Below are 72,089 nucleotides of genomic sequence, written 5' to 3' on the forward strand. Positions count from 1 at the left end.
ATCTAAAAGCAGCAATGGGTCCCTGATTGCCATCTGGCCAGCATAATAGTCGGTGTCACAATCCCATTCCGAAGATCTGCTTCCTAGGACAATACCAGTTGTCTTAGTTGAGATTCCCCTAAAGATACCCACAAACAAAGTTTTAATTGCAAGTAGCTTATTTAAGAGGTAATCCCAAGAATCGCTGGCACAGAATAGGGAAGAGTAAGGGAGAAACCAGTGGCCACGCAGTAGACTGTACATTTTCAGTAAATTACTTTTATTAGTACTTGGAGCTTAATCCCACCAAAGAATTCTGAAAGCCAGTGTAGAAGTACCTGCCTAAGAGTGAGCCCACTGGAGGATTTACTCATTAAGTTTTTTCACTCATTGTTTGAGGGCTACTGGAGAAAAGTCTGGGAATAATAGTCATTATTTCCTCACCATTTCAGTCTGGTATGGACCAAACCGAACTGTCTCTCTAAATTCATATGTTGAAACCTTAATCTCCCATGTGACTATCTGGAGATAGAGTTTTTCAGAAATAATTAAAGTTAAATGAGATTGTAAAGATGGAGCCCTAATCCAATAGTATTATTGGTCTTATAAAAAATAGGAAGAAAGAGCTTGTTCTTTCTCTCCACCATGTGAGGACACAGCAAGAGGGTGGCGGTCTGCAAGCCAGGAAGAGAGCCCTCACCAGAAATCAAGCCCTATTTGGATTTTGCAATCTCTAGCACTATGAGAAAATAATTCATAATTGAGTCACCTAGTCTATGAGATTTGGCTGACTAAGACACAGGTCTTCTATGCATGAAGGGCAAAAAGATATCCTTTGACAGAGGTTGACTGTGGGAAATTGGACAAGCATGACAAGAATGTTAAGGGCAAGTGTGACAAAGACTATGGGATATTAGTGTGGTGCTGACAGCCTCTGTTACAACTATCATAGGAAAATTGTATACATTCATGGATATTTTACTTTAAGCATCTTATACATGTAAGAATGGCGTTTACTCAAAAAAAAATGATGTTTTATGGGGATAGGTGCTCACTGTCTACCACAAGATTTCAACAAGTACAGAGAGGTCTTGTTAAGCTCAGCATTAGCTGAACCTTTTGCATGATATGACAAACAGTTTGATAATGTTAACAATTTAGATACTAAATAATTAGTAGTGAACCTATTTAAATATACAGTAGGATAATAAGGATAGATAGTTTTAATGATCCAATCATTGTTTAAAATTGCAAAATCAATTAGTGTTTTTTATTTGACAAGACACTCTGTTTTCCTATTGAGTTGTGTGATTTATAATAACATAAACTATTGATTATATGTTTTAGTCATTCTAAGTAATTAAGGCCCAGGAATTGTAATAGGAATCTAATTCATTTTTTTCTTATTTAAATTCAGAGCCCACTTTATTATAACAAACCATGCTGATAAACTGGTACACTCATGCTATAAATTATACTACATTATGGAATCTGCAAAACACACTTCCACGGACCTATACCTCTTCCTAAATATTGTCTACACTTTATACCAATTATTTTCTGATATTTAGATCTAAAGACCTAATTTGATTCAGTTTCCATTTCTAGAAAAAATGCTTTATACCTGGACATGTGAAATTTCAACAAAACCTACCCACTATTCACTGGTCCTTGTTTTATGGATGATTACCCCACTCATGACTATTGCCTATAATCTTTATTTCAAAAAGTCTTGAAAATAGTGACATTCAAATTACATCATTCCTTATTCACTTATTAACTAAAATATTTGTTTTTTAGATTTAATAATCTGATCCATTTGGGATTTATCTGGGATATACTGTGAGAAATTGATATAGTTCTTTTTCCCAAATGACTAGCAAGTTATCTCAAATATTCCTTATTGTAAAACCTAATTTTTCTTCATTTTTTTGAGGTAATGTCTTTTTACAGTCTAAATTTTGAAACGTAGTAGTGTTCACTTATGGAATTTCTATTCTGTTCCATTGGTCTGCTTTCTTGTAGGCCAATACGACAGTCTTTTAAATGTAGAGACTTCATAATACTATTCCATACCTGGTAGATTAGCACACTCACTATTGCTCTTACATTTTAGGAAATTTGTTACTCTTCTCGACTGTTTGTGATTCCAACTATAATTAATAATCAACTTGCTTCAGAACAAAACTTGATGGTATTTTTAGTGGTAATGCATTATATTTACAAATTAACTTTTGGGCAACTGATAACTTTATGATATTTTCTTTCTGTGCAAGGGTATAACAGGTCTTCAAGTATAATAGTGAGCCTTGATAATTTTTTATGTTTTTCTAGATTAGGAATATTTTCCATTAAGCTTATGACTAAGATTTTTGTTTGCTCCTTTTTTTAAGTTACAGGATTTTGTTTTTTAGCAGATTTAATTTTACAGAAAAATTGACTAGGAAATATTGACACTTCCCCTATGTCTTATCATGACCTTCAGTTTTTTCTATTTTGTCTTACATTAGTCTGGCATATTTGTTATAAATAATGAATACATATTGATATGTTGTTGTTAAAGTTTATAGTTTACATTAGGGTTCACTCTTTGTGTCATACATAAGTTTTGACAAATGAATAATGATATTTGCCCACCATTACAGAATCCTCAGAATAGTTTCATTGTTCTGAATATTCCCTGAGCTTTATCTATGCATCCCTTTTTCCTTCCAAAATTCTGGAAACCACTGTTTGTTTTACTCTCCATGGTGTCGACTTTTCCAGAATGTCACATAGTTGGAATCACATAATATGTAGTCTTTTGAGACTGGTTTCTTTCACTTAGAAACATGCATTTAAGGTTCCTCCATGTCTTTTCATGGCTTGATAGATCATTTCTTTTTATCATGGAATAATATTTCATTTTCTAACGCACCACCATCTGTTTATTCATTCACTTATCGAAGGGCATACTACTTGCTTCTAAGGTTTGGTAATTGTGAGTAAAGCTGCCAAGGAGCACCATTTGTGGTCATATGGAAAGAATATGTTTAGTTTTGTAAAAGCCTATCAACTGCCTTCCAAAATGACTGTGCCATTTTGCATTCCTCGCATCATTCCTTGTTGTTCTGCATACTTGCTGCTTTTGGTGCTGTCAGTGTTTTAGATTTTAGCCTTTCTATCTGATAGGTGTGTAGTAGTATCTCATTTTATTTTCAATTTTTTGCTTTTGTCTTGTTTCCATTAAAACTAATAGCCACTTCTTGCTTTGTCTATATATGTTTTATTGGTTTTATGTTTCTTTTACCTAAAGTATTTATCTAACATCACTTTCATTATTTTTGTAGAATAGTTTGGTGGTCAGGATGTATAATTATGCTGTCTAACTAGATTATTTTACCTCTCCTTTTGAATTTATTTTGTCTCTAGTTGTTTTCTGTCCTCTAGTCAATTTGTACTGACCAGTATAGTCATCATAATGTTAAACAAGCAGAGGACCCAGAAGGCATCATTAGTCATTATTTTTATGATAAGTACAATGTGTATAGTTGTATATACATATGGACTACATATTTTAATGTATTTTTATCATTGTTTTTTGTTTGTCTTGTTCTTGATTGAAGCATTTATGTACGCATACATACATAAATAGCTCCCCATTCTTGTCTGAATAAGTAAGTTATATTTATTTAGATTATTCAAAGGCATGATAAAAGAGAAAATTCCAAATTAGTTTTATCTAAGAAATACAATATTTATCCCCAAATCTGCAACAAAAAAATTAGCGACAAATAGTATTTTAAACAATCGATCATGTAAATATATTTACTAGAGTATTAGGGAAAATAATTACAAGACAACATTTAGACATAATATGTTATAATCACTTGAGTTTTAATGCAGGAATTCAAAAGATTTCAGGAAATCATAATTCAATTCATAACAGTATAGGAGCTGAGGAGAATAAATTAAATTGATAATCTATGAGATACAAAAAAGTATTTGAACTTAATTTACACTTCTGAAATCACTTAATTTTGCTTATATCTGGTCCTTCCACTTTGTTTTGCTTTGCTGTTGTTTTCTGACACTGGCATTTACAGTTATATAATATTATGTTAATATATGTGTCTAATACTATAATATTCCTCTGATACCTGATTTTGCTGAATTCCTTAGATTGTAGTTTATTAGCTTTGCATTATCATTATAATTTAAAAACTTATAATTTACCTAATTTTTTTCTTTGAATGAAGGGTTATTTAATATAGCATCTTTATTGGTGCTTATATATTTTAAATTTTTGCAGCAAGTAGCATTTTGATTGTGTTATTAATTTCTCCTACTATTTTTATCCACAAAATTTATTCATATTATTTCTTTACATTTCATGTGTTGTTCTTTTCAGTCAAGATGTTAGAAAACTTTTGTGAATCTTCCAAGTATATTCCAAATACACTGGTTATTTTTGTAACACACACAAATTTTCATCTGAAAGTATATTGTTTTAAGCAATAAATCAAATTTTAGTACAAGTACACCATTCCTTCCCCCGCAAAAAACTCTACTCCAGAAAAAGAACAAAGAGAAAGAAACTCATATAAAATACTAAGTAATCAAAGCAGCACATATAAAAAGTCTTTCATTTTTGAATTTGTCTTTATTTCTCCTTGAATCTCTTGCTGTTTCATCTTTATATCAATTGTTGCTATGTACTGTGGATTGTAGCCTTTTGCATTATAAAGTATCCAGTTTTGTCTCTTCATTCTTTTGATCAGGTTTCTACCTTTACATATAAAGGCATAACTCAGAGATACTGGGGGTTTCATGGTAGACCACTGCAATAAAGAAAATTTCAAAATAAAGTGAATCACATCATTTTTTAAATTTTGTAGTGTATACAAAGTTATATTTAAAGAACATTGTAATCTATTAAGTATGCAATTGCATTATATATCAAATTATTTACATACCTAAATTAAAAATACTTTATTGCCAAAAATGCTAATGCTCATCTGAGCCTTCAAGAAGTCATATATTTTTTTTTTTGCTGGTGGAGGGTTTTGCATCGATGTTGACGGCTACTAACTTATCAGCCTGGTGGTTGTTGAAGATTGGGATGGCTGTGAAATCAGGAATGATTTTTCTGTAACATGCAATGCTGTTTGACAGCATTTTAACCACAGTAGAACTTCTTTCAAAATTTGAGTTAATCACCTCAAACCCTGGTAGCTACTTTACAAATAAGTTTGTGGAATATTCAAAATCCTTTATTGACCTTTCAACAACATTCACAGAATCTTCCCCAGGATTGGATTTCATCTCAAGAAATCATTTTCTTTTCTATCCATAAGAAACATAAGAAACAACTCTTCATCCATTTAAGTTTTATCATCATATTGCACCAATTCAGTCACATCTTTAGGTTTCATGTTTAACTCTAGCTACCTTTCATATGGCTAGTCTGGCACATCTGTAGTTGCTTCCTCCAATGAAGACTTGAACCCCTCAAAGTCATTCATTAGAGTTGGAATCAACTCCTTGTCCCAGATCCATCAGAAGCATCACTATTTATCTCAGCTATAGCTTTGCAAAATGTATTTCTTAAATAATAAGACTTGAAAGTTGAAATCACTTCTTCATCCACTGGCTGCAGAATGGATGTTGTATTAGTAGGCATGAAAGCAATATTAACCTCCTTGTACGTCACCATCAGAGCTCTTGGGTGACTAGGTACATTGTCAATAAGCAGTAAAATTTTGAAAGGAATCTTTTTCTTTTTTCTTTTTGCCTGAGAGGTAGGTCTCTGCAGTGGGTTTATAATACTCAGTAAACCATATTGTAAAGAGATGTGTTGTCATCCAGGCTTTCATTTTTTTCCATTTATATAGCATATCAGAGTAGAATTAGCATCACTGTTTTCCTTAGGATTTTTAAAGTGGTCAATGAGTATTGGTTTCAACATAAAGTCATAGCTACATTAGTTCCTATCAAAAGAATCAGTCTGTCCTTTGAAGCTTTTAAGCCAAGCATTGGCTTCTCTCTAGCTATGAAAGTCCTAGATGGCAGCTCCTTCTGATATAAGGCAGTTTTGTCTACATTAAAAAATCTTTTTAGTGTAGCTACCTGCATCAGTGATGTTAACTAGATCTTTTGGATAACTTGCTGCAGTTTCTCCAGCAGCACTTGCTGCTTCATCTTGCACATTTATGTTATGAAGATGACCTCTCTCCTTATGCCTCATGAACCAACCTCTGCTACCTTCCAACTTTTTTCCTACAGCTTCCTCACCTCTCTTAGGCTTCAATAAATTGAAGAGAGTTAGCATCTTGCCTGGAATTAGGTTTTGGCTAAACAGAGTGTTGTGTCTGGTTTGATAGTCCATTGAGAACACTCAAACTTTCTCTACATCAGCATAAGGCTGTTTCAGTTTCTTATCATTCCTGTGTTCACTGGAGTCACACTTTTAATTTCCTTCAAGAACTTTTCCTTTGTTTTCACTACTTGGCTAACTGTCAGGTATAAGAGACCTAGCTTTCAGTCTCTCTCTGCTTCTGTCCTATCTTAGCTTTCAACATGCCTTCCTCAATAAACTTAATCATTTCTATCTTTTGATTTAAAATGAGGGGCATGTGACTCTTCCTATCAGTTGAATAGTTAGAGGCCATTGTAGGGCTATTAATTGGCCTAATTTCAATATTCTTCTGTTTCAGGAACTAGGGAGGCCTGAGTAGAAATAGAGAGATGAGGGAGAGAGTTGTTGGTGGGGGAGCAGAAAATAAACATGTATTGACTGAGTTCACCATCTTATATAGGTACAATTTTTGGTGCCCCCAAACCATTACACTAGTAACATCCCAACAAGAATACAGCAAAAAAACTAACATAACTCTCACTCTAGTTGTGCTTAAGCGGTCTTTACCCATACCTGCATGTAGACTAGGATAATTTTAGAGCACTGAGATAATATGCAAAAACAGCAATCATGTAGTTTTTAAAACTAACTCTGGGATTAAAGAGAAAGTATGAAAACAGCTAACTATGTTTTGTTAAAGATATATATGAGCATTGTGATCTGACCAAGGTTAAAGACATTCCCAGTCTACTCAAACCCTCACTGATGCCCAGATGTCTGTGGTCATTGGTCACCTCTTGGTAACAACCTCTTTCTCTTTGCCCAGGCTTAACATAAAAAGACCCTGAAATATGTTCTGACTTAAGACAGTACGTTAAGATACTAGTCCACCATCTTCTCAGATTACTGGCTCTCCAGATAAACCTGCTTTCCTCCCGCCATCGCTCCTCTCCTGTGTTTGGCTTTTGACAGATGAGCAGCTGAACCTGGGTTTGATTACAACATCGAGGGTCACTGATCACAGATCACCATAACAAATGTAATAATAATAAAAACTTTGAAATTTTGCAAGGATTATAAAAATGTGACACCCAAACAGAAAGTGAGCACATATGTTGGAAAATATTTGAAGAACATCTAAATATATTAATAGAATAAAAAATCTATAATCCAAAAAAGCATAATTAGAAAATAATAAACATTTTTAATAAAGATTGAGAAAAAAGATGTGAAGAAAATATCATACAGACCCAATTGCAATTGGAAATTATAGAAAATATTTCATCAATGAAGACTAAATTAAAATACAAAAGCTAAAATCCAATATAAGCCATAAAAATATAAGAGAGAAGGAAAATATAAAGAAATGAATAGAAAACATAAAACTATTTCAAAAATTCTAAAGAATTAATTAGTTTGTAGAGGTTGAAAATAAATTATAGATTAAGACTTACTAGAAAAACACATATCAGAGAATGGTGGATGAGTAATGGAGGGAAACATGGTTTCCTTAGTAAATACTTCTTGTCTATGCTACATTCCTTCATACTGGTCTTCAAATATTTTTGTGTGTCCTTTTTCCCACACAAAGAACAAACAATCTATGCTGGGAAAAATAGTCCAGAAGTTTCATCCTGTCAGTTCATCTAGCTTAATGTCCAGGATTTGATCAGCATACTTTGTTAATTGTGCTTTGGTGATACTGGTCTTTCTATAAAATGAAGGTTTGTGCAACTCTGTGTCCAACAAGTCTATTTTTCCAATGCATGTTAAAAATGTTAGAGCAAGTTACACCTTCAGGTGTAATACTGCAGTCAAATGTTTTCTAATACCACGTTTGAATCCATCACTATCATTAATCACAAAACCTCACCTTTGCCACAGACAAGTTGCAGTTAGTACAATTCCTGAAATTAATCAGCTTCAGTAATGGCCTAGAAAATCACCTTTTAAAAAATGTCTGCAATGACTGCCAGTGTTTTTCATCTGGTTTATTATAGTGCCCAGTAGTTCATCAAGTTTTGGGAAGACTATTTAAAGTGGCACTCTCCACCACCAATCATCTAAAAGAAAGTGCTCATTTTCCTTGTTTCATTAATTATTTGCAAATAATTACAAAACTAAAATCTTTCTTTCTGGAAACCTCTCAATGGTTGGGCGTCTCCCAACTATATCATGACTTTATGTCTCTGATCCTCACCTTCATGACTAAGATAACCTTGTCTCTGCCTGACAGAGGATGGATAGAATATACCCATGCTGCACTATTAGAAGAAATGACCTTTACACTCCTAAGAAGTGAGAATATTAGTAACATAGATAATAATATATTTGCAATGTGACTCATACCAAACCTTCAAATTTTAGTTCTTCTAATACTGTAAGTGTGGATGGTATCGGTGTATGTATGTGTGTGTGTGAAATCCTGTGAATCAGACATGTATTAGCTAAAATCAATTTAGTGAATACCAGTTCACTAAAAACCAATTAAACAAAATTTTGATTCACCAAAATTTTGTATATGTTACATATTTATAAAGTTTACAGATTATTACTTCAACAGGTTTCAAATTGTTTTGAACATTCTTTTGAGGTTTCAATTTCCCAGTAGCTCTTTCATCTTAGCAACTGTGTTATATTTGTTTAGTAGTCAAAATTGTCTGTTTTATTGAATAAAATGATAATAATATAATAGTATGTTGATTTCTGCTTCCAAATACTGAGCATATTTCAGATGCTTAAATGATATACAAAGTAGTGTTTCTATCAAGCAAGCTAAGAAAATGGTAAGTAAGAAAAAATAGACATTAAATATTGTGAAAATCTATTGGAGAAAGAAACTTGCTTCACATATTATGCTTGAATTTCAAAAAATATCTATATAACTCTCATCTTGCAATGTCGTATTTCCCAAAGTACTGAAAATTATACTCTAGAATTAACTAAATTTTGTTCTGCAGTGGCAAAATTATTTCAGCTATATTAATTATATTAAGCTATGTGATGATTTTAAAGAATATCACAGGTAGTATAATATCCCAGATACAATGAATAAAAAAGTAGTTGAGAGGGTAATTTTGTGAATAAATTTTTGGTAATGATCATTTTGTAAATTAAAAGTAACTAGCCTTTAATGGTCAAATATAATCCTATGTGGAGGTCCTATTTTACCACCCGTAGAGATAAGTAAAGTGAGGCAGAAATAATTTAAGTAATTTGCCCAAATGCATTCTTCAAATAATGTGGAAGATTAGAAGCATGCCTTTAGAACTTGTACTGTATTGCTACCTGATTTGTGCTGAATTGACTTTCTGTGACTTTTTCTCTCCCTAATTGGTCAGCTCACTAAATGATTTTTTGCAAATTGATTTCACTAAACAATTAGTACATAGTTAAGATTTTTGGACCTATAAGGAAAATAATATCCTATCACATGCACAGTAAAAGTTTATAGTAGCATATCATTTTCAATCTTTCAAGCATTTTGTCTATCTATATACCATCCATCTATCACCAATCTGTTATCATTTATCTACTGTATTTAGAATGGTCCAAAGTGAAATAAAGCTGAGATAGCAATTTCCAATATCAGTATAGGATAGATGGCTCTGGAGATACATCCAGTGAAGTAGGTAGGGGAATTGGAGTCACTGTATTTCACTTGAGGTTAAGCTGCTGCTTATAATTATAGATAATGTGACTATATAAGCAAACATACCAACATGTTTTCCATATGCCAAATATTAATTCATTATTTTTCAATAAAATACATATATTTTTTAAACAAAACCAACACTTTTATTTTACTAATTAAAATATTTCACTATGGAAAGGCAACTTGGAAAACAGAAATCTCAGCTCAAGGGCAAAGGCAAACTCTCTTGAGAAAGAAGGTAGCCCAGAATCAAAGGCCAACAGCAGCTAAGTGCTAGGTGGTGGAGTTATGGGGAGGGGAGGCTTCAAAACTACTCAGGATTTTGGTTAATGGCTGGAACTTTGGGAGACCTCACAGGTAACCACAGGGCAGGCAGGCCATTCACAAAGTGGGTAGATGTTGATTCCTTCTGTGAGTCTTAGAGGATGCTCACAGAGGGTCACAGCTCAGGCGGTGTAGTGGGGTGCGCTGTTTTCTCTTTCTGCCTACTCTCCTGGAGGGGCAGGGCTCGGAACATAAAGCTCTGGCATCAAGGCACGCCTAAGGCTATCAGGGCTAAGAGTGGAGATAGATCTCAGGCCCAAAAACCTAGGGGAAGAGGAAGAGGAACTCTGCTCAGAAAACTTAGTTGGGAGGAGGAGCTGGAAGCACCAGAGGAGGAGGAGCTCTCATTGCTGAGGGATGGGAAGGAAGAACCTCCCAGGTGGTGAGGGTGAGGAGGCACGCATACGGACTGCATGCCAACCAGGCAGGGAAGCACTTCTTGGGACCTCAGGATCAGAAGAGCCTAAGCTGCTCTGAAAGGCCAGCTGTCCTAAGCCAGCCCCATGGGAAAGCATGTCCTCATCAGCTGGCCCAAGCTGAGAGCAGCGGCTGAGAAGGGCTGATCTTCGCTGGGTGGAACGGCTCCGGAGGGCAGTGCCTGGAGTCATGCTGGTGCTGTGACGAGCAGGGCTTGACCTTGCTGTGCGGCCGCGAAGGGCAAGGCCTAGGGGGTTGCCGCGGCGTTGGAGGGCACGGCTTGGCCCGGATGCACCTCTGCGGTAAGCAGGGACTGGCGGGGTGGCTCGGCTGCGGAGATCAGAGCCCGGCGCGGGTGCACGGCCTCGGCGAGCTGGGCCTGGATGAGTGGCGCGGCGTGGAAGAGCAGGGCCTGGCTGGGTGGTGCAGCGTCGGATGGCAGGGCCTGAACCAGATGCACGTCTGCGGAGAGCAGGACCTGGCAGGGCGATGCGGCTTCGGCCAGCAGGGCTTGGCCCAGATTCATGGCTGAGGAGTGCAGGGCCTGGCTGCGTTGCTTGACTCGACACACAAGCCCGGGAACCGCAACGGCTGCTGGGCTGGAACCCTGGAGAAGATGGCTGCAAAGGCCCAGGAAACAGACGCCGCTCTGGAGGCCTCTCAGCTGGGACAGCCTGATCGCGGCCAGGCCGCTTCCTATGACGGTTGTTTCCGGGGCTCTTGCTCTGGGCCGGGTGCTCGTCGGAGTGGCCAGTGGCCTTCCAGGGTGGCCCCACAGCGGCCTGGCTGTCCCCATAGGGCATCACACAGCCAAGGACTTGGTGAGGCCTGCGGCAGCCCTGGAGGTCAGAATGCCTCTTCGCCGGCACAGCAGCCATGGAGGGCGGCCGCGGGCCCTCATCCGCCACGAAAATGGCGGCAGCGGTGGCCGTTGCGGTGTTGGAACCGACAGTGTGGCTCCCCAGGGCGGCGCTGCCCCACGGAGACGCGTGGCGGGAGACGGTGGGCTAGAGGCAACAGGATCTTGATTCCCGGTCCCACAGCCATCGCCAGAGGCAGGGGCAGCCTCACTGTTCTGCCGTCCGGCCACTGTGTCCTGCTGCTGCATCTGCTCTTACTCCATGCCTGACTGGGTGGCCCTAACGCCAGGTTCTCCCTCAGAGAGCAGGAATGCGGCTGCTAGTCAAAATACATGTATTTTTTAAAGACCTACAAATGTGTCTACAATTCAGGGCACCATTTTCTTGGTTTCAGTCAGAACATTTCTTTAATTAAGGCATAGATAATTGGATGTTTTTCATTTAGGGGGTCACGTCTAGACCCCCAGACCCCACTGCAGAGGTTGGCACAGATGTAAAATGTGATAGCATGTACATATTAACAATGGGTAAACACTGGAAGGGCCTAATGAACTATTCCTTTCCCTAATCATATCTCTCAAGTGTCACAACCCTCATACACTCAAATACTCTCTATAATTTCCAGATGTGGTAGATAAATATGGCAAAAGTCTTGCTCTTTGTGACATGGCCTGCATGAAATGAGTAGCAACTCAATCCTTTTTATTTCACATAGCTGCATAATGATGCCACCTTCGTTTGATTTCTAATGTCTCCTCTTTGTTCCTTTTGTTTGCATTGCCTGTATCTCTACTTGTCCCTTTATTTTCAACCAGTTAACTTTGTTGTCAGTGTGATTTCTAGCACGTATAAACAAATATTTTGCTGATTAGCATAATATGTGTCATGATAGTGAAAGGTGAAGCCAGCTGGACTTCCTGGGTCAAGTGGGGACTTGGAGAACTTCTCTGTCTAGCTAAAGGATTGTAAACGCACCAAACAGCGCTCTGTGTCTAGCTAAAGGATTGTAAACGCACCAATCAGCACTCTGTTAAAACGCACTAATCAGTGCTCTGTGCCTAGCTAAAGGATTGTAAATGCACCAATCAGCACACTGTAAAAATGCACCAATCAGCACTCTGTGTCTAGCTAAAGGATTGTAAATGCAACAATCAGCACTCTGTAAAATGGACTAATCAGCACTCTGTAAAATGGACCAATCAGTGCTCTGTGAAATGGGCCAATCAGCAGGACGTGGGAGGGGACAAATAAATGAATAAAAGCTGGCCACCCCAGACAGCAGCGGCAACCTGCAGGGGATCCCCTTCCTTGCTGTGGGTGCTTTGTTCTTTCACTCTTCACAATAAGTCTTGCTGCTGCTCACTCTTTGGGTCTGCACCACCTTTAGGAGTTGTAACACTCACCAGGAAGGTCTGTGGCTTCATTCTTGAAGTCAGTGAGACCACGAACCCACCAGAAGGAAGAAACTCCAGACACATCTGAAAGAACAAACTTCGACACACCATCTTTAAGAGCTGTAACACTTACTGCGAAGGTCCGCGTCTTCATGGTTTCTTGAAGTCAGCGAGACCAAGAACCCACTGGAAGGAACCAACTCTGGACACGATAGGAGTAATCAGAACATTAATATGTAGAATGTTAACTTCTGTGTTTTTGATTTCTGCATAGGGGAGAGCCATTCTCATGATTATTTACATAATGGAAGATCCTGTCTTACAGTTCTTAAGGACTAGATTCTCTGCTTGAACTTTAAAAAGTGAGGTTTCAGGTTGTGAGAAGGCCTGTGAGAGAGCCACGTGCCGGGGAACTACAGGCAGCCTCCAGGAGCTAAGAGCAGCCAGCGAGAAAGCAGGGACCTCGGTTCTGCAACTGCAAGGAACTGAATTCTGCCAACCATTGCATAGTTTTAGAAGAGAACACTGTGCTCTAAAAAGAAGTAATGCCCAATAGAGACATGTATTGCAGCCCTGCAACTCTCTGAGCAGAGGGCCCAGCTAAGGCGCACCAGGACTCTCTGACCCACAAAAGCGAGAAGATAATCAGTAGATGTTGTTCTGAAACAACAGAAATTTATTTCTCGCAGTTCTGGAGACTACAAGTCAGAGATTAAGAGACTAGCATATTTGGAGTCTGGTGAAGGTCTACTTCCTGGTTCAGAGATGGTGCCTCCTCCCTGTCATCACATGGTGTAAGGGGAGAGCTGGTTTCTTGGGATTCTTTTTATAAGTGCACTAATCCCATTTATGAGGGTAGGCCCTCATGACCTAAGCACCTGCCAAAGGCCCCACCTCTTAATCCCTTACCTCCTAATACCTATTACTTCCTAATACCCAATCATCTTGAGGATTACAATTGTAAATTTTAGGGGACATAAACAATTAGAACATAATATAATTATTTTTCATAAACTATATTTTTCTTTACTTTTAATGCTCCATCTGTTTAAAGATTTTGTCAGTTTCCTCTGGTCGTTCTGTGTCACTAGGTCTGAATTTTGACTACTCCACCTGAAATCTTTTCTCTGTGTTATTCTTTCCCATAGATAAATTTTCGGTTTCTTGTTCAGCTTATTTTTTACTAAACTCAGGTTTTAGGAGAGTACTAAAGAACACATTTCCATAGACAGGAAAGAAATCTAGTCTTTATTTGCATGGCCGTGATATAAAGTGTGGCAGGCTCTGTTTCCTTCTCTCTGGTCTGCTGCTTCTCTTTCAGATCCTAAGGTTCAGCCTGACCCTGAGGTTATCACACTCGTAGCCATTCTTGAGTCAGAAATTCCCAGTACACACGAGAATAAAAAACCTTTATGGAAATGAGGCTGTTATGTATACAACTTTGAGCATCAAGTTCTTCCCAGGATCCCACCTTTCTGACTCTGTTCTCCACGATTTTCTGTAGCCAAGAAGGTAGAAATTGTGCACAAATCCCCCTTGATGAGATGCAGAGCAAGGCCCTGGTTTCACTTACATGAAGTTGCCACATCTCAGGAGCCCTTTGGCCCATAGGAATCTGACATCATGCAGCTGGCAGGAGAGCGGAAGGTAAGCCAAAAGCTGTGTTTCCTACACCCAGAATTCCCCCATTTCTCTTGTCACTTCCATTCCATCTCCTTCTCTTAAGACCCTTCTGTGCCTTCCTGCATTGGCTTGGGGTATGCCCCTTGGGTATTTCCAAAAGACATGCTTTAAGGGTGAACTTTAATAGTTTAATGCTAAAAACAAAAATAAAGACATGATAAAAAATAAGACAAAGTAAGAAACAGGCCCTGTAAACATGGACAGTACTTTTTAAAAATCTAATTAGCATTTTCTTTTTAAATACCAATATTAAAAATGTTATAATTTTAGATACAGCACTTCTAGATAGAACAAAAATATCACATGAAAAATCATCAGTATTTTACAATCTGGAGAGCTAGTTATTATCTTTACATGAACTGAGAAGGAATAATTCAGTTAAACCTTTCGTTTTGTTTTGTTTTGTTGTTGAAATGGGTCTCGCTCTGTCACTTAGGCTGGAGTGCAGTGGTGCGATCTGGGCACTGTAACCTCTGCCTCCTGAGTTCAAGTGATTCTCCCCTCTCATCCTCCTGAGTAGCTGGGATTACAGGTGTGCACCACCACACCCAGGTAATTTTGTATTTTTAGTAGAGACAGCGTTTCATCACACTGGACTTGAACTCCTGGCCTCAAGTGATCCACCCAGCTCAGCCTCCCAAAGTGCTGGGATTACAGGCATGAGCCACCGCACCTGGCCTGTTAAACCATTTTTTAAGTTCACTTATTATCATTTGCCTTCATCCTTTAAAAGACAAGGATTAATTACCCTCTTATGGAATGACAATAAAATCTAACATCTTCTTTGTTTTCCCCTTAATAGAATATCTTAATGTGTCAACCTCTATTCAAGTAGATTCACGAGACATGCAGTCTTTAAAACTGTAGTTCTCTTCTCACATGAAATTAACATGCACACAGACACACACATGCACGGAGTGGGACTAGTATTTCAGAAAGCATACCTTTAATCATTTCGTATTGGATTTATCATTTTAACGTATTTACTGATATTTGAAAGATAACTTTAGAGCTTAAACCAATTTATGTTTTCATCATACTTATGCAATGAAAATACATGTAAATCATTTATAATTTATACAATTTATAATAGAAGTCATAATTAAAATGCCGTTAGAATTTATTTATAAATTATTGATTTTAATCATCAATTTAAACTCTCTCCTCCCTCAACACCTAGAGTTTTACTACCTACATACATGCTCATTCCAGCTATTCTAAAAAATTTTAAGAAGAATTAAAATACTTTCATTTATACACCTGAATCTCCGTTGTTATATAAAATAAAAATCATTATAGTAATTAGTAAAATGCTTTAGGGATAAAGATAAGTAATGATCTGAACTTGATTATTTGGAAAAGATAAGCACAAATTCATTAAGCTTATGACATTTAATGATGTTGTGTTCCTGTTCTTTTAACAATTTGAAAAATATATATTTTATCTGTCTAAAAAATATAAACTAACATTAAACCCACTATTAATTTAAACTAATATCTCCTGATCTTGAAGAGTTAAGCAAATATGTAAACAGATCATTTTTTCTTTTGAAAGGACCTATCAATCGCCATAGCATACTTACTCTTTAACATAATGAATTAGAAATCAGACCTAGCATCTTATCTTTAGTGTTCCTCTGTGTAAATAATTTTAAAAAGCTATTAAAATGTGGGAGAATAAAGAGTGAGGATTCACTTTATTCATTTCAGACTAAACTGTATAAACTAAATTTTGAAATAGCTAATTTTGGATTTATATTTGTAGAAGACAGTGCAAATGACAGATCAAACAGTGATGCACCTAATCTGTGTTTCTGCCAGTATGACCTTAAGAGGGACATGGCTTGCAAGCATAGGAGAATCTGATGGGTGCTTTCCTGAGATGATTATGGAAATGTTATGTATAAATAAATAATCAGTACATACATTTATAAAGACTTCTAATCAGAGACTATAGCATGTGTGATTGCAATCATATTCTATTTATTAAGACTTGTTTATGACAATGAGATGTGTTTTATAGCTAAGAGTTTTTATTCCAAAGAAGGTTTTTCACATCATTTTATTTTTTTCTTAATTCATTTAATAGTACTGTTCAAACTGATTGCTTTATTTTATTAGATTTGCAGCCTGGGGACTTTATTCTTTATCTAAGTACTAATACTGCTTACTTGTTCAAAAGCAAAAAAATGCAGCCCGATACAATTTAGGACATGAATTTTTTTAAAAAAATGCAATCAAAAGGCAAAAAGTGATATTCCCTTGAAAGGCCCCAGTGGTAACATAACAGCTGAAAGTAGCAACAATTCTGGTTCTAGTTAAGCTCATCTCATAAGCAAAATTACTTTGTGAACATCTATACTCTAACATAAACCTGAATAAAAATATTTTTTAATATACAGCTGTAACTTACAGTAAGATGGCTTTTCTAAAAATGAGTTTATAATCCTCTATTTCTTTATGATGTTCAAAAATCTTCAATCACCCTATTCAAAAACACGTAATGAAAAATGCCATAGTGTATCAAAGAAATATTAATTTATCAAGTTATCTGAGACTACTGCTTAACTCTTCATAAAATTGCAAAGTTTCATCTTAAAATATAATCTGTTTTTAACATCTGTAGAATAACATGCCACTTTGAGTGATAGTTGCTAGACTCGGTAAATACTAAAACAATATTGGGAAATGTCACCTAATAAGATAGTGTTCTATAAGCAGAATTTTGAGTGTGCAACATGGAATGTCTGTTTAGAAGTCCATATATTAAGTTAATGATGATACAGCTTTTGGCCCATTTATGGAGCCCTTGTCAGGAGTTGAAACATAGAGCCTGGCGGCCTCTAACAGACTGGTCTGCTTACAACTTGCAATGAACTGGTAAAGGATAGACTAGAAGAGGAAACTTTGAGTGTATTATATATTTTGCAGAATCACCTATTTCCTTCTTTTTGTTTACTTTTATCGTCTTTAAATGAGAATAAATCCCCATGAAAAAGAATGTGAGAAGACAGAAGGTAATTGCTATGGTTTGAATGTATCCCCCTGAAAAGCATGTGCCAGAAACTTGATCCCCAATGGAACCATGTAGGGAAGTGGGGCCTAATGAGAGGTACTTAGGCCATGAGAAAGAAGTGAATGGATTGATGCTATTATCTTTGGAGTGGATTCATTATAAAAGGGGAAATTTGCCCCCCCTACCTTTACACACACCCATTCTCTCTCTCTCTGTCTCTCTCTCTTTCCCTCTCTCTCTCTCTCTCTCTCTTCCTTTCTTGCCCTCCCACCACCCACCATGGGATGATACAGCAAGAAGGCCCTCACCAGATGCTGGGCCCTATTTCTTGGGCTTCCCAGCCTCCAGAATTGCAAGAAATAAATTTTTGTTCTTTATAAATTACTCAATCTTATTTCTGTTTCTTAAAATTACTCAATCTTTGGTATTCTATTACAGTAGCACAAAGTGGACTAAAGCAATAATTGTATATACTCACAAAGGTTATTTGTAAGGAAGCGAGTATGTTCTTAAGACAGAAACTTCAGTAAAATTAAAATATTATGGGGCATGATGCTAGTTTATCTTCTTATATTTATACAATGAGAATAAGTTATTACATGCTGCAAAATATATTTGGAAAGCAATATATATGTTGTTACATGATGCACTCTTATTCTGGGCCAAGAAAACTTACCCACCCCATTGGTTTGACCACATGACTTCCTTTGACCAGTGGAATTTTATTGTGAAAAATATTAACTGAGGCTTTTAATGAATTCAGCCAGTTTAACTTACTACTTGCCCTCTGGTGAACCTACCTGAAAAGAGAATGTCCAAGTGGCCTGGAGCGTGGGCTTCTGCAATAGGAATAATAATGGTCCCCCAAAGTCATCTATGCCCTAGTCTTAAGAATATGTGAATATGTTATCTTTCATGACCAAAAAAAAAAGAAAGAAAAAATCGCAGATGCAATTAAGTTAAGGATCTTGAAATGAGATGATCTTTGATTATGTGGACGGACTCAATGTAATCACAATGTTTATAAGAAGAAAGAAATATACTCAGACAAAGAGAGAGAAAAGAGATGTGATGACAGAAGCAGAGATTGGTGTGACACTAAGAAAGGGCTACTAAGCAAGGAAGGTGGGTAGACTTTAGAGACTGGAAAAGATAGGAAAGCACATTCTCCCTTAGAAGCTCTAGAAATAACACAGCCCTATCAACTCTTAGTTTTTAAACCTCTTACTGCCATAACTATCAGATAATAAATTTGCATTCTTTTAAATCCATAAGTGTGTGGGAATTTGTTTTTTGTTTGTTGGTTTGTTTGTTTTTGAGACGGAGTCTCCACTCTGTCACCCAGGCTGGAGTGCAGTCATATCATCTTGGTTCACTGCAACCTCCGCCTCCCGGGTTCAAGCGATTCTCTTGCCTCAGCCTCCTGAGTGGCTGGGATTACAGGCATGTGCCACCACACCCGGCTAATTTTTTTTTTGTATTTTTGGTAGATACAGGGTTTCACCATGTTGGTCAGGCTGGTCTCGAATTCCTGACCTTGTGATCTGCCCGCCTCAGCCTCCCAAAGTGCTGGGATTACAGGCATGAGCCACCATGCCTGGCTGTGTGTGGTAATTTGTTAGAGCAACAATAGGAAACTAACAAAGCATCCACAAACACGTAAGACAGAGTCCTGAACCCAAGAGCCTGGGCCTAGATCCGCCAGATTTTGGTCTAAAACAGATCCTAGATGAGCTGAAACGTTTATTTGTGAAGCTGAAATTCTCTTTCTCTCTTTGGCTTTCTATTTGAAAGAAAAAAACTCTCTCTCTATATATAAACATGTATATATGTATTTTTCCTGTTTTAACAAAAACATAGGATTATAGACAGGTACATAACACACAGATTCTATTACAAACTTGCTGACAGCATTAATACCACATCTTGTACATCATTACACCATTTCATATCTGCTTATATAGATATATTTGTTCTCTTTAAGTCTCCATATTATTAAACACCAAATTACATAGCCAATAGCCAGATGAGGAATTAAGTTTAGTCTAACTGTCCTTACCATATAACAAGAGAAAAATAGAATGTTGGTATAACTTAGACATGTTATAATTGAGGAAAGTTTGGATTAAAAACTAATTGCTCAGAATTTGTTAATTAAAAATACACATAAATGTTAATTAATGACTAATTATCAGCACTACATCTGGCCTTAGTGGTGATGATTAAAATTTAGATGATAATTCACACTTAACTGAGAATTATATAAATTTTTTTGTTAATTAGGCTGAACTTTTTTTTCTCTACTTATAGAAACAGAGAAGTAGAATTTATATGTTGAGAAAAAAGGATTATTTTTGTACTATTGGTTATGTCATATGTTAAAAAGATGAGTAATTTTTAAACTTTGAATTGTGTTTATTTTGAATATCAATATAGACTATAAAACATATATATTTAGCTAATTCAAGAGAATGTAGGTAATTTTATTTAAAAGATAATTAAATACATACTTATCATTTAAGATTGCAAATTAATCTTTTAAGTCATCTGAGTTGTTAGTTTTATTTTTGCCCAAACCATAGAAAAAGTTGATAAGCAAGCATTTAAAATTCAGAGCTATACTTAATATTTGTTAGTAATCTAATATTCTGATTTGGGATGAATAGAAAAATACTTAGAGAAATTGTTAGATTAATATACTAAAAACGTATGAAACAGGGCCTCAATTTAACCGTTTAGTGGCACTGTAACTATATTGAAGCTGTATGTTTATTTTAATTTTTTTCCTGAGGGAGAAGGATATGTATGAGCCTATCTCTTTGAGTCTGTCTGTCTACTTATCTATTTATCTATCTACAAAATTTTTATTAGAGAAACTAAATGCTAAAATCAATTTACAGGAAATAAAAATGGAAGAAAACATGAAGAGTTATTGTGTGGGAAAGTGGCCTCTACATAGAAATGTTTCTCCACTGAATGTACCCGTTGTGCTGATGAACAAAGGAGTTCATCACAGGCCAGAAACTAAGAAAAATAAATAAATAAATAAATAAACAAACAAACAATCTCTAGTGCTTTTTTGTATAACGGTGATGTAACTTTCTCCCTTCACAACATAAGGATGTCAAGGTTGTTCTATCTATAGCTCTTCCACAACCACATCACCAGATGTCCAGAGGTAACGACTTTGGTTCAGGGAATGCCCTGGGGATGGCATTCAACCAGGATAGTGTTAAACACCAAGTGATATTTTGACATGCCAGCATTTCTTGAGTTACTGCAAAATATGAGTAAAGTACTATCACATGTTAATGGGCTGTGAGGACTAACTGGCTTGGATCTGGGTTCGAGTCCTTTGAGATTATCAGGTAAGTAATAACTATGTCAGGAGAGGCTGAGGACTCCATGTGATTCTAATGAAGATCAATATTGCTTGCCATGGCCATTGATAGGGACAGGGGGCAGAGAAATTCTAGGCAGACAGGGGCAAAGCCCCACCTTCAAGCTGAAGCCTGAGATCGCAGCCCAAAGTGAGAATTTGTATCTCTATTTCCCTGCTCAAATGCTGCCTTTTCCTAAATCACCCATGACCCTACCCCACCCCATCCTTTGCCTGTAAAGTTCCCAGAAAACCTGCAGAGAGAAGGAGCTGGACTTCGGGACGACTATGGCTGGACGTCAGGAGAGAAGCAGTTTGACTTCAGAAGGACTGCTTGATGGTGTAACTTCAGAGAAGAATCTGGTTAGAGATGGCTAGACTCCAGGGAAAGATTACCTACCCTTCCCCTACCCCACCCTCTTCTCAGCTCCCCTTCCCACTGAGAGCCACTTTCACCGGCAATAAAATCCCCCACATGTACCATCCTTCAATTCATTTGTGCAACCTCATTTTTCCTGGATATCGGAAAAGAACTCGGGAGCCACAAGTGCAGATACAAAAGGCCCCACTGAGCTGTTAACACTTAAGCTGTATGCAGACAGAAGAGCTAAAACAGCACTTTGACATGGCCACTGGGGCTTCTGGAGTCACAGGCAACTCCCCGCCCCCAGCCGCCAGACGCTGCCCCTGGGCCGCATGGATGCTCCTACTGACCCGAAAGTGCTCACCCCAGTTCCTGCACCCATTCATCTGTGTGCTCCCTCCTGTGCGGAGTGAAGTACAGCAGGTCTGAGTGAGTGGAGTTTACTCCTGCTGGCGCCCAAGCAGCTGGCTCCTTTCAGTGCTTGTGTACTCTAGTTGCTGCCTTGTTTGCTCACATGCTTCCTCCTGCGAGGAGCTGAGAGTGGCAGGCTGAGTAAACGGGGCAGTCCTGTCTCGAGTCCCACGAAGGGGTCAGGGAAATATCGTACTTCACCATGACTAGGTCCACTCATCTTGTTTTAGGCACGACTTCCTCCATTTTGGCAAATTCTCTAAAGTGAGCTCCTGTGTTTGAGGATCACTATCTGTTAAATTTCTGTCCTTCTCCCTACTCCCACAATCCACTCGAGTTCTGTCCCACATCAACTTCATCCCTCTCTCCCTGTGATTTGTTTGCAAAAATGATTTTCTTCCTATTATTTTTGGGCGCAACTTGATAGGTTATTATACCCAATGCTCTAATTATTAGTAGTTTTTAAAAAGTGACTTTTTTTTTTTTTTTCTGTAGTGGAGGAAGGGCTTAAGCCCCAGACATCTCAAAATATGTGGGGACAATATGGGCTTACCATTCTTCTAATGAAGTACAGAACAATTATACAAAGAAACAAGAAAAGTCCGTAGATCATCAAGTGTGAATGACATAGAGGAATATTTTCTAACAAATTTCAGAGTTGCCGTTGTTAGATATTCACAAAATTTGGCTTTTAGAGATTAGCAGTCTAATTAACCAGTTTACTGTTGACTAGAAAGTCTATCCACCAAGCTAAAATTCCTAAGTCCCATAGCAAATGGGCATGGTCAGAAAGTTGGAACTTCCCTAGTTTGAAAGATGAATATTTGCTATTTTTTGTCTTGATTGTGTGTATTAATCACTTTACTTTTGTTTGTTTGTTTGATTGTTTTTTGAGACGGAGTCTCGCTCTGTCGCCAGGTTGGAGTGCAGTGGCGCGATGTTGGCTCAATGCAACCTCCACCTCGGGTTCAAGCGATTCTCCTGCCTCAGCCTCCCGAGTTGCTAGGACTACAGGCATGTGCCACCACGCCCAGCTATTTTTTGTATTTTTAGTAGAGACGGGGTTTCACCATGTTAGCCAGGATGATCTCGATCTCCTGACCTCATGATCCACCTGCCTCGGCCTCTCAAAGTGCTGGGATTACAGGCATGAGCCACCGTGCCCGACCTACTTTTGTTTTTAAATGATAAATGATTTTCACCCTTATTATTACAGAGATGTTTACATAATTCTCAAAGTATTATCCTATATTAGTTACACTTGAAGACATGGTCTCTTATAAGTAGGTGCAACTAAAATACAGTTACATAACTTGGAATCAATGTAGCTACAGTAAAATATTTTTGTAATATTTAGTAAAATTCAATATTGCTTTAAATGTGTCAATTATATGTTATTTAATATTTTAAATCTTTTAATTTAAATTATTACATTTTAATTCTTTGGTGAAATTATTACCTAAGAACTTGATATAATTTCTTAACAGCACATTTGCTGAAACTAGTTTATGTTTGCTTCTCTCTAATTCTTTGCTATCATTTATTCCTTTTGCTTGTAAAGTAAAAATTGTGCCCCATGGAAGTTATGTTATTGTACTTTTTTGATCTCCGAAACTCTCAAAAAATAGTTTGAAGATGAATTTAAAATAACATAATGAGATTAGAATAACATAATCCACAAAAAGGAAAGCCCAGCCACCTAAACATATAATTGTCCGTTGGAACCTAGAGATGTGAGAGATGCCACCTCTTCCTAGGCCATGACCTCATTGCCTGGTACGCATTATATATTGCTGTTCAGGAACCATCAAAAGGCAGACAGTGCTCTGCAATCTCCAGAAACCTCCATAAAATGCGTAATGTCGATCAAGAAACTCATCCAACTGATATGCAGTGTTTGTGAGTTACGGGAAAATAGTACGAAGTAGCTAAAATTGGCTACTTAAGACTGGAAATCCAGCAAAGATCTTTATGAACTTGATAATTTTTTTTTTGATTGTGGGTTTTAACCTCTTAAGTTCGTTGCTGCTAATGGAATTTCCCAAATGATGCCAACAACAAACTCAGTCAATGAAAATAGATTCTGGTTCATCTGGTGAGTATGCAAGTATTTTTGATTATTTATAATAGTAATCATAATTGTAATAATTAATAATAAGGTAAACTTAATCTTTCAGGCATTTTTATTTGTGTATTACTGGGTTTATATCTTCTCTGCATTTCAATTATCAGAATAAATATAAAAAATATTTCAATTGTACACAGTTGAGTCAACCCATAAATCATTATTAGAGTGGCTTTCTACATTTTAATCAGTGCACTAACTCATATTTAATGAAAAAATATGTATAAATAGAAAAGAAGAAATTATGTGCATAATACTTTCTTGTGTTCAGAACTTTCAGGCATTGGAAAGCATGTTTACAAAATATAGGTCATGTACACATAAACATTTTATTATATCACAATTGTTGATATATAGCATGAAATTAGCCAAATGATAATAAAACAGTTAATGCTCCACTTTACAAATTAACAGTGATTTCTAATGGATTTTGCTATTCCAATAGTCTAGCTTTTAGTGCTTTTCTTTAGCAGTTAGAAAGCAAATATGATTATAGGAAAGCCCAACTTATTAGCTCTCTTAGGAAATTAATACCTGCTTTATAGAGAAAAGTACATTAACCCTCTAAGTTTCTTGGCAGTCAAAGAAATATTTTCATATGGGTATTATGAATAAAATAATTATGTTCTATAATTCTTAAACATTTTTTTCAAAAGAGTGACATTTTACAAAAGCGGAAGAATATATAATTTTATAATTTTCACTACAACACAATTCCTTTAAAAAATTAAATTTTATGACATAGTTCTAGTTTATATTCTCATAATATATTGATTTTTAATGTTTTTCCTGACAGGACACTTAACTCAGTGGTTTTGTACATCTCCAAAGACAATGACCTACTTTTGAAGAAATAGTGGTCTTCTCAGATAAATTACAAGTATAAAAGCAGTTGATATTCAGTACATTTGAATAAAGTTTTATTTTGCACAGAACACTGTGAAATACATAAATCTGCATATCATAAAATGCTTTTAAGAATGTTTTTATCAAACACCCTATACTATCCCTGTCATAATTCTAAGTTTTATTGCTAGTTTACAAATTCCATGAAAGCAGATGACTTTTCCGTTATCCTTAGAGTTAGTAAGAGCAGACTGAAGTCCATGTTAAAATCCTTGATTTTAAACACTATTTCAATATTTAACTGAACTCTGTTAATTGGTTATCTGATGGGTAAGCTGAAATAGGGTATGATGAGATAAACACAATGAACTTACTAAAATGCATTTCCCAGACACAAGTGTTCTTAGTTTTATACTTGTATGATAGTATCAATATTTTTCCTTAATCTTAATATATATAAACATATTAGATATATGTGTGTGTGTGTATGACTTACTTTTGAAGAAATAGTGGTCATCTCAACTAAATTTAAAGTATAAAAGCAATTGATATTCAGTACGTTGGAATAAAGTTCATATATATAAACATGACATATATGAATAAAGTAAATATATATAATAAAGTTGGCTTCACTGAGAAGCCATATGAATATGTGCATATATGAAAAGTTTGATAACTATATGAATAAAGTTGTGTAAAATTATATAGATAGATAATTTTTATAGACTGAATGTTTGTGTGCCTTGGAAATTCGCATGTTGAATCCTAATCCACAATTTGATGTTATTTGGAGGTGGGGTCTTTGGGATGTGATTAGGTTATGGAGGTGGAACCTTTATGAATGGGATTAGTGTCCTTATAAGAGAGACCTTAGAACTTACTCTCTCTCTGCCCCAGGAGGATACAAGGAGAATATGGCTGTCTGTAAACCAGGAAGAAGTTTATCTGATCATGTTGGCATCCTGATCTTAGACTTCCAGCCTACAGAACTGTTAGAAATAAATGCTTGTTGTTTAAGCTACCCATTCTATGGTATTTTGTTACAGCAGCCAAACTAAGACAATAATGTTATATGTATGAAACACAATATATAATTCAATATACATTATATAATGTGATATACATTATACATATTTCACACATATATATATTTTTCCAGATACGTTTAATTTCAAAATTTTGAGTTGACATCTAATTGTTCATATCAGGCTCAGTTGCTGATGTGAGCTGCTGCTGTCATTTAGTGAGCGGATGTCAAGGAAGTTGCTAAACATCCTAAAATGCCCAGGACAGTCTCCACAACAAAGAATTATCTGTTCCCAAATTTCAACAATGCTGAGGTCGAAAGTCCCTGATGTAAAGAGTCAAGGGATGGTAAATACTAATTCTTTTAAAATATAAGAAAATAAGGACTTACTATATAAATTTAATTGAACCAAGGTCTACAAAATACAGCAGGTAAAGTCACCGTTATAACCCATGTAGTCCTGGAGTCCAAACTGTTGTATGTTACCAGTAGGTAAAACCTGGTATTATTTTTAGCAATGTTAAGTGTAAAGGTCTTGGAGTCTGAACCACACTGTTTAGCTTTATATCAGTTACTAATCATCACATGCCTTTGTTTATTCATCTATAAAACAGTCACAATTGAACCTACATTTTTTTAAATTTGTTTATTTTTTGAGATGGAATCTCACTCTGTCGCCCAGCCTGGAGTAAGGTAGTGTGATCTCGGCTCACTGCAACCTCCACCTCCCAGGTTCAAGCAATTCTCCTGCCTCAGTCTCCTAAGTAGCTGGGATTACAGGTTCTGCCACTAAACCCGGTTAATTTTAGTATTTTTAGTAGAGATGGGGTTTCACCATGTTGGCCAGGCTGGTCTTGAACTCATACATCAGGTGATCCACCCACCTCGGCCTCCCGAAGTGCTGGGATTACCGGTGTGAACCACCGGGCTCAGCCACCGCTATATTTTAGGGTTAATGTGGTATTAAATTATCTAAAACATAAATTCTTTGTATCAATGGCTGTCATACATTAAATGCTATATAAATATTATTATATATCTTGAATACTGAATATTATAAATAAGCATATTCTAATAACATCATGAGAGATTTACATGGATACTGTTTTCAGGATATAAAACATCTTATTAATTCCAAAAAAAAGCATTTCTTCTCTTAATTTGAGAGCATTTTGCATTAATAATATTTTGAGTTGAAGGTTGCTGTCAAGTTTCTTAAGTCTAACATTTTAAAGATGCTTATAAAGTGAAAATAATTTAATTAATTATCTCTTAAGCAAGCAAAGCTACCAAAACATTATATCCAAATGAGTAAGTTGCAGTCTATCAAAGAAGGGACAATGTTTTCATAGGGCTTATTTCAATAATTAATTACATTCTACAGGATAGTGTTAGTGTTTGACTATAATTTTAACTTTGAGTTAAATGATGATAAAAATGACTAAAGTATCCTACAAAAAACGCTTAAAAAATTTATCTACTGAATATATGAATATTTAAAATATAATGGAGAGAATTATTCCTATATATTCTTTACTTTTATTAGTCATCTGGCACATAGTGTTAATAATATATACTTTCTCTTTATACAGAATTTACTTATTGAATTTGAATATTATATAACATCTTAGAAATATCCCTAATAAAGCTTATAGTAGAATTTCTCAGGCTCCTTCTGCAGGCATTGTGCCATATATATATTGATAAGTCCCAAAATGTTATATCTACTCCAGAACTGTATTCAGTTTATACTTTAATCAACAGATAGCTTTTATAAATAATATTATATTAGTGTATGTCAGCATCATCCTGAAATCTACTCCTAAAAAGTTAAAATATAAAAATAAAATAAAATAATTATGATGTATAAATATCTGCACTCCTTGCTCTACATAGTACCATGCTAACTGCAATCTGTGCATACTGAGCACTAAATTTGCAAATTCCTGTGCATTAAAGTGGGACTGTAGTCACTGTGAAGCCATACAAAGTGAAAACTGCCTGTAAATTAAAATGAATTGTCAGGAATAACATTTCCCCATTTACCACCCTACCCCCACAATAGAGGCATATGATACTCATTTTCCATGTGAAGAAATTTTGGCTGAACTTGATAGAGGCTTTCTCGTCAACCTTCCAAATTATGATTTAAATACACATACTTAAAGTTTTCCTAGAATAATGTATAAATTCAAGTTTAATAACATCTAAATTATCTTCTAATTTTGTAGGGATTTTTTCAGATCTTTAGTGCTTAAATTTAAAAGGTTTTTAAATCCTGGATGAAATTGTTCTGTCATTTTTTTTATTAATAATAGTTTTCATTTAAAAAACTACATGGTATTTTTAAAAATTGTATTAAATTTTACTCTCCAAATAATTTATATTTGTATCTGTGTTAAATTTAAAATAAGAGCTATAGATCAAAACTCTAACTTATATAATCCCCTATCCAATTAAAAATAGAATTCCTGAGATGAAAAGATACATTACCTCTATGGTCTTCCTCCAGTAAAACATGAACCCTAGTCTAATCATGAAACGAACATCAGACAAACTCAGACTGAGAGCCATTCTAAGAAATGCCAGAGCAGTATTCCTTAAATCTCTCAAGATTACCAGGAAGAAGGCAAGTCTGAGAAAAGGCACAGACCAGAGGAGGCTAAGGGGACACCATAGCTAAATGTCAAGTGTTATCCTGGTTAAGATGGTAAAACAGAAAAAGGACATTAGCAAAGATGGAATGAAATCCAAATAACTGGCATCTAGCCTATAAAAATATACCAATGTTGTGACAAATGTAATATTTATTTCCTTAATTCTGACAAATGTGCCCAGGCAATATAAGATATTAATAATAGGGGCAACTGAGTGTAGTATATATGGGGACTGTCTGTATTCTGTAATTTTCTGTAAATCTAAAATTATTTTAATATAATCATTTGCATAAAATGTCATTCAGAAAAAGGGGAATAGATGATACAAATGAAATTATAAAGGAAAGTTAGCCATTTCAAATAATTGATTTTTTAACTAGCTTTCATCATTTGGTAGGATGGAAATTTAGGGCATGGCCACATATGACAAGACAAGAAGGAAAAATAATACCTTTTTCCAGGTACGATTAAGTAAAGGCCATGGAGAAATACACAATTCACAATTAAAATTCAGAACTTAGGAAAGTACAGCTGTATGTTGTCTTAATAAAACAGCCTTCTCTCTCTCCATTTGGAGATACTGCAAATTAAATAAAATTAATGAGCAGAAGACAATATGAATACCTACTCTAAATTTCATTTTCAAATAATTTGCCTTTGTCAAATTCCTAGAAAAATTTAGATTACTCCAATTGTATTTTAATTAGCTGCTCTGAAAGCAAGTCAATACAACTGAAGTATCTAAAAGGTAAAATCAACTTGACTGTTTTCTCAGTCCCAACAGTATTCTGACCCCATTCTTGGTGAGGAATCAATCACATAGCATCATGAGATCAATCAGACTGTCACAATTTGGAGAAACAGAAAATATCACGTACAACTAAAGTAAATTAGCTCATTTTTGAAAGGATAATGTATTTCTATTGCCCATGTAAATTCATACTGCACCTGGAAAATAAGAAGTTTACTTACAGCACTCATAAAATAGCATAGCTGCATTTGCAATAGGAGAAAAATACATTTCTTACCAAGGAAAAATCACAACATAACTTTTAAAAGGGTGGAAAATAGTGGCAACTTTCTCACACTTGGTAAGGAGCAACCAATGCATGCTGATAACAGGGCTTGTACTCAATTTGTTATAACAGGATAGCCATGGCAACCAGTCCTGATGATAAAATTCAGAGAGGAGGGAGAGGAAGATAAAGATCCTTGGCTTGTAGACCAAATTTAATTTTCTCCAACCATTAGTTCTAGAAAAGGTAAAAATACTCTGACATTTCTTTCCTCCCATCAATTTGTTAAAACCCAACTTCAATTTTACATAGATTGTTCATTCAATCCCATGCAGGGATCATTCAGATCTCACAGGAAAGAATTTTGGTGTCAATCAGACACTATTTCAAAATGACTCTACTTCTGTGTACCAGAAAGACATCAGAGCAAGTAAACCATTTCTCACTTGATAGGAAGTCCCTTGTAAAAGGTTATGGATTAAACCTAATGGGAAAGAGAAAACACCACTGTGCTCAATGGTATTCCCCGGAGGGCTCCATTAACCCAGACACAGTCAGCGGAAGCCCAGAGACTAACCTCCCTTCACCGAGGCAATGGCTTACCTAATGGTGCCTCTATAATCCTTACGGTAGGAGAATATCCCAGAGTTGATGGATTCGGGAATGTCATTTGAATGAGAGCAATGTCTCCTGATACAGCGTCACACAGAGAATTGAGATACAGCAAGTGGCTGCGACATTTCAAAAGCAATGAGTGAGGCACTACGATTTAAATGCTTCGCTCAGCTCAACTTTCCTAAGTAGTCAACCCAGAGAAGTAATGATTATCTTTCGGGTGTGCCTTTTCTTCTTGAAATGTGCTTAATTCAGTGATCTTCCCCTTCGGAAAATATTGGGATTACCACCCTGCCACACAAAGGCTTCCAAGTCCAAGTGGTCTGATAAGGAAATGGGAATGAAAACTTCTTCTCTAGCCTATATGCGGTTAGTGCATGTGTGACACAGTTGGCAAATCCCCCTGCTTAATATTGACTGGGTGAAGTTTCTGTCGCAAGATTTTTACATCATGCTTGTATTTAAGTTCTAAGGAAAACTCTCAAACACATGACTGTCAAAAGCCTAAAAATAAAATGAAATAAGGTCACTTGAAAACTTAAGATTTGGTAAAACAGAAAACATGCTGACAAGACAGTAATCCCAATAGCAGTAAAACATCCCAAATTATACAATTTAAAAAAGAGAGAGGTTTTGGGCCGGGAGTGGTGGCTGTAACCCCAGCACTTCGGGAGGCCAAGGGGGGGGGGGCAGATCACAAGGTCAGGAGTTCAAGACCAGCCTGGCCAATATGGTGAATCCCCATCTCTACTAAAAATAAAAAAATAAAAAAAAAATTAGCCAGGCTTGGTGGGCGGCTCCTGTAGCCCCAGCTATTTGGGAGGCTGAGGCAGGAGAATTGCTTGAACCTGGGAGGTGGAGGTTGCATTGAGCAGAGATTGCGCCACTGCACTCCAGCTGGGGCAACAGAGCGAAACTGTTTCAAAAAAAAAAACAGGTTTTGAACTTGGAAATTATTTGATTTAGCAGATAAATGTAACTTTGGAAACCATCATTCTCAGTAAAACAAAAAGAGAAAATAAAAAGGATAAAGAAGAAAAAAAAATGCCCATGACATTTCTGGCATTTCATTTTTGCAAACCACATTTTAACAATCTCAAATCCTGTCACTATGAATTATCAATTTAATAAAACTAGGAACTTACATTGAGTAAATCCAATTATTTACATTGTTAAAAATGAAAACATTTTAATTAGTACATATGATGATGTCTGTTTTTCAAATTTAACCACCAATTTTGTTTTATATTTAGGTGCCATTGATCATTTAATACTGATATCTTTAATATCCTGGATTAGGGGATCATTCAAACACAGAGATTGGTGTCTGGAATTACATGTGTCTTTATGCTGAAGAACAAAAATCAACAAGCCTGCTACATATTTAATATTTTATGCTTAATTAAAAATTTTCTCTGGAAAGGTTTTCTGGGAATAAGAGGCATTATACAATTCACTTGTGCCCACAATCTGTGTGTAAAACAGACCCTTACTAGTCCCTTTTAGCACAACATGTTGTACACTATAATTCATATGAAATATTCAAAAATTATACTATCGTCAGAAAGAAAAGGAATTTAGAGAATGAACTTTCAACAATTTACAGAATGAATTTACAGTAGCTGATTTTCTTAACAGCAGAAAAGTTGTTTTGTATTACAAATAAATAGAGTGTAGTATGAAACAATAGAAAAGTATGTTATTCTTTCTGATTTTAGCCGATATTTTATCGGATCACTACATATTATTGTCGTTCTTTTTTTTTTGAGACGGAGTTTGGCTCTGTTGCCCAGGCTGGAGTGCAGTGGCGCGATCTTGGCTCACTGCAAGCTCCGACTCCCAGGTTCACGCCATTCTCCTGCCTCGGCCTCCCTAGTAGCTGGGACTACAGGCTCCCACCACCACGCCCCGCTAATTTTTTGTATTTTTAGTAGAGACGGGGTTTCACTGTGTTAGCCAGGATGGTGTCAATCTCCTGACCTCATGATCCGTCCGCCTTGGCCTCCCAAGGTCAATTCCTTGGCTGGAATTACAGGCGTGAGCCACTGCGCCCGGCCTATATTATTATCATTCTTAATCCTCTTGATGTCATTTTTCTTTCTGCAAGCTATGTTCCACTATTTTTTTAATTGACAAAAATTTTTAACATATTTATCATGCATATCATGAAGTTTTGACATATATATACACTGTGGAATGGCTAAATCAAATGAATTAATATATGCATTGTCTCACATACTCATCATTTTCTTGTGGTAAGAAATCGATATCTACTCTCAGCAATTTTCAAGTACACAATATATTGTTATTAACTATAGTCACTATGACATACAATAGATCTCTTGAACTTATTCCAACACTCTTTTTTTTTTTTTTTTTTTTTTTATACTTTAAGTTCTAGGGTACCTCACTCCCAGGCATTTCCTAGGCAACATTCTTCACATTAAGTGTAGGGGAGGCAGAACTTTTCTATAATTTTCCAGCAACCTAAACTTTTTAGGTTATTTTTATTTTTATTCATTAATTAGATACCTTTCCAGAAGTTTATTTTTGGATAAACATAACAACCATTTAAAAAATATTTATTGTGTCTTGTTACCCAGATGAAAAAAGGTACATTAAATAAAATGATACATGTTAGAGGGTTATTACAAGGTAAAAACTGATGGAACCAGTAACTAATTACAAACTAAAAAACTCTCAGAACTTTTCATGTGACTTACCACATTAAATGATCTTCCTTTCCCTGAATTTTATTAAAATCACTTACTGTATATTTATCATTTGTCTTTATTGCACCTTAACATTTACAAGCATATTTCTTAACATCCCTAAACACTTATACTTTGGTTTTGCCTGTTTTACCGATCGATAATAAGTGGAAACATGTGTAATGTATATTTTTGTGTCTGGCTTCTTTTTCTAAATTTCATGTTTGTGAGGCTATGTTTTTTTCTTTTCATTGTTGTGTGCATTACACTGTAGAAATACGTAACAATTTATACATTCTACAGAGCTAAGACAACTGAATGATTCCAATTTTTGACCGTTGGAAAAAAATGCACTATTAGCAATCCTAAGCATGTCTTCTGTTGTTTAGATGACAATAAATATAAAATATAGTGAAATTTTGCCTGCCAAATTTTTGTCAAAAGGGGCTGTACCACTTCACATTTCCAAGCAAAACGGTAATTCATTACCACACTTGTAAACAATTAGTATTTTAATTTTGCATGTGGCAATTATGACAGTATGTATTTTTATTTTTTTTCACTTCTCTACCTAAGGTTACATAGATTTCTGTAAGTTTCCACATGTTTATTGGTTACTTAAGAAATTCTCTTTTTTAAACAGCATGTTGAATTAATGCACACATTTGTAACTGGGCTTTTTCTCTTTTGTAGAAGTATGCGATACATTCTTAATATGAGCTTTCCTTGCAACGATGCAAAGATGTAATATTTATATATCTTCTTCCAGGATCCTATTTTAATACCATCTTAATTTCTATTTTGATAAATACACTTCCTAATTTCTCAAAGTCATATATATAAAACCTTTCCTTCAAATGACATATTTTAAGAATTTAAAACTTCCCTTATATGTAATTTATTATGGAATTACATCTAGCAATTTTCTAAACTGACTTATTCTTTATGAATTTATATACTTATATTTTAAATATATACTGACTGTGAATAATGACAGGGTTTTTTTTAAGAATTCATTATACATGCTTTTTCTTGCCTAAGCACATTGCCAAGCACCTGCTCTACAAGGTGTACCAGAAGTGGTAATAATATATATTTTAATCCAATTTGTGTCTTAGAGGAAACACTTTACTATTTCATCATGAAAAATGATGCTTGCCATGTAGAGTTTTTAGACCTTATATCGCATTATGTACAATCCAAATAATTTAAGTTTGCTAAGAGGATTGTTTAAATCACAATTAAATTTGAAACATATGACACTATTTTTCTGCATCTATCGTGAATGAATTATTTCTCTTTCATTGGGTCTGTCAACAGACCAAATTACAACAAATTTAAAGATCTCCGTTGGCTTTATTAGTGATTCTGAAACCAAGCAACATTTTATTCCATAAAATAGAATAAGAGTTCCAATGACCTGACCAGGAGAGACTGGGCTTATACAGAGAGAAGAAAGGAGAAGCCAGAAACAAAAAGGTAGATGGGTCCTTTAAAAGGTAACTTTCTTGTTAGTCTGGGACAGAGGAAAAAAACAATAGAGAAATAACTGATTGGTTAACATTAGGTTGCTTCAGGTTAAGGATTTAAAGCAGAGGGAACGTCTTTATCATGCCTATTGAAGATTGAAACTGGCCCTGTTTGAGAAATTGGCCATCATCTCTCTTTCCTGATTTCTCCTAAGATCAAATAACAACTCAATTTAGGATTGGTGATGTGGACCTTTAGCATAAGTGACTCCAGTTTGAATTTTAGTCTGGCCTGTTGGCCTAGTGCAAGAGCTTAGTCCAAAACAATGTCTTCCTACAATTGTTATTTAATAGATTAATGCAGAAAATTGTGAAATACTGTAATGATTTATAAATTTCAATCAATATAAACTTTTATCTGACAAATCCACAGATGTTTAATGTACGGTCCTTTAAGCTTTTGACAAATGCAAACCCTCTTAAGTCACAAACTTTTAATATAGAATATACATAGAATTTTAATATAGAATGTAGTATAGAACAGATACGGAATTTTTCCATTAGTCCAAAATAATCACTCATGCTGTTTTCCAATTAATTAGTTTGGTGAGTTCCAAAATTCCTATATAATAGAAACTTTCAGTATATATCTGGCTTATTTCATGCAACATAATGTGTTTTAAGGTTCAACGATGTCCTGTGTCTATCAGTAGCTTTTTCTCTTTATTGCAGACTTGAATTACATTGTATGGTTAAGCAGAATACTTTTCACCCAATCTTCAATTATTTTAGTCTGTTCTGGATGCTATAACAAAATAACATAAACTGGGTGGTCTGAACAACAGACATTTAATTCTCACAGCTCTGGAGCCTGGGCAGCCCAAGATCAAGGTGCTGGTACACTCAGTTCCTGATAAGGGCTGCTTCTTAGTTTGCAGACAGTTGCCTTCATGCTATGTCCTTACCACATGGCAGGTGATCTTCTTCTTCTTCTAAAGCACTAATCTCATCATGAGAGCCGCATCCTCATGACATTTTCTAGCCCTAATTACCTGTCAAGGGCTACGTCTCCAAATATCATCACATTAGCAGATGGAGCTTTAACGTGGATTTTGAGAAGTCACAATTCAATTCATTGCCTTTCTCCTCTTTCTTCTCAAAATTCAGGTCCTTCTCACATGTAAAATACACTAACTCCATACCAACAACCCCAAAGTCTTAACTCATCCCAGCATCATTTCTAATGTTCAAAGTCTCATTTAAATATCATCAAAATCAGATGTTGCTGAGACTCAAGGTACAATTCCTATGGAGGCAAAATTTCTCTCCAGTTGTGAGCCTGTGAAATCAGACAAGTTAGGTGTTTCCAATATATAATGCTGAGACAGGCATAAAACAGACATTCCTATTCTCAAAGAAATACATAGGAAAAACGAAGGAGTGATATGTCCCAAACTAGTCCTAAACTTGGCAAGGTAAAATTCCACAAGATCCTAAGGCTTGGGAATAATCCTCTGGTTCAATTGTCTGCCTTGTGGGCAGGTGGTCCCTGTGCTCTCTGGGGCTCTGTAGAAAAGGAGTTACAACCCCAAGTTTCCAGACAGCCATGCCCCAAGGTTCTGCAGGGTTTTCCCTGCCCCACTGCTCTGATTGGAAGCTGCTGGTCTTTGAAACCAAGGCAGTGGCCCTGATGATGTCTGAATCACCTTCAGGGTTCATCTTTTTTTTTTTTTTTTTTTTTTTTTTTGAGACGGAGTCTCCCTCTGTCGCCAGGCTGGAGTGCAGTGGCGCAATCTCGGCTCAATGTAACCTCAGCCTCCCGGGTTCAAGCTCTTCTCCTGCTTCAGCCTCCTTAGTAGCTAGGACTACAGGCATCTGCCACCACGCCCAGTTAATTTTTGGATTTTTAGTAGAGACAGGGTTTCACCATGTTTGCCCAAATGGTCTCCATCTCTTGACCTTGTGATCTGCCTGCCTCGGTCTCCCAAAGTGCTGGGATCACAGGCGTGAGCCAACGCGCCCGGCCTGCGTCCTTTCTTTTTCCTGAAGAATAGTGCTCACTCTCCAATGAATAGCTCCCATAGTCCCATCCTGTAGAATCTGGCAGTCTTCTTTCATTTCCTCTCCGTTTTTTCTATCCCCTTCAGTTTAAATTGGCAGTGCCTCTGCTATAATCCCATTTCTATTTCTGGTTTAAATGGAAATGATTGGTCAAGTCCATGAGTCACACTCATGATCTCTTTATCAAATGAATGTTCAGACACATCCTTAGTGTGTCAGAACATGCCATCTCATTTTTAACATTTACTGTAATTTCTTTTTTTGTTTTAAACATTTCTTCTTCAGTTTGAACAAATTCTTTTTTACTACTAATTTGGTTAGAACTTTTATTTCCTGTATCATCAGTGGATATTGATATTTGCCAATTATTTCTTAAATTTGTTGACATAATTTTTATGCAACAAATTATACTGACTATTGTTCTGATGTTAAACCAGTTCTCCATATGAAGGACAAGTCATATTAGACCACGATGCATTATCCTTTTTATATTGTACTGTATTCCATTTGGTAGTATGTCATTGGGGAAAATAGCTCTATGTTCATGAGGTCAATTAATTAGTAATTGCCGTTAAAATAATATAATTTTTAATTTTTTAAAATCAAAGTTAACTCATGAAGCTATCTTAACGTGGATTTTTACAATTTTTTTTTATTTTCTGTAATAAAGAGTTTTAATAACTGTTGATTTTAATAGATATATTAATATTCAAAAATTTTTAGTCTTCTTGTTTCATATACAAATTTACATGCAGTTGTAAGAGATCCTGTGTATCATTTACCCAATTACTCCAGTAGTAACATTTTGAAAATCTATAGTATTATAAAAATGTATTGACAATGATAGGACCCACTTCCTTTGATCTTATTCAGATTACTTTTACTCGTGTGTGTGTGTGCGTGTGTGTGTGTGTGTGTGCATTTCTGTACTGTGTTATCACATGTGGAGGTTTGTACATCCATTAACACAAAGTGCTAAAGATCCTCCCTTGTGCATTTTGATAGCCACACCTATCTCCCACCTGCTGTCATTCAAATTGATGTTATCCTGTAGGCAATGTGTCATTTCTCTCTAGCTGCTTTGATAATTTTTTTTTTTTGTCTCTAGTTTTCAAGAGTTGGATTATGATGGATACTGCATGGGTTTATGAAGTTTATGTTTGAGATTCTTACGGAAGTTTATGTTAGATTCCTTAAATATGCACATTTATGGTTTTTGTCAATTTTGAAAGCTTCCAGCCATGTTTCTTTAAACACTCTTTCAAACCCACACTTTTTCTCTGCTCTACAATTCTTACACTAATGGAACTTGGTCTTACAGTGCTACAAATCCCTGGACTTCTTTCATTTATTTTTAGTCCACTTTCTCTCTCATTTAGTTTGTATTAACTATGTTGATCTATCCTTAAGCTCACTGTTTCTGTCCTCTGTCATCTCTACTCAATATTAAGCTTGTCCAGCAAATTTTTAAAAATTGTTATTTGTGATTCAAAGTCCTATAATTTGCATTTGATTATCTTATATAATTTATATTTCTTTGCTCAGATATTCTATTTTTTTGCATTTTGTTTCATGATAATGTGTAAATGGCAAAGTATTTTTATGATGGCTGCTTTGAAATTCTCATTAGGTCATTCAAACATTTGATTCATCCTGTTGTTGGCATTAATTGTCTTTTCTCTTTCAGACTGTGATTTTCTTAGTTCTTTTTATGATATGCGCTTTTCAATAGTATCTTAGACCATTTGTTTTTTATATTGGTAGACTCTAAGACCTATTTAAATACTTTGTTTTAAGATTTTTTTAAGATTAGCGCACATATGTTGACCTATATTTGTGGACTCCTGTTCCAATGAAATTTTAATTATCGTAACTTTTTCATTGTTATTTTGATCTGCTTGCTTGTTTTTGGTGCTGCTGGAACTGACTGTCTAAGTCAGCATTGGGTGGGATATTTCATAGATGTTGGGAATAATAGGCTTTCCTGGCTGAATGTTTGTTGTGGAATGAAATCACCCCTCTACTAGTGCCTTCTCTACCCTTCCTTGGTTTCTCTAACCCGTGAAGGGGATAGATTAAGTTTCTCAGAGTGAAAGAGGCTTCCCAGCACAGGTTTCTTATGGTGGTGGGGTACCTCTTGCAATTTCTACCCACTTGAAATTATTTTAAACATAAATAATAATTTAAAAAACTATTTTGTATGTATTTGTCTAGATACCATTTCTCATGCTCTTCATTGCTTTATGTAGATTCAGTTTTTCATCTCTTATTGTTTTCTTCTGCAAGAAGAATTTTGTTTAATATTTCTTATAGTTAAGTTGGCTGGTGATAAATTATTTCGGTTTTTATATATCTAAATAAGTCTGTATTTCACCTGTATTTTTAAAAGATGTTTTCACCGGGTTTAGATTTCTAGGTAGACATGTATATTTTCTTTCACTGTTTTTAAAAATGATGATCCAAAGTTTTCTAGTTTGAATTTTTTTTCTAAGAAATCACTTGTCACTATTTTCTGTTTCTCTTTAAATAATGTACCTCTTCTTGGATGCTTTTAAGATTTTTCTTTTATCATTTTCTCTTTATCTAAACAATTTAATTATGACATCATCGTGCATTTTTTCTTAGCTTTTTGTGATTGTTTACATTTTTTTGGACTTTTAGATTTGTGGGTTCCTAACTTTAGTCAAAATTGGAAAAACAATTGGCCTGTGCCTTATCCTTCAGGGAATTATTAACGTTTTCCAGCAAACATACATTTTCGTTCCATTTTTTTCTTCTGTGTTAGTCATTTCGAGTAGTCTCTATGTCTCCTCATAATCTTTTCTTCTGCAATACAAACTACTGTTAATCCTAAACGGTAAATTTTCCATCTCAAACATGCTAAGATTCCTGAGGCAATCGGGGTGTTTTTATGAATCTTCCATAGCTCTACTTCTCAGTCTTTCTCTAGTTTACTGAATATATAAAGTATATGTATGAATGTATGTTCTTTCTATTGCTATAATTTATGCCAGTTGGGCATCAGCTTTAAATAACTGATTTTCCTCCTTTTTATGGTTATACATTCTGGCTTCTTTATTATGAATTTTCACTTTTTGAATGATGGACATTTGGTATACTGGTGACCATCCCTAATTCACAAATTTGAAATCTGAAATGATCTAAAATCTGCAACTCTTTGAGCTCTGATATGATACCACAAAAAGAAAATTCCACACCTGACCTCATGTGACGTGTCATAGATAAAACACAGTGAAAACATTGTTTCATGCATAAAATTATTTAAAAATTGTAGAAAATTACCTTCAGGCTACATGTATAAGGTGTACATTACATACACGTTATACACAAAGCCTGAAGGTAATTTTATACAAAAAAATTTACACATAAATTTTGTGTTTAGGCTTGTGTCTTATTCCTAAGATATTTTATTATATGTATGCAAATATTCCAAAATCAAGAAATATCCCAAATCCCAAGGACTTCTAGTCCCAACATTTCAGATAAGGAATATTCAATCTGTACTTGTAAATATTCTTAAATTTTTAAAACTAATAACTATGTTAATGGAAAACATTTTAGCCATTTTATATTTTGTTTTTAAACTTTATTTATTAGAAGAGATGTTTAGTCTAGTGCTAATTTTTCCTTACACCTTAGGCAAAAACATTCTGAGTATTGAAACCAATATTACACGAAAAGCAAAATTTTAAATACCTGCAAGAAAGATAATTTAAAAATATTAAATTATGCTAGATGTTAACAGTCTTTTATTTTGCGCTTAAAGATGGTTTTTATTTTTGTGGATTTATCTTCAAGTATAATTTCAGAATTTATTCTACAACATTACTGATTTCTCCATAAAAAGAGAAATGAAGTGGTTATTACAAGGTATGTGATCTAGCTGTCATCTTTTTTTGAATATCACATTCTGTTAAATATTAAATGTATCTTTGAAGCTTATGGCTCACGTAGACAGTCTTTCATATGTATATTTCCATCAAGTAATATTGAAACAAGTTTCAAAACTTATATGTGTCTGAAAGAGTACTATTAGTGTCTGTCAAGAATAATTTCCCTTCAACGTACCTCATTCATTCATTTACTGATATGTACATTTTAATCATTCTTTTACCCTTTCATTCATCAAAATAGAGCCAAAATATTCCAGAAAACTAGCTACTGGAAGAGATAAAAATATAGCTCTTTAGTCTGAAATATTGTTAGAATTTCGCATGTCTACATTTGTTCACAATCGGGTTACATTGACCCTCCTAACACATTTATATGTGTGTATATATATATATATATATATATAAAGTTTTCCAATGTTTAATATAATGCTAACATAAAGACTCTGATATTGCCGTCTGGAAAGGAAAACACAATAAATAATTCAGATCACTTTCATCTATGAATATTAATATAAACATCTTGAATAAATTAGTATCATATTAACCCAAGTACTATTTGAATAGCATGATACATCAAGAGAAAGTGACATTTCTTCTATGTATGCAAATGTAATTCAAAATTAGGAGATTAATCTAATGTGTAATATTTATTACCTCTAGATAGAAAAAATATCTAATTATACTAATATATTTTAAACTGGCATTAATAAAAATCCACAGTATGCTGAATAGAAGTGGTGAGAGAGGGCATCCTTGTCTTGTGCTGGTTTTCAAGGGGAATGGATCTAGCTTTTGTCCATTCAGTATCATGTTGGCTGTGAGTTTGTCATAGAGGACTCATTATTTTGAGGTAAGTTCCTTCAATACCTAGTTCATTGACAGTTTTTAAAATGAAGAGATATTGAATTTTATTGAAATACTTTTCTGCATCTATTGGGAGAAAGAAGTAAAGGGCATCCAAACATGAAGAAAGGAAGCCAAACTATGTTTGCAGACGACATGATTTTGTATCTATAGAACCCCATTGTCTTGGCCCAAAAGTTGATAAACAACTTCAGCAAAGTTACAGGATGCAAAATCACTAGCATTGCTACACACCACCAACAGCCAAATGATGAGCCAAATTATAAAGGCAATTCCCTTCACAATTGCCACAAAAAGAATAAATTACCTAGGAAGACAGCTAACTAGGGAGGTGAAAAATTTCTACAATAAGAGTTACAAAACACTTCTCAAAGAAATCAGAGAAGACATAAACAAGTGGAAAAACATCCCATGCTCATGGATAGAAGGAATCAATAACATTAAAATGGCTATGTGACCAAAGCAATTTACAGATTTGATGCTATTCCTATCAAACTGCCAACAATATTTTTCACAGAGTTAGAAAAAACTATTTTAAAATTCATATGGAACCAAAAAAAAGCTCAAATAACCAAAGCAATCCTATGCAAAAAGAACAAAGCTGGAGGGATCACGTTACCTGACTTTCAAACTATACTACAAGGCTACAGTAATGAAAACAGCATGGTTCTGGTACGAAAAACAGGCACATGGACTAAATAAAGCAGAATAGAGAACCTAGAAGTAAGGCTGCACATCTACGACTGTCTGATCTTCTGCAAAGCTAACAAAAACAAGCAATGGGAAAAAGACTCCCTATTCAATAAATGGTGCTGGGATAACTGGCTAGCTATATGCAGAAGATTGTAACTGGACCCTTCCCTACACCATATACAAAAATCAACTTTGTAACAATTAAAGACTTAAACGTAAAACCCAAAACTGTAAAAACCCCAGAATATAACCTAGACAATACCATTCTGGATATAGAAACAGGCAAAAATTTCATGACGAGGACACCAAAAGCAATGATAACAAAAGCAAAAATTGACAAATGGGTTATAATTAAAGAGCTTCTGTGAAGCCAAAGAAACTATCAACAGAGTAAACAGACAACCTACAGAATGGGAAAAAACATATACAAACTATGAATCTGTCAAAAATATCCAGCATCTATAAGGAACTTAAACAAATTTACAAGAGAAAAACAACCCCATTAAAAAGTGGGCAAAGGACATGAACACTTTTCAAAACAAGACATGCAGCCAACAAGCATATGAAAAAAGGCTATATATCACTGATCATTAGAGAAATGCAAATAAAAACTGTGAGGTACCACCTCACACTAATTAGAATGGCTATTATTAAAAAGTCAAAAAAATAGCAGATGCTGGAAAGGTTGCAGAGAAAAGGGGACACTTATACACTGCTGGTAGGAGTGTAAATTAGTAAATTTTCCACCATTGTGGAAACAGTGTGGCCATTCCTTAAAGAGCTGATAGCAGAACTATCATTCGACCCAGCAATTTCATTACTGGGTATATACTCAGATGAATATAAATCATTGTACTACAAAGACACATGCACATGGATGTTCATAGCATCACTATTCACAATAGCAAAGACATCAAATCAACATAATTACCCATCAATGACAGATTGAATAAAGAAAATGTGGTACATATACACCATCGAATACTATGCAGTCATAAAAAAGAACAAGATCATGTATTTTGCTGGAACATGGATGGAGCTGGAGGCTATTATTATCCTTAGCAAACTAATGCAGGAACAGAAAATAAAATACTAGATCTTCTTACCTATAAGTGGGAGATAAACGATAAGAACTTATGAACACAAAGCAGAAAACAACAGACACTGGGGTCTCCTTGAAGGCAGAGGGTGGGAGGAGTAAGAGGAGCAGAAAAGATACTATTGGGTATGTACTGGCCTTAATACTTGGGTGATGAAATAATCTGTATAACAAACCACCATGACATGTGTTTATCTATGTAACAAACCTTCACATGTACCCCCAAACCTAAAATAAAAGTAAAAAAATAAAAATGAACATCTAATTCCAATTAAAGCACAAATAAATTCATAGTAAGCCAGAAAATGGGTGATATCCATTGTTGTTAATAAATCTGAAAGTTTGATATATTTAATGAGGAAATAGAATACATATTCACATTATAGAAAAGAACCAAAGATGACTGATTTCCTGTTAATATGAATTTTTCTGATAAGATTAATCAATACATTTAAAGAGGCAAACATAATATAGTATGTAAATTGGCAAGGTAGAAACACTTCTAATTATAATTATTTACTGTTAATAATATATCTATAAGAAACCTAATAGAATCAACTAATGAAGTAAAAAAAATAAGTAGGTTCAGAAAATTCTCCAACTTTGCTGGAATCAAATTCTCTTATTTATTAAACCATTCATAAAAATTAAAATACTTAAGTGAAAAAAGAGCTCTAACTCTAAAATCAAAGCTAAAGAGCAACGGTATATTACATACATATTACAAATTTCATAAAAAATCTAGTAAGCGACAGAGGGAAGGTAGTATCAGATTGAGATGCATAACATGTTTTGTCTTGAAATAATCTAATATTTAAAGTTAGAAGTTATCTCTAAGTTATATAAGCATTCTATACAAAGACAGCTAAATATATATATAGTATGTATAAATACAGCATATATAACATAGCAAGTAGAATTTATTATTGAGGCTACTTAATATAGCATCTAAATGAAAAAAATACATGAGGGTATGGCAGGAAAAAATTTGATACAATAGAAAGAGGAGGCATAGACAACCTCTAAAATAATTAATTTGGTGTGATCTTACAGATAGAAGAGATAAAAAAAATTTGAGAGAGAAAAGTTTATATATGTATATATATACATACATATAAATATATAAACACACATATATAATTTTTATTTATGCATATACATTAATATGCTACTTACATAGGATGAATATGAAACCTCCATCCCTGTATTTAATTTAGACACTAGCTTAGACAGGACACTAGCTCATTCACGCAAATCAGCTCCTTATTTGTCAAGTGTTTATTAATAATCATGTGCTGGGTAAACTGAACTTTTCCTCTCCATATAGACATGCAGTCTTTATCCCAACAACATGAATATACTCACACGAAAGGAAAAAATTTAACTTGTGCAATATCCCCATTTCAGTTAGAGACAGTTAACAAAGCTTTTACGACAAGTTACTGGATCCATTTATTATAAATATACAGTTTCTAGATTTGTTTACTCTAAGAAATCATAAATCAGAGCCACTCAGTTAAAAGCATTCTATAGGTAAAGACTCTTAGAAAATACCATTAGTTTATTTACCAGAAGAACTGCTATCAACATTATTACAAAAACCTTAAATAGGTCAACTGTTTTCTTTCTTCTCTAGCAAATTTTACTCACACACCCCTGCCACTGTCTTCCAGTGATTAGTGAAAAATCTTACAAACATCCTATCAAGCATTCTTTTCTCCTAGTCTATCTTCTGACTTTTTAATATTTTTTTCCAATAGGTATCTAAACTATCCATTCATTATATATCTTTTAGCATTTTTTGTAGTGTTTTGTGCAAAGTAATAAATATACTAACACCCAGACAACCACAAGAATCTGAACCACCCAATGGGAGTGGGACTTTCCTCCACATAGTTGACTAATCAGTACTTTTAACATATTATACATTAATTAAAATTATTACAACATCCTTCTCCATTTCTCTATGAGAGAAATGGTATTTTCCCTATTTACTACACATCTCCAGTGACTGAAGTAGTTACTAGAACCTATTTGGGTTCCATCTGATTTTGACGGTTTAAACATATCCCAGAATTATAGTAAAGAACTTTACAGATAAGAGTTCTAAGTGTTTTACCTAACACTATTCCTCTGCCCCTTCCCTGTAAAAAGATGACATAATGTATTCTAAAAATTTATGTAAACATAAACTACTACACAACACGTAATGAAAATTTCCTTTTTAATCATGATACCTGGTATCATGGGAGACTGGGAGAAAATTTTAAAGGCCATGAAGTTGAGTAGCATCTATTTAAAACGTAAATTTAACATTTTTTCCATGATTTCATTTTTTTATTTTTTATTTTTTATTTATTTTTTTTTTTTTTGAGACTGAGTCTCGCTCTGTCCCCAGGCTGGAGTTCAGTGGTGCAATCTTGGCTCACTGAAACCTCCATGCCTCCTGGGTTCAAGCGATTCTCCTGCCTCAGCCTCCTGAGTACCAGAGATTACAGGTGTGTGCCACCACACCCAGCTAATTTTTTGTATTTTCAGTAGAGACGGGGTTTCACCATGTTGGTCAGGCTGATCTCGAACTCCTGACCTTGTGATCCATCCACCTCAGCCTCCCAAAGTGCTGGGATTACAGGCGTGAGCCTCCGCTCCTGGCCGATTTCATTCTTTTACTTTTATTTTCTACAATTTCTATCCACAGACTCTTAAACACATCAGTTTCTACAGGGGTTGGAATACTGCCTGTCATTGCCTGGGTGAGAGGAGAAGCTGGTTCTTAGAAGGTTAGTGAGAATGAGATTCCCTTGGTATTGTTATTCAACTACTCCATTCAATTACAGCTTTATTTTTTCCTCGTGCCATTTTCAAGTCAGATCCAGGATTCTAAAATAAAGCTTCCTCTAACATCTTTATTTGATTGACCATGATGAAGACATGTTGATGACGTTTCAGGAACACTATTTTACACTGAGTTGCTATCCCAGACCAGCTTATAACATACTGCAGAACACTGGTCACAACATGGCCAAAGCTGATGGAATCAGGGTACAGGTGGGTGCCATTATAAACCTATGAAATTAGTACTGGAATGGCAATGTAGTTTGCAGAATCATAAAATAGTCTTCAAATTGTGCCCTGAGTGACAGCTATAGTTGACTATCTGAAAATAGTGCTTAGGAAGGGTTTTGCCTCCTTTGCTCTGATGCCCGAGTGAAGTATTTTAGGTAGAGCTTATAAATCACCAAGAGTCCTATCTTATCTTTCCAGAGAAACAACTCTGGAGTTTTCTTCTTTCAACACAGCCAGATATGAGAGGAAGAGCTAAGTGTATTAATATCTTTTTTAAAGGATTTGTGTGGATATTTCAGGATTGCATCACTGCCTGGATTAAAACCAGACACTAGTATTAGTTTCTCCTGCGTGTGTGTGTGTATTAACTGTCTACCTCATTAGCTCTCTCCTCATGATCAGAGATCCTGACCAGGCTTCTCCTAAAAAGGCACATTTTTTTTTTCCACACAAAACCAGTAACAATGTCAATCTCACTAATGTTTCTGCAAGGAGGAACTACATAGGATGAAGTAACAATCTGCTTCAAAGTAGTTTACTAATATGCCTCATTAAATTCAATGCTATTGTGTATGATCATTGATATCTTCCTTTTGTAGATGTACTTTTTGATAGCCTTATTAAGGTATAATTTTCAGATCATAAAAGTATCCCATTTAAGTACCCAATTTGATGAGGCTTAAGAAATTTATACATTGTAAAATCAGCTTTGAGTTTTGTAGGTTTCAATGTAGAGGGTATACCAGCTCTTACAGAATGATTCCAGGATAAGAGACAGTTAAAACTGAATTGTCTCCCAAAATCACCCTATGTTACCCAACTCAAAGATGCGTAAGCTGCAGAGATTAGTAGTTATTCACAGAGCCCTGCTTGATCAAATAAAATCCAAAGATGTGTGATAAATATTTAGTGTGAATGTCCTTAAGTCTCAGTGGTTAGTTGTTTCATAGGAAAAGGTAACTGATATAGCATGATTTAAATTCTGTGCATTGACCAATCGCCTATCCCAACATCCTCCGTCTTACTCTCTCTCTGTGGATCTATCTATACACAATTTTTTTAAAGATAGATAAGAAAAAACTTTTCTTTGCCTGAAAACTAAAAGAGTAACTCTTCTTTTTCTGAAAACTCTTTAATGTTTAAATTTTAAATACTTTAAAAATCTATGTGACTTATATAAAATTTAGATGATGTGTTTAAGTCCAACATTGTGAGATGAAAAAACTAATACACTTAATGTTTTATATCATGTCCTTTAACTTCTAAATATCAAATTTTTTCACCTACTATTTTTATATTTGCATGGTTAAGGAAAATGGTTTTTATTGGGTTCTTCTATTAAAATTATCTAAATTTTACCTATTGGTTGATTTTGGCACAGTGAAAGAAATAGCATTTGTATTATATGCATGCATACAACAGCCCCTTTATTTTTCTTCATAATTAATCCCAAAGTATTTTACATTTTGGTGTGTACCTGATGTGGGGAGGTGTTTGTCTGCCTAGTGTCATGCAAACAACTGTTTATCTCATTTGGTGAAAAAATTTATTGCATTGTTGTCATATTTCATATATGCCAATGCTATAATCATTTAATCAATAATATGTATTGTCTATTTAATATAGAGATTTATGTATGTATTTAATATACAAGGTTACATATTATTAGAGATTTATATACCTGTACAATCTATATTACATTTTATATGTTATCTTTATTCATCATACCAGGTATATATCTAACATAGATTATGTACTCTATATATATCTGAAAGAGATAGAGATAAACAGATAATTCACCTACCTTCATGAAATAAAAGCCCAAAAGTAAATAGTAAAATAAAAAATATCACAGGAAAACATGTATCAAATGGGTTGAAATTTATCAGGCAAATATTGTACAAAGAGTCATTCAAATGAAGAAATGTCAATATTAACATCAGATAGAATAATATAATCTAATGCAACATATAGACTATCTCTTTTATTGATAAAATGAGTATGTCAATAATAAAATGTAAGTGCCAACTTTACATGCATTGAAATGTATGAAGTAACTTGTAACAGGTAATTAAGAGAGGTCGAAGACACTGAAATATCACTTTCACGTTTTGTCAGATAGTATAGAAAAAACAATTTGAAAAGTTGAAAGCATAATTTTTCATGTTTAACATAACTGTATAACAAACTTTGTTCCATTTTCTAAATCACCAGTATAATCAATGTACGAAATATTCACAGATATGGATGACCTTAATAAGATTCTAAGAAACAGAAAAGTTAATACTAAGGATGATGTGTTCACAATTGTGTACTAAAACAATACTACACAAGAAAATTTGGGGGACCAACAGTGGTATTTAGAGAAAAATGTATATACTCAAATGCATATGTATTTGAAAATAAATATGTTAACAGAGAATTTTTACCTAAATCTCCCTCCTCTAGGATATCTGAGGTAGTTCTGTATTAAACCAGACTTTTCAAAATACCAACAGATAAGATTTACTACCTAAAATATAAATGGAGACTGGGAAGATAGTCTCGTATTAACTACAAATCTAGTAATGCTTTTAGCAGGATATAGCAAGATTTTTTGTTGTACATAAGTGTCCATTTATGTAACATAGAAACATGGCTAGAACAGACTTATATGATGTGCAAGATTTGTGGCACTTTGAACCACAAGCAATTAATCTTCAGTAATTCCAAAACCAAAACATATCAAATGTATTAGTGGCCCCATAAACATTGATTTGGTTTATGCTGTAACTCTTTTCTTGTGTCATTTTAAAACCACTATTAATGTTAAGTACTAGTTAAGACTTGTGTTACCCATGAGTAAATTGACCACTGTACCTTTGTGTCTATGTAAATAAAAAGACAAAGAAGAAAAATTAATGAGCTAAACATTTAAACGGATACAATTTCTAAAGAGAAAAGCATAATATATTATTAGAAGAAACATCTATGAAAAATGAGAGCAGGAATGAATGAACTTTTCATAACATGAACAAACAATAATACTTACTATTACAACTTCTACCCCACATTATTGCATAGCGCCTTCACTATAGCTTCTAATAGAATAAAAATCTGTAAACTAATCACATATGAAGATTCTAAAGGAAGGATAAAATTGTCACTCTTAGAAGGTGATTTAATTGTATTATTCAAAACCAGAGATTATCCATACAATAATCATTAGCATTAATTTAACAATGGTTAGAATTTCTTTCCAGATAGAAGATTAATATTAGAACTGCTTTGAATTGTTACACATTGGGGAAAATCAGTCAGAAAACTTAATTGAAAATAAGAGGAGATGACATTTTAAATGGTGGCATAATGTAATAAATATACTACATGTGATATAAGATGACTCATTCACTTTGGAATATATCGTATATATTTATTAATGGTAAATGAAAAAATCTTAAATTAATTCACAAATAGTTCATTACTTTTTGAAGAAAGACTTTCACTATAAACATGTTAGTTATTCAAGAAGTTTTCCAAAGTATTAGTTGCCATAATTTCTACTAAAATTCAAAAATTTTCTTTTTAACTTAATAGGTAAATGTGTATTTATAAAGATGATTCAAACAAAAAATAATAGGAGAAGGAGCCAAGATGGCCAAATAGGAACAGCTCCGGTCTACAGCTCCCAGCATGAGCGACGCAGAAGACGGGTGATTTCTGCATTTCCATCTGAGGTACCGTGTTCATCTCACTAGGGAGTGCCAGACAGTGGGTGCAGGTCAGTGGGTGAGTACAACGTGCGCCAGCCGAAGCAGGGGCGAGGCATTGCCTCACTCGGGAAGCACAAGGGGTCAGGGAGTTCCCTTTCCAGGGGTGACAGACGGCACCTGGAAAATCAGGCCACTCCCACCCAAATACTGTGCTTTTCCCACGGGCTTAGGAAACGGTGCCCCAGGAGATTATAGCCCGCACCTGGCTCAGAGGGTCCTACGCCCACGGAGTCTCGCTGATTGCTAGCAGTCTGAGATCAAACAGCAAGTCGGCAGCCAGGCTGGGGGAGGGGTGCCCACCATTGCCCAGGCTCGCTTAGGTAAACAAAGCGGCGGGAAGCTTGAACTGGGTGGAGCCCACCACAGCTCAAGGAGGCCTGCCTGCCTCTATAGGCTCCACTTCTGGGGGCAGGGCACAGACAAACAAAAAGACAGCAGTAACCTCTGCAGACTTAAATGTCCTTGTCTGACAACTTTGAGGAGAGCAGTGGTTCTCCCAGCATGCAGCTGGAGATCTGAGAACGGGCAGACTGCCTCCTCAAGTGGGTCCCTGACCCCTGACCCCCGAGCAGCCTAACTGGGAGGCACCCCCCAGCAGGGGCAGACTGACACCTCACACGGCCAGCCGGATACTCCAACAGACCTGCAGCTGAGGGTCCTGTCTGTTAGAAGGAAAACTAACAAACAGAAAGGACATCCACACCAAAAACCCATCTGTACATCACCATCATCAAAGACCAAAAGTAGATAAAACCACAAAGATGGGGAAAAAACAGAGCAGAAAAACTGGAAACTCTAAAAAGCAGAGTACCTCTCCTCCTCCAAAGGAACGCAGTTCCTCACCAGCAATGGAACAAAGCTGGATGGAGAATGACTTTGATGAGCTGAGAGAAGAAGGCTTCAGAAGATCAAATTACTCCGAGCTACGGGACAATATTCAAACCAAAGGCAAAGAAGTTGAAAACTTTGAAAAAACTTTAGAAGAATGTATAACTAGAATAACCAATACAGAGAAGTGCTTAAAGGAGCTGATGGAGCTGAAAACCAAAGCTAGAGAACTACGTGAAGAATGCAGAAGCCTCAGGAGCCGATGCGATCAAATGGAAGAAAGGGTACCAGCCCTGGAAGATGAAGTGAATGAAATGAAGCGAGAAGGGAAGTTTAGAGAAAAAAGAATAAAAAGAAACGAGCAAAGCCTCCAAGAAATACGGGACTATGTGAAAAGACCAAATCTACGTCTGATTGGTGTACCTGAAAGTGACGGGGAGAATGGAACCAAGTTGGAAAACACTCTGCAGGATATTATCCAGGAGAACTTCCCCAATCTAGCAAGGCAGGCCAACATTCAGATTCAGGAAATACAGAGAACGCCACAAAGATACTCCTCGAGAAGAGCAACTCCAAGACACATAATTGTCAGATTCACCAAAGTTGAAATGAGGAAAAAATGTTAAGGGCAGCCAGAGAGAAAGGTCGGCTTACCCTCAAAGGGAAGCCCATCAGACTAAAAGCGGATCTCTCGGCAGAAACCCTACAAGCCAGAAGAGAGTGGGGGCCAATATTCAACATTCTTAAAGAAAAGAATTTTCAACCCAGAATTTCATATCCAGCCGAACTAAGATTCATAAGTGAAGGAGAAATAAAATACTTTACAGACAAGCAAATGCTGAGAGATTTTGTCACCACCAGGCCTGCCCTAAAAGAGCTCCTGAAGGAAGCGCTAAACATGGAAAGGCACAACCGGTACCAGCCACTGCAAAATCATGCCAAAATGTAAAGACCATCAAGACTAGGAAGAGATTGCATCAACTAACGAGCAAAATAACCAGCTAACATCATAATGACAGGATCAAATTCACACATAACAATATTAACTTTAAATGTAAATGGACTAAATGCTCCAATTAAAAGACACAGACTGGCAAATTGGATAAAGACTCAAGACCCATCAGTGTGCTGTATTCAGGAAACCCATCTCACGTGCAGAGACACACATAGGCTCAAAATAAAAGGATGGAGGAAGATCTACCAAGCAAATGGACAACAAAAAAAGGCAGGGGTTGCAATCCTAGTCTCTGATAAAACAGACTTTAAACCAACAAAGATCAAAAGAGACAAAGAAGGCCATTACATAATGGTAAAGGGATTAATTCAACAGGAAGAGCTAACTATCCTAAATATATATGCACCCAATACAGGAGCACCCAGATTCATAAAGCAAGTCCTGAGTGACCTACAAAGAGACTTAGACTCCCACACATTAATAATGGGAGACTTTAACACCCCACTGTCAACATTACACAGATCAATGAGACAGAAAGTCAACAAGGATACCCAGGAATTGAACTCAGCTCTGCACCAAGTGGACCTAATAGACATCTACAGAACTCTCCACCACAAACCAACAGAATATACATTTTTTTCAGCACCACACCACACCTATTCCAAAATTGACCACATACTTGGAAGTAAAGTTCTCCTCCATAAATGTAAAAGAATAGAAATTATAACAAACTATCTCTCAGATCACAGTGCAATCAAGCTAGAACTCAGGATTAAGAATCTCACTCAAAACCACTCAACTACATGGAAACTGAACAACCTGCTCCTGAATGACTACTGGGTACATAACGAAATGAAGGCAGAAATAAAGATGTTCTTTGAAAGCAACGAGAACCAAGACACAACATACCAGAATCTCTGGGATGCATTCAAAGCAGTGTGTAGAGGGAAATTTATAGCACTAAATGCCCACAAGAGAAAGCAGGAAAGATCCAAAATTGACACCCTAACATCACAATTAAAAGAACTAGAAAAGCAAGAGCAAACACATTCAAAAGCTAGCAGAAGGCAAGAAATAACTAAAATCAGAGCAGAACTGAAGGAAATAGAGACACAAAAAACCCTTCAAAAAATTAATGAATCCAGGAGCTGGTTTTTTGAAAGGAACAACAAAATTGAAAGACCACTGGCAAGATTAATAAAGAAAAAAAGAGAGAAGAATCAAATAGATGCAATAAAAAATGATAAAGGGGATATCACCACCAACCCCACAGAAATACAAACTACCATCAGAGAATAATACAAACACCTTTACGCAAATAAACTAGAAAATCTAGAAGAAATGGATAAATTCCTCAACACATACACCCTCCCAAGCCTAAACCAGGAAGAAGTTGAATCTCTGAATAGACCAATAACAGGAGCTGAAATTGTGGCAACAATCAATAGCTTACCAACCAAAAACAGTCCGGGACCAGATGGATTCACAGCCGAATTCTACCAGAGGTACAAGGAGGAACTGGTACCATTCTTTCTGAAGCTATTCCAATCAATATAAAAGAGGGAATCCTCCCTAACTCATTTTATGAGGCCAGCATCATCCTGATACCAAAGCCTGGCAGAGACACAACAAAAAAAGAGAATTTTAGACCAATATCCTTGATGAACATTGATGCAAAAATCCTCAATAAAATACTGGCAAACTGAATCCAGCAGCACATCAAAAAGCTTATCCACCATGATCAAGTGGGCTTCATCCCTGGGATGCAAGGCTGCTTCAATATACGCAAATCAATAACTGTAATCCAGCATATAAACAGAACCAAAGACAAAAACCACATGATTATCTCAATAGATGCAGAAAAGGCCTTTGACAAAATTCAACAACCCTTCATGCTCAAAACTCTCAATAAATTAGGTATTGATGGGACGTATCTCAAAAAAATAAGAGCTATCTATGACAAACCCATAGCCAATATCATACTGAATGGGCAAAAACTGGAAGCCTTCCGTTTGAAAACTGGCACAAGACAGGGATGCCCTCTCTCACCACTTCTATTCAACATAGCGTTGGAAGTTCTGGCCAGGGCAATTAGGCAGGAGAAGGAAATAATGGGTATTCAGTTAGGAAAAGAGGAAGTCAAATTGTCCCTGTTTGCAGATGACATGATAGTATATCTAGAAAACCCCATTGTCTGAGCCCAAAATCTCCTTAAGCTGATAAGCAACTTCAGCAAAGTCTCAGGATACAAAATCAATGTACAAAAATCACAAGCATTCTTATACATCAATAACAGACAAACAGAGAGCCAAATCATGAGTGAACTCCCATTCACAATTGCTTCAAAGAGAATAAAATACCTAGGAATCCAACTTATAAGGGATGTGAAGGACCTCTTCAAGGAGAACTACAAACCACTGCTCAAGGAAATAAAAGAGGATACAAACAAATGGAAGAACATTTCATGCTCATGGGTAGGAAGAATCAATATCATGAAAATGGCCATCCTTCCAAGGTAATTTACAGATTCAATGCCATCCCCATCAAGCTACCAATGACTTTCTTCACAGAATTGGAAAAAACTACTTTAAAGTTCATATGGAACCAAAAATAGCCCGCATCGCCAAGTCAATCCTAAGCCAAAAGAACAAAGCTGGAGGCATCACGCTACCTGACTTCAAACTATACTACAAGGCTACAGTAACCAAAACAGCATGGTACTGGTACCAAAACATAGATATAGATCAACGGAACAGAACAGAGCTGTCAGAAATAATGCCACATATCTACAACTATCTGATCTTTGACAAACCTGACAAAAACAAGAAATGGGGAAAGGATTCCCTATTTAATAAATGGTGCTGGGAAAACTGGCTAGCCATATGTAGAAAGCTGAAACTGGATCCCTTCCTTACACCGTATACAAAAATCAATTCAAGATGGATTAAAGACTTAAATGTTAGACCTAAAACCATAAAAACCCTAGAAGAAAACCTAGGCATTACCATTCAGGACATAGGCATGGGCAAGGACTTCATGTCTAAAACACCAAAAGCAATGACAACAAAAGCCAAAATTGACGAATGGGATCTCATTAAACTAAAGAGCTTCTGCACAGCAAAAGAAACTACCATCAGAGTGAACAGGCAACCTACAAAATGGGAGAAAATTTTCGCAACCTACTCATCTGACAAAGGACTAATATCCAGAATCTACAATGAACTCCAACAAATTTACAAGAAAAAACCAAACAACCCCATCAAAAAGTGGGCGAAGGACATGAACAGACACTTCTCAAAAGAAGACATTTATGCAGCCAAAAAACACATGAAAAAATGCTCACCATCACTGGCCATCAGAGAAATGCAAATCAAAACCACAATGAGATACCATCTCACACCAGTTAGAATGGCAATCATTAAAAAGTCAGGAAACAACAGGTGCTGGAGAGGACGTGGAGAAATAGGAACACTTTGACACTGTTGGTGGGACTGTAAACTAGTTCAACCCTTGTGGAAGTCAGTGTGGCGATTCCTCAGGGATCTAGAACTAGAAATTCCATTCGACCCAGCCATCCCATTACTGGGTGTATACCCAAAGGTCTATAAATCATGCTGCTATAAAGACACATGCACACGTATGTTTATTGCGGCACTATTCACAATAGCAAAGACTTGGAACCAACCCAAATGTCCAACAATGATAGACTGGATTAAGAAAATGTGGCACATATACACCATGGAATACTATGCAGCCATAAAAAATGATGAGTTCATGTCCTTTGTAGGGACATGGATGAAATTGGAAATCATCATTCTCAGTAAACTATCGCAAGAACAAAAAACCAAACACCGCATATTCTCACTCATAGGTGGGAATTGAACTGAGAACACATGGACACAGGAAGGGGATCATCACACTTCGGGGACTGTTGTGGGGTGGGGGGAGGGGGAGGGATAGCATTGGGAGATATACCTAATGCTAGATGATGAGTTAGTGGGTGCAGCGCACCAGCATGGCACATGTATACATATGTAAGTTACCTGCACATTGCGCACATGTACTATAAAACCTAAATTATAATAATAATAATAATAATAAAAGAAAAAAATAAATTCCAACATGACTCTGGTATAGCATCACATGACAGATACAGGCCCTATAAGAAATAAAAATATTTCACTCTAAAAAAAAAAAAAAAAAAAAGAAAAAATAATAATAATAATGATAATGAGTGCACAGCTTGTGGTCTTGCCCTGTTGAATAGCAAAAGATGCTATATAGAAATTACAATTAAAGCAGTGTGGTATTCTTACAGTGACCAAAAAGAAGTCTAACTGAAGAGAATAGAGAGGTCAGCTACAGACACAGGCATACGTTGAAACGTATGGCACAGCAACTGTCACAGAGAAGTGAGGAAGGAAACTTCTCAACAAATGGTGCTAAGACACTGGCTATCAATATTATAACAAATGATGAATGCCTAGCTCATTCATTTGCAAATTACAGAGACACATATATAAATATACATCTATAAATCATACAAACATATTCATATGCATATTATGTATATATATACTTATATTTCCTATATTGTTTATGGGTTATTTTATCAGTTCTTAACCTAGAAGTATATATTGACTCTTTATAGCATCTATTTACAATTAGTTGAATAAATCTTTCCCTATTACTCATAGTTTGAGGAAAAAAACCGAAAAATTTAAATATATTTATTTCTTTTTGAGAAATATTTCAAACGTTCTAAAATTTGGCCAACATATATGAATGGACATAATATATATGAATGGAACCTACTGAAATTCTAGTGTTGAGACCATTTTTTAATGCTTCAGTGAAGGTTATTATATATTCACAATCTTTATCAAAATATATTTAAATTTTAAATTTAATTTCAGATAAATAACAATATAATAAAAATGAAAAAAGTATATTTATATGTTTATCTCACATTTTGGTAGGAAACAAAATCATTTACTGAGGATAAAAGTCAATGGAAAATAGATGTAAAAATTAAAATAGATTTTGTAAATGTATGGTAAATGTATGTCCAAAATTATGATAAAAACAAATACAATTTTGCCATAAACAAAGGTTATAGAGCAGAGTAGTTTAGACCAGTGCTTCTTAAATACTCTATATTGAAGGACCATTCTTTTCTAACTACTCATGCCAATCTTTCCATGAAATAAAATAAAAATAAATTATTTAGTAATCTTACATTTAAAAAAGACATACGCATCATATTTTATTATTATGTGCAAGAGATCTAAACCTACTCATCACATTTCTATAACAGATTACAAATATTTAGTGCAAGGTTTATTTACTTAGTTCACCATAAACACACACCACACACATCATGAAGCCACACAGGCCTCTCGAAACCATGATCTCTGGTTTTACCTATGAGCAGGCTCATGTGCCTTTTCTGGATCTTACTAAGACTTGAAATTGGTACATAAAGTCTTTCTTCCTCCATTTCATCTGCTTTAAAATAAAAGCAAAGCTATATAAGATTGCTGTGATATTGAATAAAGTAATTATTGTATTATAATAACAACTAGCATACATGCTTGGCATCACATATGCTTGGCATATATTAAGCAGGCAAATGTCTATTTGTAATTTTATGGTTAAATAAACTTTATCAATCAGAAGTAAAAGTAAAGTGCTTGTCTCACTGTTACTTAACAAGTTTTGTTTACTATAATTGCTCCCAATGTTTTCTAATGTGACAAGAAAAAGGAGTGACCTTCTTGCGCATTTTGAAAATTATAAAAACAAAAACAAACAGCCTTCATAAAATTACAAGTTAGGTTAGATTTTACTTACTAATTATATTAGTACTTTTTTGATTGGATTTGCATTCATTTTTAACCTAACTTAATGCTAATTAATTGTATTTACTTAATTATATTTAAGGTTTTAGTATTTCTGTAAAAAATTTTCTCTGATATTCAATATGTTAACACTTTGCTGCCCTCTTATATTACTTTCAATATTATAATATTTAGTTATCCATGCTCTTTTTTTTATTATTATTGGCTTTCATTATTACTTTCTTTTTTCACTATTAGAAAAAACATATCTTTACACAGAATCCTTTTATTCACAGATATTTTCTTATGTATTAACATTTTTATTTAAAAGTTTAGTCAATTTGTTATTTATTTTCTATGATGTGAGATGAGGAAATCTAGTGATCTCATCAGGAAGCAGCTAGCCGACTACCTTATTCATATTTATTTATTGTAGGTATTCTTTGTCTATTGGCTTTGAATACCTCAAATCAAATTTTATTTTAAACATAAAATTTCATATAAACACTTTATTTAATTTGTTATATGTAACAGCATTTACAATAATGTATCATTACAAAATTATTATAAAGGGTTGTATATGTGTATATATGTGTGTGCATGAGTGTTTGCATGATAAGGATAACTTGCAAATACAGATGCTCCTTGACTTACCATGGAATTACAAATCAAACTATCATATCATGTCAAAATGCATTTAATACACCTAATTAACAGAACATACTAAGCTGTGTTGTCAATGTAGGTCAAAACAGGGACAAGAAGGATTGATGAATAATGTGAGATAGTTCTCCTCTTCAGTCAACTTCAAAATCTGAATGATAGGTTATCTCCACAAAGAAGAAAACATTTTAAGAAACAACTGTGACTATTTAGGGAGTATCTCTGTAGTACAGCGACCAATAGTAGAGAAAGAAACAAACATTAGGAGTCAATCTCAGGTTAGAACCAATAGTATATGCATACGTACTTACATAAATCTATAAATATAGATTTGTATATATTAGCTTATATCTATATCTGTTTATCTTCTATGTATCTACGTATGTATGTATCTATCTATCTGTCATATATTATCTATCATCTATTAAAAGAGAGGGAGTTTAAATAACTGACTCACACGATTGTGGAGGCTGGCAAGTGTGAAATTGCAGGTCACGGCAAGCCAGCAAGCTAGAGGCCCAAGGAAGAGTTGATGTTGCAGCTCAAGTTCAAAGGTAGTCAACAGTCACTTTCTTCTTCTTTGGATGAACTTAGTCTTTATCCATATAGGTCTTCAGCTGATTGGATGAGGTTTTAACCCCATTATGGACAATCTACTTTACTCAAAGACTGCTGATATAAACATTAATCACATCTAAGAAGTACTTTCACAAGAACATCTAGACTAGTGTCTGACCAAAAGCTGGATGCCATGGCCTAAGCAAGTTGACACATAAAATTAACATCACAATGTTGTTGGTAATTCCTTGCCCTGGAGGACTTTCTCACCTGTCCATTAAAGAATCAAGAGTGATTAGGGCTTAGTTTTGATCTTTCCCATTGATGTGTTTTACCTGTCAAACTAGCTGAAAATCTCAAGGGAATTTGAGCTCATAAAGAAATCATACTAGTCTTCTGAAGACTACAGTGGTCTTAAAGAAAAATAAATGCACTATGAAATCTATAATAGGAAAGTACAGAAAACAATGTAACACAGAGATCAAAAATCTTATTTAAGCATGATAAACACCCTCAAAAAGTCATAGGGTAATATTGTAAATAAGCAGGAATAACCTGATAAAATGATGAAACAAAGAGAAATTCCAGGTCTGAACAACATAATAGTTGAAATAAAAACTCTGCAGACGAATTAAATATCAAATGGATAGAGTTAATGCGCAAATAATTGTTTTTTGTTTTTTGTTTTTATTTTTTATTTTTTGAGACTGAGTCTCGCACTGTCACACAGGCTGGAGCACAGTGGTGCGATCTCGGCTCACTGCAACCTCCACCTTCACAGCTTCATGCCATTCTCCTGCCTCAGCCTCCCGAGTAGCCAGGACTACAGGCACCTGCCACCACGCCCAGCTAATTTTTTGTATTTTTAGTAGAGACGGGGTTTCACCATGTTAGCCAGGATGGTCTCGATCTCCTGACCTTGTGATCCGCCTGCCTCGGCCTCCCAAAGTGCTGGGATTATAGGCATGAGCCACCGTGCCCTGCCAACGAGCAAATAATTGAACTGAAAGGTAAGATTGAGAAACTTCACCACATGTCATAAAGTTATAATGACAGGAATATATGCAAAGTTCAAAAACATGGGGTCAGAATTAGAAGAGACAGCATTTATATGATGAGGACAAGAGTATTTCCTTATCATAAAATTGGAATCTCAAAAGGAGTGCAAAATTCAGAAGTATTTGAAGGAACACTTATCATGAATTATTAATAAAAACAGATGGAAGAATTGAAACATAAAAGCCTTATAGAATACAAAATAAGATAGATAACAAGATCCTACAGTGGGACAACAGACAGTGACCTTTTTAAGAATCTTAGCATTTAAATAAATTTATAAAACCTTCCAGATACCAATTATGAATTAAGAACAAGTTTTAATTTTGACTTTACAATAATGATACTTAATGAAAGCAAAGATTATTTAATATTTAAAGTAACTGAAAGGGAAAAATACATGTGTTTAAAATGTTTGAACATCTTTGATAGTGTGTTCAAAAAATTTTCTGTTTACTCTGTCTTAAAGAGATAGCTATACATGTCTAGTATTTGATGAGAGAGAGAGAAAGAAAGAAAGAGATTGTGGAAATAGGTGCACTACATTCAAGCAGATAAAGTTATTAGGTAGTTCCAACATAAGTGTCAAGGAGTATATCTCACACACTTTTCTCTAAGCAGTTGTTTGAAATAGGAGCATCTAGCACAATCTTAGAGAATAAGCAAATGTACCTAAATACAAGTCATTTCAGAGCATATGTTTTTAAGTGTCTGCTTTAGTACCCCCCAATAAATCTCTTTAATCCAAAAGATGAGGCATATACAAAATGATATAATTTGGTGATACATTATAGAAAACAATAAATAACAGATAATTATTTATAAAAGTTTACCAAAATGTGATTCTGGGTAAATCACTATTCAGCTTTCACTGAGGGCTGGCAAATTGTGTGAGCAAGTGACAGCTGCTCATGGCAGCTTCAGTGTGGTCCGGATTGGTTTCACTGTAGTTTCATGTCCATTTCACTCTTCTAGGCCTCTTCTTCTTCATAGAAAGTATTTCTTAATGCATGTGAGCTGCAGGGACTTTCCAAATTCACTCAGCATTTTACAAAAGTGGCATTTCTAAGCCACATGTATATAAATTTCTATTTTTGCTCCAGCTTCTGTTGTCTGGATGTTTATATCAGTTGCTTTTCAATCAACAGTAGTATTTTTCTTCTACATATTCATGAATTATATTGGACAGCAGGATAAAAAAATGTTGGTTACAGTGTGTGAGACTGACAACTCCCCTCACGAATCCTTTGTATTGTGCTTGGACCTCTGTAAGAAGAATAAATACCTGATTATCTATCAGTTAATTGAAAGATTACCTGTCTTTAGCTAATTGAAAATGCAGATCATCCCAGGTCCCCAACAACATAGCTTCTAGTCACAGGTTTAGTAAGTTCTTGTACTCAGAAGCACAGTTTCTTCCAATAACTCCTTCCAAGGGCTGTTTTTATAACCTTCACAATTTGAGAAAGAAGTAATTTTCCACCAAAAAGGAAAAAATATATATATTGCTCTGTAATAATTTGCCATCTTTACTTTCTCTTTTTCCTGAATGGCAAAACAAACAAACAAAAAACCTTGATAGCTTATATGTATATGTCACTGTCAAAATTCAGACCATTGTTACCCTAAGAAAAAACATCTTCAGTAATATGAATCATTAAATTTCAGAGGCATTATATTTGGCAATACATTAGCATATAGAGACATGGATGTACAAAATGTTTCTTCTTTCTACTGTTTTTTTAGGAAAAATCAGTGGCGAGCACTGGAACATATTGTTAAGCATAAAATTAGTTTTCTTTCATAATGAAGCCTCAGGAGAGACAAGATTTAAATTAATTAAAATGATTACATAAATCCATGCTTATGTGAAATGTTAGACTACCAATTGTCCAGAGGCAGAAAGGAAATTATTCTTAATTTATTGTCATATAATTATCCTCATAAATCTATTTACTGCTGTTTCTCTGGATTCATAATAACCTAATTTTCTCTGTTGTCATGGGGAATTTTATGACTACCCATGTTGATTTCTTCGTGGGAAAGGACTTAGATATGAGGGGAGTAGGCCTCAGGGATACAAGGCAGATTTCATGATTCGGTCCTGGTCAAGATTGTTATCTGCAGCTCACATTTATTGAACATTTTTAGAAGACCTATGTATTATGCAATTGAATTATAATTCAGTTATGATGCTGTATTGGGTGGGAGTTTCAGAAGATAAAATTGAAGTCAGTAAACAAAAAGATCAAAAACAAAAGGAAGCTTTGAGTTGTTATGCAGAAAATAAAGAGGAATTTTGAAATTTGTAAATCCCCAGATTCAATCTCCATCTCCTCTGTGCTCCTTCCTCTCTGCAGCAAAAATCAGGAGGTTTATTTTTTGTTGAGGATAAACAAAAACTCTCTGAAGCAAAGCGAAATTGAGGATGAGGGTGCCAAACACAAGTTACAGAAATTGAGTCAACTCTTACATACCAAATTCTGGAATTCTGAGTTGACTTTAATGAGCTCCCAAAATACTAGCAGACAAGATTATAGAAATTGGCATAGGAGTTCTGTAACCAAGTGGCCCAGCCAACCACTCAACCTATGTTAGACCAATATTGCCAATCAGTTAAGATACTCAAATCAAACTTTTAAAGCCCCATTGTAAATATAAACAGAAAAGCAAGTGCCAGTATACATCTGAGGAAGGCTGATAATATAAAGGGAATCAAAAGAAAAAAATAAATATTTAAAGAAAAACTATAAATAAATGTAAAACTAGAAAGAGACAAGATATTCATATTCTCAGAAATATAAGAGAAGATAGGAACAATGAGATAGAAATAACTGTTGGGCAAATGCAAATACACACAAAGAGATCAATATCTAATATCCATATATAGAGATGTATATTATATATAAATACATGCAAAGTATACATATATACATATATTAGATACACACACACATATATATACTATATAATTATATTTTTAAAAAACAAAAAAGTGAGAAAAAATTTTTACAGCTTTACATTTTTATATTTTTACATCTTTACTTCAGATCTGGTTTAATAGAAAATAGCTGGCACTTTTTACATTTTTATGTTTTCACGTCTTTACTTAAGATCTGGTTTAATAGAAAATACCTGGCACTTTATGTGTGCTGCTGTATTCAATCTGTGGAAATACTTTGATTTTGGAAGTATATGAGTAAAATCTGACCACACTCAGAAGAGAGTTGGAAAGAGAGAAGTATTTTAATAGATTCTCAGATAATAGTAAATATTATTCTGTGATACTATATCAAAACTTAAGGGTGGTAGTTTCTTAATAGTCAGTTGCACGTTAGAAATGAAAGGTATATCAATAAATTTTGTACTCCACTACTTTAAAATCCATTGATTTATCTTTTATTTTGAATAGATCTTCTGCTCATGCATTGTTTTATAACAAACAATGCCAATTTGGGAAACATTGCCTCATTGAGTAATTCAGTTATTTTATATGTTGATATAATTATAATAAAATATTTTTAAAATCACATATGTTAAAATCATCATCATCTGATAAAGTACTTACATGTTGGGAATCAGTCAATCTTATGGTAGCTGATACAAATTTTCCAAAACTTAAATTTTGCTTTAGAAGTTCAAGTGTTGCTTTGGCAACAGCAAACACTAAACTTCTCTTATTTTCTTAATTTCTTTTTTTTGTTTTATTTTCTACTTTTTATTTCTGTCTGATTTGGAAATGACACTTTTCCATCATTACTTCAGAAGACAACATCAGCCAAATATCCATGCCTGAATAACCATAGTTATTGCAATTATGTAAACTTTACAAACATGTATTAGGCCTGATCTTCAGTACTTCCTTCACTCCTGCAATAGGAAAAAGGAGATTGCTTTAAATCAGAGGGTGGTATATGTTTTCTAAAATAGTAAACATTTTAAGCTTTTTGGTCCCTATGTTTTTTTTCTGTAAATACTCTCTTTGTAATTGCAGTGCAAAAGCAGCCAATGACAACATGCAAATGAGTAAGTATGGCTCTGTTTCCATAAAATTGTATTAATAATCATTAAAATGAGAATATCATACAATACTCATGTGTCATAAAGTATTACTATTTTATTAATAGTTTTGTTTTTAACCATTTTTTTAAAATCTTGGTTTCCAAGGCATGCACAAACAGCTGACAGTCTTGTTTTGCTTTGGCATACACAATTAATAATTTACCTTGCATTAAAGAAAAGATAGAGCCCTTATGATTCTTCTCCTGTGCCTTGAACTTGAAATTAAATGCTCAAATTTATATTTTACATTGTGCATGCTCCTAGAAGGAGATACATGAAGCCCCATCCCGTGTTTGTAATGACTATTGTTATTGTAGCCACGATGAACTAATGTCACTTGATTTCCCAATGTTTTGACTGATACCTTCACTCATTTGCTGCTATAGTAGAGGATCATTTTTATGTCATGGGTTAGCAGCATTTCTTTGTCATCTGACAAAGAAGCCAGCTAAGTCTTCCTAATCAAGTAGATGACCGACTTAATCCAAAAATCAATTTTGAGGTTCCATTCCTGAAACTCATGTTAATTACTGTATTGATCAGACTTCCAGCAAAAACTGATAGCACACTCATGAGAGGTTGTTGTAGATCATTTAACAAAATAACTGTTTAGAGAAATATGAATATATTTAAATGAACCAATTAGGAATGGTAAATAAGCATGGGACTGAGAACATCCATGGGTCTGGTTAGGAAGAGCAGGTTCACCAGACCCTGGTGAGAGCTATAACCATTGGAGACAAGAAGGAGGTCACAAGAAAGGAGCTGTGGATACAAATAGGTGAATTCCACAGTCTACACTGTGGCCTGACAAAGAAGAAGCAGGGAATATCCTTACCTGTCTCTTCTCTCTTCAGTGTCCTATTAGTTATTCTCATAGGCCAAGGCAAACTGGATGTCAGAAGGCAACAGATCCTATATAATGAAGTTCATAGAGAACAAACTTAGACACAGAGTTTGATGCAGAAAAGGTCAAATGATGAATAGAGTGGGTCAATCAGAAAACAAACAGCTCATGTTATGACTCTGATGCATTACAAGTAATGGGTTAGTTTGTGGTAAGTCTGGTGAGATACTACTGTTAGTGTTTCCCTTTCAGTATCTGCCACAGTTCCATTGAGGATTGAGGTAGGGATAAGTAGAAGGATGTCTCATCTGTCCTGCTCAGAAAACTAATTATTTGTGAAATGTGGGCTGTATGTATTTGAGAGATGTTGACACATTGAAGAGAAGAGAAGCAAAGAGATGAGAGACCAAGGAAAGGGAAGGAGAGAAGAAAAGAGAGGAGAGCAGATAGGAAAGAAAAAGAGATGGCATGAAGAGACAAAAAGATCAAAAAGAAAATGAAGAAAAATGGAGTCCGAAGGAAAAGGAGGGAGAGGAATGAAAAGAAGATTGCAAGGTAGAAAGGAAACAGCTGAAGTACCCGATTGCAAAAGAAATGAAAATCTTAGCGTAATCTTTTCCTTCAGTGAGCCCTAGATAGTTTAATTTTTGGATACTGGATCTGGTTCTTTTTCCATGATAAACTTTATTTTTATTTACTTGCTTTGATACAAAGCCTTATTCATAATAGTTTGTATGAAGCAACACTAATGCGTGTTATTAGATAACTTTGTAAAGAAGTGCAGTTCTATATTTAAAAAATAAAAACAAACTCAGAGTTTACGATAGTTGACAAAAAAGTTGTCATTCAAAATTATCCTTCAGTTAACAATTTAAATAGCATCCTAACAAAAATTTAACAAACATAATTTATATAATGTTCTCACTTTCTCATTAGGTGGTCTGTAATTCTCTGGGCTCCTGTTTCTAGATGGTACTTTTGCACCAGTTGCTTTAATAGCTCAACTCTTACATTCTAAGTTGTTCGTGTGGGGAGCCCTTGACCTATCAGAGTGGAGAATTGTATTGATGTGATGAAAAATGTATAGCTCCTTACTTTCTGGATCCTTCCCTAAGGATGCATAGTTCCTGTAGGAAAGATATATCTTCTTTCGTCCATGTAGGGAGAGTGAGAGATAACTGTTCAAGGAAAGGTTGCCTTAATAGCAGAGAACTTTAAAATTATCCCATTGCTACATCTTTTGAGCTGACATATTGATTTATATCTGTGTGTTCTATATGACTCATTTTTTAATGGATTTCAAACTTCTGCTGTTCTGTGCTGTTTTGCTTTATTTTATCATCCAAGATGGAGAGTCTAGGATATTAGTCATTACAATTACACCTATTTTTCCACCCCAAAATTTCCAATGTGCTGAATATTTATTTAGTGTTTTATTGATGGCTTTTACTCAGGGGTAAAATTTTATTACTTAAACTGTTTTTATTTCCCCCGAAACAATTCACCACAAGAATTTGTAATTTATAGTGAGTAAAAATGAGTCTATTTTATAAAAAATTATGTATTCTTATACCTTAAGTTTTACATTTTAATTAAGACTTTTGTTGATTGGTTTTAAGTTTAAAGAATGTAACTGAAAGACATATAGGGATTATATGTGATCCAGAGCATGTTATAAAATTTTACTATATTAAACCCTGTGATTAAGAAAAAATACTATTTTGAGCTGATGAATTATGGTTATAATTGTTTAGATGATTTTGAAAAGCCACTTAAATAAATGCTTTGTTTTAAAAGTGGCCAACTTTAAATAACTTTCATTTTTCTATCTATTTTGAATGTTAAATTATTTTGAATTAATTTAATGATTTAATATTTATCACAGGCCAATAGGCATCTGATTAGTTCTGGACAACTAATAAGAAAATTAACAGGCCACCTAAACAGTAAAAGAAAATTATTTTTCTCATATTCAATCAGTAAATATGTTTTTCTTTTCTATTTGTTTATAATTTTCTTTGGTTCATTTTATTCTGTGACCTCCATTCTCACAGCTATGATATTTTGTATTATTGGAGCAGTTCTGTTTTCATTCCAACTTTCTAGAACAAATTGTCTAGTAGGGTTGCCAGTAGCTTTATGTGGCTATAGACACTAAGTTTTAAATTACTTACATCAATACAAATTTTTAAAAAATGATTTTTCTGTTGTCCTAGCCATATTTCAAGTGTGGAATAGCCACAAGTGGCTACTGTTATTCTCTTGGGAAAAAAAAAGTTTATAAACTGTGTAAACACTTCCATAATTGTAGAAAGTCCTATAGGACAACATGATTCCAGACAATGTCTTTATTCTAAATATGGACTTTTTTCTTATTAAAAAATCTGGAGTCCTATATATCATGACTCAGCTCCATCAAATCTAAGTCTTTTGCATTATATTGATGTAAAAGTAAAATGGTTTAATTGGTACAATGTAAAATGATGGACATATCTTCAATAACAATGGCTAAATTAAAATATTTTGATATAATTGTTTATAGAAACTCTGGTCAATATTGAAAATTATTTGAAATTTTTGTTAGGTAAAAATGAAAATAATTTGTGTGCATGTTTTTGTTGCAATTAAAAGGTGGCTTCTCTGCCAAGTGATTTGTAATTCAATTAATTATTTTCACCAATATATACTTGGTAATGTCCAAATGTTAGGCAGAGGAAATACAAAGATAAATAAAGCAAGGGCTCTTTTCTTCAGTTGTCTATGAGGACTCTACGCGATAAAGTTGAGCCCATTGAAGACTGCAATGAGCTGGGAGAAAAGTGGGGCCACATCTAAATTGCTTCCATTATTGTAGATGTTAGGCCTAGTTGCATAAGGTTGGACAGAAGAAGGCCCAATGCAGACCTCTACAAATAGTTCCTTTACATATTAATTAATTTTAAATGTGTTTCACTATGTGCCTGAATGACAAGGCTGAGTGCCAGAAATGTATCCCCAATGAGTAAACTCAAACCAGAGAGAACCTCATATGATCTTGAAAAATTTGGCACTAGATTAATATGGTTTTTGCGCACCATGGTGGGATGGCTATGCATTTCTCTCTGCAGAAGGTTTTACAGTCATATTTTCAAGATAGTCCACATGGCCAAAAGCTCTAAGCTCTTAGGCTCCATTTTAAGGCGGAATAAGCAGTGTTATTCTTACACAAACAGTTTTACTGACCACGAATAGCACCTGCCATTGACTAGTAATGACTCTTTAAAGAAAGGAAGGAGGTGACAGTGAAGCAGTTGACAGGATGTGGACTATAGTGGCAATTACCAAGAGCAAAAAAGAAAACAGCCAGGTGGAAAATTTATGGTAAAACAGCAGTAACTTTTGCATATCAGTTTATTGCTTCAAATCTAAAGACAGTGTTTATTGACATTTTGTGCTATTTCTATTTTGTGTTTCTGGTATAGATCTATAGGAAATGTTTTTTTGCATTAGTAAACTAAAAATTATTCTCGCAAGTTATCTGTTAGTGTCTGTCACAATAACAGAAATAAATGTTTTATTCTGAAAATTCCTAGATAATAAACTGGCCTTTCATTCACATGTCTGCTAGTTGAAGTCATGCCGAATTTGTACTCTCAAGGTAGAAGTTGAGACTAAGTACTTTCCCTAAATGGAATATAAAAATTAAATAGAAAATTGTTAGAGAAATACTGGATCATAACATAGCATCATAATTGCATAGCATCATAAACTCTTTGTACAATAAAAAGCAATGGCTTGGATATTAAAATATTTATATTTTAATACTCAAATAATACTCACGGGTGTAACACAATGGATCCTTCTGATGCAATTACATGCAGTTCCTTATTGAAATAAATGTGAACAATCATATTTTATACTTAAACAGTAATTATTGCTAGCTTACTAATGACATACATTTTGTTTTTTAGACTATTTTGGTTAACTATTTCCCATTTCTATGTTACAGGAAAAATCTATATTTATTAAAAGAAGGTTTTTAATATTTAAAATATATTACTACATAAATTTGCATACAAATTTATGATTTTATTAGTCTTCAATATATGGTATGAATTAGCTAGCAACTCATCATACTTTTTTGAAATAAAAAAGAAATACTATTTTGGCAGTTTTCCTACAGTTAAAAAAGGCAATTGTAAAAATGCTTTTTATATTCATAAACACATAGACTAGTAAATCTTTTAAATCTCATTCTTGGAGTGACTCTCAACTGATGACTGAAATCACATTTGAGAGAATAACTTGTCCATCACAGAGCAGAGTTCAAAATTGTATATATATTTTAGAGCAATGCTACACCCTACAATACCGCCTACATTTTATCAGCTCAGACTTCAATATTCACCAATGAATTGAAACAAATTCTTTCTGAAATAAGTTTGTAACTCACGATTCTGAGATCTAACTGCATAAACCCTGAAAAAGCCATGAATGTAAACAAAAAGAAATGCTGAGTTAACCAAAACATTCACAAATATTTTTACTTTGAGAAACCTAAAATAGCAGTGTGGATGAAAATAATAAACTTTTGGCATAATATAAATATTTAATTGACTAATATTAGTTATTTGCATTGATAATGTCTCAATATTAATTAGTAAGCAGCTCTTAAAAATATGAAAGAACAAATTCTGATGTGAAGTGGTATATCAGCATGATAATACTTATATTATTATTCTATAAATAACTGAAATCAATACACCAAGAAGTGAAGAAAAAACATTTTATGGACATTTTAAATAAGATCAATAATATAATATTTTACAATACACTGTTATCTTGTTTCACCAAGAGGTTTTACATAACTTCAAACATCTACACTCTATGGACAAAAGTATTGTACCTAGGATCTATTGTCCCATATTGACAATATTTGAACAATCATACAAGAGTATACTACCTCACACTGTGTCAATACAGATTTGACAAATTCCTTAGCAAGGTTAGTGATATCCACAGAAACATAAAAAGCCTTCTTCAGGTAGAAAAATAAAATGAAGATGATGTGTAAAAGACCCTGTCACAGGTTGAATTCCTCAAGACACAAGCTGTAAGACAAAGGCTAGTGGGCACAATACTTATTAGTGGTTGCTCTCAGGGTTAACGCCTGTGAATGGAAACAACATTGGGAAAAGAAATAAGTTGGCCTCAATGCCGTCTTTGTGAAGGCCTCAGTCATGTTTGTAGTGAGCTCTGAAGATTAAATAATCCTTTAGAATTGTTCAAGATGAGGTTAGGGCACCAGGATTTTATACCCCTGATACCTAGGCAGCTGTCTTCAAGACACGTCCTAAAAAGACCGAAAACTGAGAGAACTGTCATCTGCCACCTTTCCAGGACCTGGGATTGATGGGACATATGGTGCACCTTCTACCATTAGCCCTAACAGATTAAATTTATATAATTGTTTAGTCCAGGATATGCAATTTTCTAGCAGTAAGGCTTGGGCTAAGTAGCTCTATCTTCATTAAAATTAGAAATAATAAGGATTAGTAATATGTTAATTTAAAGCAAAGAATGCAAAAGTTAATTTTAAGTAAATTCTTTTATTACATATGTTTATACTGTATACACATATTTAGATAATACTGCATTTTAGTCATCATTCATAAAATGCTATTTTAGGGTTTAAAAATTTAGTTTTACTATTATCAAATAATGTATGTATTATACAAAATGAATTGTACATATATTTTCAACATCTGTAAACTATGTAGAAAATGAACAAAATAATTGTTCATATCCTAAAATTTGAATATTTCTGTTGTTCCATCTAGAGTTATCAATCAATAACATCAAATCACCTTATTAGTATTCTGGTTGCAACAATTATATGGTTGTTGTATATTATGCTAATGATCATTCAACATTTATGGTGATCATATTCCACATGAACTTGAGACAAATAATTGTAAAGATATTTATTTAAAAATTTGGCTGGGCACAGTGGCTCGTGGCTGTAATCCCAGCACTTTGGGAGGCCAAGGTGAGAGGATCACGAAATCAGGAGTTTGAGACCAGCCTCGCCAACATGGTGCAACCCCATCTCTACTAAAAACACTAAAATTGGCCAGGCACGGTGGCACACACCTGTAATTCCATCTACTCGAGAGACTGAGGCAGGAGAATTGCTTGAACCCAGGAGGCAGAGGTTGTAGGGAGATGAGATTGCATCATTGCACTCCAGCTCTGGGCAACAGAGAAAGACTCCTTCTCGGAAAAAAAAAAAAGAAATTTTAATGTGTATAATATTATGCTAAAATATTATAAATGGTACATATGACTATAATAATTTTCTATCTTTTGAAGGAGTTATCATCCAAGTGCACAAACAAGACACCAACAGGTTATGTGTGTGTTTGTGTGTATACACATTAATGTTGTAAAAGACATTAATGTATTTCCTAATACTGGGCCATTCTTGCATTTCTATTTATCAATCCCGTAGAGTTATATTTGTCCATACCTTTGTGTGAATTATTTTAATACTTTTCAGTATTAAATTTCACAGTATTTAATGTTTGCACAATGATCATGAAGGCTATTGGTTTTTGAATCTGATTGGTTATTGCCCAACTACTTTTGCTATCATAATTATTCTTAATTCACAATGATCTGGGAAATTTATGTTATAGGTAAAGTAAATCATTTTTGCTTTAATGCTTTGTTTAATGTATACTTTCTTGGAATATATGAATATCACCTAAATTTTCAAATACATAGATTTAAATTAGCATAAACTTGTCCTCATTTTAAAAATCTCTTATTGTCATTTTCCCTTAAATTTCCCAAATATATTTATTTTTAATACTTCAATTTTAATTTTGTATCAGTTTCAGGTTATCTCTTCCTATGTTTGTTTGCCTCATTTGGCTTCCTTTTATTAGAAACACTTTTCTCAAATTCTCACTCAGTCCATGTCCAAGACACTGGGTGCCCTGACTGTGCAGGATACTCAATCATCCAATCACAGTATTGAATTGAAAAATGAACACACATCTTCAACCAGGCCAAAAAAGATACTCTTAGGGTTTTATTTTTTTAAACTATAAGGAAATAAGGTTCTCTCTTTTTTACTGGAAATATTAACTATAAGAAAAATGTAAGTTAAGAATTTCAAGAATTCATTCCTGCCATTTATTTAAAACACTCTAAAGTAAAATGACAAAGCACAGATTCAGGGAGGACCCTGGGATGGTCCTGTTGACACTGAGGCTTTGGATTCAGCTCAAAGCAAGATTTACACCTGAATCTCCAAGGTATTGTTGCAGAAAGCTTTTATTTATTCATTCATTTTGCCTTAAAAGAGATTGAGTTATATTTTCTGTCATTTGCTGCCAAAAAAAAAAAAAAAAAAAAAATCCTAACCATTATAATCAAAGTTTCATTCTTCTTTTTCTTTCCACTTTAATTTTTGTGCTAAATTGTTAGGATGACTTTCTTGTGTGGTTTCCATAAGAGTTGGCCATATGGAATCATGCATGATATTTGAGATGAAGGAAGG

General features: G+C 34.7%; 1 pseudogene; it reads right to left on the reverse strand.

Moving 5' to 3' along the window:
• Positions 1–10,410: 10,410 nt before the first annotated feature.
• On the reverse strand, positions 10,411–13,120 carry LOC129036134 (EZH inhibitory protein-like; annotated as a pseudogene).
• Positions 13,121–72,089: the final 58,969 nt, after the last annotated feature.

The sequence above is a fragment of the Pongo pygmaeus genome, chromosome 4, assembly GCF_028885625.2.
Source record: "Pongo pygmaeus isolate AG05252 chromosome 4, NHGRI_mPonPyg2-v2.0_pri, whole genome shotgun sequence".
Taxonomy (NCBI): Eukaryota; Metazoa; Chordata; class Mammalia; order Primates; family Hominidae; genus Pongo; species Pongo pygmaeus.